This window comes from Hoplias malabaricus, chromosome 12 (genome assembly GCF_029633855.1).
Source record: "Hoplias malabaricus isolate fHopMal1 chromosome 12, fHopMal1.hap1, whole genome shotgun sequence".
NCBI classification, from domain to species: Eukaryota; Metazoa; Chordata; class Actinopteri; order Characiformes; family Erythrinidae; genus Hoplias; species Hoplias malabaricus.
Window position 1 is genome coordinate 7,733,965 of NC_089811.1, and position 72,089 is coordinate 7,806,053.

The 72,089-nt window shown below is 44.6% G+C and overlaps 1 protein-coding gene across 1 annotated transcript; it reads left to right on the plus strand.

The window, feature by feature from the left end:
• The first annotated feature begins 4,233 nt into the window (after positions 1–4,233).
• On the plus strand, positions 4,234–50,657 carry LOC136710843 (anosmin-1). Its single transcript, XM_066686689.1, has 14 exons — positions 4,234–4,447; positions 19,689–19,736; positions 28,580–28,642; positions 28,741–28,963; positions 35,829–36,013; positions 36,187–36,316; positions 38,878–39,083; positions 40,886–41,042; positions 41,863–41,988; positions 46,321–46,409; positions 47,861–48,029; positions 48,336–48,553; positions 49,488–49,629; positions 49,858–50,657. Exons 1-14 carry the CDS (start codon positions 4,241–4,243, stop codon positions 49,911–49,913), a joined length of 2,019 nt encoding a protein of 672 aa, XP_066542786.1. The 5' UTR covers positions 4,234–4,240; the 3' UTR covers positions 49,914–50,657.
• Positions 50,658–72,089: the final 21,432 nt, after the last annotated feature.

Below are 72,089 nucleotides of genomic sequence, written 5' to 3' on the forward strand. Positions count from 1 at the left end.
AATAAATTTGTACCCTGGGGTCATGACATTGATCCCTAAACCAATCATCATCCCTCACTAAACCCACCGTCTCCACCTGTCTCACCAGCAGGTGGAGACAGAACTCACAGTGGAACTAATCTGTAGGTGGCGCTGCTGGATCCTGCTGCTGCAAGTGCTCTGTACTCCATTAGCACAGAAATGTGTGTGTGGATCAAACTGTATTGGTTATAGTTTTGAAACCACTGGATGTTGTGGGAGGAGTCAGTGGGCGGGTCCTAAATCAGGAACTTGTATCTGATTGGCTCTGCTGGGCGTTAGGGGAGGAATCAGTCGACGGTTTCCAAATGGGAATTTTGTGTTTTATTGGTTGTAGATGTATCTCTTCTGCAGATTCTCTCCTGACGACGGGGCGCGTGTGGACTGATCGTGGGGGGAGGGGTGTTTGGGAGCAAGGGTCTTCCTTCTGGTTTACGGGTGGGTTTCTGTGTCAGTTTGTGAGCAGTGCACTGATCTACACTCAACACTTGCTGCTGCTGTAGAGAAACAATAGCGGCGTCAGACTATTCCCTCTTAGCGAATCTTATTAAGGGGGTGTCAAACATATTGTTCACCCCAAAACATGTCTCACTGTGAAAACCCTGGTTGAAGGGTACAGCCATAAACTGTAACTGCATTTTTAATAATGTGTTCCTCTCTTTTTTTTTTTCTTTGTACAAATGGAGCAGAAACAGTGGGAGAGAATTTTAACAAAGCTTGTCGCGAAAGGAAAACGTCGTGTTTGATTAATTAGAAAATTCCCTGGGGGGGTTATTATAAAAACTCTGACTTCACTTTCCCAGTCGGCTCGTGAAGGCTTGTCTGGCCACTGAGGCAGGAGCAGCGTTCCTGACTAATGAGGCTTTATGAAACCTCTTAAAAGCAAACAGGACACAAACTAGGACTCTGCAAACCCCAACAAACCAGGGTTCTGGCCCCAAAAATACAGCCATCGAGCTGCGGGCCAAAGATTTCATCTCCGTAAAGAAACAAGGAGTCAGGATGAACACCGTTCTTCTGTCTGTGGAGATCCACTGCCAAACAAAACTCGTATATTTGTGAAAGCCTTGCCCCCACTGACCACACAAAGTGAACCTGTCTGTGGCTTTAATACTGTGTGTGTGTGAGAGAGAGATTGGCCTCATCCCAGAGAAAAGCTTCACTTCTCAAACTGATCTCATTGATATCTCAGGAGACTCACTGGAGAATCTCCTAAATCTCAGAGCAGAAATAAAACAGTGAGACACTTCTGTCCAGATCGAAGTAATAAGGATGTATAATAAGGATCTGAGCAGTTTGTGAGCACTGATGGGAATGGTGGAACTCTCAGCCCTGAGCCGAGAGTGAGACACCACTGAGACCTCCACTCAGACTCAAGGGGAGACATTGGGATTTTCCTGGACTCTTTCTCTCAAGTGAAACATCTGAGCAGCAGGAGAGACTAGATGCTTACTCTACCATCTCTATCTGAGCTCAGTGTCATCTAGGAGAAACTACAGAGATATTAATATGACCTTACAGAGATATTCAGGAGATTTACAGAGATTTTAAGGAGACACCACAAAGATATTAAGGGGGAACTACAGAGATATTAAAGAGACACTACAGAGAAATTTAGGAGAATAAAGAGATATTAAGGAGACACCACAGAGATATTAAGGGGGAACTACAGAGATATTAAAGAGACACTACAGAGAAATTTAGGAGAATACAGAGATATTAAGGAGACACAAGATATATTATTGAAAAACACTATAGAGAAATATTAAAGAGACAGAAAAGAGTAATTAATTTTGAGATATTAGAGTGAAACTAACTCCTGTTAAGGAGATCCTTTTCTCTGGTCTTTCTTTACCATGTGTGGCCTTCTTGAGCTCACTGGAGCCTGGCATGAAAGCTCCCCAGTCACTCCTGAAAACCATTTAAACGCGGAGGTCCTGGTGTAATGGCTTAATTTCTCGGATTATTACAGCCATGTGTTTGGGGGGCGCCTGGTTTATGGGGTGTGGAGTTTGACGAGGGCTAAAGGCTAACAGTGTGCGGTCCCAAACATGTTCCCGAACCCAGTAAAGGCCAAGAGAAGGTGTTTATTTGGGCAAAAGGCGCGAGACCTCAGAACACCACACTGCTCAGGTTATTAGCACTGTAGCATTAGCAGCCCCTCATCACCAACAGCAACCAAGTTGTTTACGTCTGTAAATAAAGTAGTCATGTACCATGGCAAAAACAACATGGAAAGTTGCACTGAAACTGAAATACCAGATGTGCGAGTAACAAGCTTTAGGTAAACATACAGGCAGCTATCGTGTTGAGCCACATGCTAGCACGCTGTTAGCACATGCTTATATGTGTCATAAAATACAACAGTTTATTAGACTTTGCTTAACAACTCCACAATGGTTGATAACTGTTTTCATACAATTAGCACAATGTTCAGTGTTGACATTAGCTAATAAGTGAAAAAAGGCCACTAGGGGGGACTCTAACAACTGCAGAGCTAATAATATCCCAGTGAATATTCTTTATTATGAAACAATCAGAATACAGCACTGTGCAAATTCAGAAACTTGAGGAAATAAGAGCAGTAGGAGTTTATTTACTCAAAATAAACCCAAACAAGATCCAACCCCATTATTCCAGTGTGTGTGTGTGTGTGTGTGTGTGTGTGTGTGTGTGTGTGTGTGTGAGAGTGAATGTGTCGGTTTAACCCTTTCCACATCTCTCCTGGTGACAGTCCAGTATTATTTGAGGTTATCTTTCAGTACCTAGTTTTAAAGTTTAATAAATACTTCATTATGTTACATCAAGTGTGCAGTAGATTTAACAAATCCATACAATCAGGAGAACATCTGGAAACACACTCTGTTCTCCACTCACTCACAACATAGATACTACTTTAGAAGGAAATCATTCTTTTCCTGTGTTTATGTTTTTGTGTGTATTGTAAATATATTTTATTTTATACAATCACCATGCTTACTGAGATGATAAAAAAACAAAAACACCAGGAGACCTGGATGTATGGGAGATGTAGAAGAAAATAATTTAAAACATGGTCGCCCTCATGTGGGTGACCCGCTCCATGGAGCATAAACTGGTTCATTCAAAGACAGAGAATGAGTTTGATTCTTTGTCTCATAAGTTGTATGCACATACAGTAGACAATCACTGTCTTAAACATAGTTTAATAAAAGTTTAGGTGGTAAAAAATTACTTATTGCACCTTTAAAATAAAAATTTTGACATTTGGTACTAACTATCTTTCCCTGTCTCACACACACACACACACACCACCAGTCAGGCTGAAAAGATGAATAAAGAAGGATTAAAGCCGCAGAGGGAGTAAATAAATGCCTCATATGGAGTGAATTTTGTGTAGAATTATATCCGACACTTCCCAAGGACATCGTACACATCGCTGTCAGAAGTTCGGGCGCATCTGGAATTCATCGGATAGGGACGTTTGAGATTTCTCAGAATAATATTACGTGTTTGAATGTAAAATATGTTTCATTGGGGATACATTCCTGGGGCCGAGAGTCTGTTCCCTCTTTAGTAAACACCCCCTCGGAGAGAATCTTTCATCTCCAGCTGAGTTAAAGGGGTCACATTAAAGTCTGGATGATAGAGTAGAAAAAAATAATTACACTTTGAATTTTGTTACATCAGAATGTTGCATGAAATTAAATTGTCTACGTCCAGAGGAATAATTTGAGTAACACACACTCATTCTCAGATTTTAAATCTGGGTGTGTGTAAACTCATGCAACACTTTGACACAAATAAAATGAAAATTCAAAGTGTAATTTTTTGAGTGTACAGATTTTTAATGTGCACTGAGATATTTAATCTCAGTTTTCATACCTCACACACCTAAGGAGCAAATCCCCTCAGGTCGTGGGGTGGAGCTTTTCAACTGCAGGTGATAGACAGAGAGGTGGGTGGAGACAAAATAAGAAAACTAATTATATATTCATATCTTAGACACTTTAAATTCTTTAGAGGACTTTTATCATGTAATAAATAGAGGTGAGATTTAATGGATGAAACTAAGGGACTTCTAATAAAATAATATTCAACACTCAAACCACGCCCCCATGTCTGTGACGCTATTGTAGCCCTGCCCCTCGCGCTGCTGTGATCCCCTCCCACCTCCCCCCTCTCCCTCTCTACTGCAGGGTGCGCGAGCGGAGCGATTCAGACCAGATCACAGCGCGCGAGGATGAGGAGCGGGAAGAGCGCGAGCTGTGGCGGCGGCGTGTGCGCGTGCCTGTGGATTATCGCGGCGGCGGCGGCGGCGATGCGGGTCGCGAGTGCGGCGCGGCGCGAGGACACGGACGCGGCGGAGAGCGTGAATCGCGCGCGATGCGCCTCGCGCTGCCTCAGCCTGCACATTACACGCATTTCGGCGTTTTTTAAACATTTCCAGGTAGATTTTAAAGTTTTTGACGACATTTCTAAGGGAAATTAGACATTGCTCTACGTCTCTGTTATGTTTGTTTAGCCGTAAATGGAACGGAAAGTGAAAAAATACACAACTGAGCGGTCAATTTGTCTCAACTGTCAGGTGTTCTGTCAGTTGAACTTAACAGAATCTGTGAAATTGGGGTCTCTACTTTACTGCTGTGAATAAAGGGAAGGTTTGAGGCTTGTAAATGTTAAATACTTGAAGTAGTCTATCACCTGTGTAAATCTGGGTTTACCTGACAGTTGCCTGAATTTAGTCTCTATGACAAAAGCCTGGATATCTTTAAAAAGTTAAAAAACTGGAATAGTAGTGTGAGAATATCACATATTGTCTGACCCAAATATACATTTTATTTTCAATATCTTAGCATAGTAGCGTTACTACCCTAAATTATTTGCATTTTAATTTATTTTACTGCTTTTTAAATCATCTTCTGACGATGTGCTTCATTTTTTTTTTGTAATTCCAAACCAGGTTTGTACATATATATTTATATATAATTACTGGTTTATAATTTGAGGCTCATATAAAATAATGAAGAATTAATAACGTCATGAAAAGTAAGTCAGAGAGGATTAAACAGTGGGAAATCTGGAAGAATATGTTTGGACATCTGGTTCCACTGAACAACTGCTGAAGTCAATTCGGAATTGTCCACTAGCTTCTGACCAATATCAATATGATTTTTTTTTGGCAAAAGGACCCCAGAAACTCATTCTACACCCACTGTTGGTCAATGGAAATCACCACCGACCAACGTTCTCAGCTTAAATTAATTTTTCATTATTTTATATGAGCCTCAAATGATAAACCAGTAATTAGTGAACACTTAGTTCATGCAGTTGACTGTGGAATTTAGTGTTCAGAATTCAGAAAATTAATCTACGTGCATAGACATTGGTGATGACCACCATATCAGAAAAGTGTCTAAATATATTATAAATAGTATACAGATGTGGGTGTTCACACCAGGCCGGGGGCTGTAAGGAATTATTCCTTTTTTCCAGAAGGACCCTAAACTAACACACTTCTACAGACAGTGTTTTCTGTCAAGACCTCAATCGAGGGCAACTGATTTTGTCTTAATTTGGCCTCCTCTTGGCATCTTTTTACCCCTATTTGTGCCGTGCACATGGGTGTGGATTGAGTTTCTGGCGTTCTTTTGCCAAAAAAAATATCATATTGATATTGGTCAGAAGCTAATAAACAATTCCGAATTGACTTCATTTGTTCAGTGGAACCAGATGTCCAAACATATTCTTCCAGATTTCCCACTGTTTAATCCTCTCTCACTTACTTTTCGTGAAGTTTTATCCCAAAAACAAGGTCTTGGAAGACTTGGCAGCCCGTACTGCTCTTCTTTTCTCGAGGAGGAAGCACAGATATGAATGGATATGAATCAGGGAGGTTGATAAGAAGCTGGTTTAGTGAGCTCAGGAGCTCCAGGAATAGAAAACAATTGTCACTGATGATCTGAACAGAAACTCTTGGCTGGAAGCTCTTTCATGTGGAAATTGGAGGTCTGTCAGCTGCAAAAACATACAGCCCCCACCAGCTCAGCCGCCAAATGCCAATGTCATCCAGAACGGTGTGAAACCACAGTGGTGGGGTCACCTTCCTGCTAAAGAGGGCCTTCACCCCCACAGAGGGAGGCTTTAACGGGTTGCTAGAGTTGTGCTAAGAGGACATGCCTCCTGTAAAGGATTTTTATTACCACCATTTTAGTGCATCCTCTACCACACCCTGCATTTTCTCTGCCAAAGAACAATCTCAGTGTATTCAATTTAGACGTTATACAGTTGTATGCTAATGTCCTGGTTGTCTTCTGTTGGAAGGACATTCATTTTTTAAATCAAATTATTTATTAATTTAGTTTTTTTGCAGTAAAAGCCTCTGTTAGGAGTGATTTACACCAAATTTGGACCACGTCTGTGAGATTTGATGGCATTCAGCCTTCCCATAATCATCAGCAAGTGTCAAGGCTAGTGTTGGGGATTAGTTCTGGATCACACTCACCACTCCAACTCATCCCAGAGGTATTTAATGGAGCTGTTTCACTCCACAGAACACAGTTCCACTGCTCCACAGCCCAATGCTCTGAGATTTACTACCCCTCTAGCCCATAGTGGCGTTGGATGTAGCAATATTAGGCTCATGTGCAGCTGCTCCAGAGCATCTCATATTGACTGATGTTGTGCATACTTAGTGTGTAGCTTAAAGCAATTATACGCCCTCATTATAAAGTGGTATCAACAAATATTTGGATATAAAATATGAATACAGTATGTATAGTCTCCATATTGTACATACTCCATTTAGCTGCACGTGAGCCTATTAATTTTGAGCCTTTCCGATTAATGAAGGATTGTTTTGTTGTTGTTTGTTGCCTCATAGTTCACTGACGATGCTTGTACTGTAAATGTGCTCCAGTATTAAAGGTGGGATATGGGTTTCTGATGCTGCTCTGTCTCCATGTTTGAGCCATGCTCTGTTCATTTTCACTGTGTGATTGTGTTCAGTGTGAAACAGACATTGGGGATTAACTCTGGACTGAACCTGGTTTTTCTCAGTGTTTACGTTTGACTTCTTTATGTTTAGTGTCGTCACAGAAGCAATGTTTTTCTTTGGCACAAGCTTTTCGAGCTACTCGGTCTGCCGCCATGTTTAGGTCCTCCTCTGTGTGGCAGATTGGATATGGCGAAATCACATGACTACAGTGCCTATACAGTCACGTGACTATAAGCAAGATTACGCCAGTTTGTCCTGCATGTCGGTTTTGATTTATTTTCTATTAATTTGCCCAGCTTTACCCTGACTAACATTACCACAACTAATCCAGCACCATCAATGCCTGACCTCACTAACATGCATACCATCAAATCCTCACAGCAGTGTTCCCACACCTACTGCAAGACCTTAAGATTTATAAAAGCTGTATGAAAAGTTGGTGCGAGTGGAACAGAAAAGTAGTATATTGTGTTTTTTGGAGCTGTGACACATTAAACGTCCACACACTAACGTATTTATGGACACTGGAGCTCACACTTGGGCGATCTCTCACCGTCCCGCAGTAGACAAGAAGGGGAACACCCAGTCGTAAAGAAGCTGAAAGGAGAACTCTGTTCCTCGGGAAGCTTTGGAAAGCATCCGCCTTAATGTCCGATTATTTATGTGCGGCTCTATTAAGCCAAAGGTGTGTCAGAGAGGTCCTGCCGGTCCATTCAGACTCATAAAATATATGAGATTTTAAATTAAGCCTTTCATTCCTCCCATCTGGCCCTCTCTTGCTCGCGGTCGAATGCCCTGGACCCAAGAGACGTGTGTTTTAATCCCGAGGAAAGACAAACATTGGAAAGAGCTCTCACTCGTTTTGCCTTCTCCTGGCCTTTGATGTGAGTAAATGTGGGAATGGATTCAAAGCGTTTTTCATTAGTGAAGACAGAGGAATGAAAGAGGACTTATGTTGCCTGGCTTCACCCTTCACTAGGGACCTCTCTCCGAGGAAAATCATGTTTTCCTGCTTCTGAGAAAATGCACAGGTTGGGAAACTGTACGGCCCTTCACTAATTAGCAAGTTATGCTGCGTCTGATTACCGTCGATTAGGCCTTGTGTTAAATGACTGCCATTTTTTTTTCCCATCTTGATTTTCACTGATAATTGGTGTGTGTTTGAACTCTCAGATGGGATTCCAAAATGTCTCAGATGGACGTTTCCAAACGGTGGTTATTTCCCATGATATAGAACAATTGCACAAAGAAGAATAACAAATGAGTTCATTTTAAGGTGGAATTCCCCTTTAAATAATGTCTCAACTTTATTTCACTTGGTCTTTGATATGTAGTAGTGTTTAATGTCAACCCAAATTTTACTTAGTGCTCTATTAATACGTAAATGTCCTGTATTGGCTCCAGTGTGAAACACACTTTTTAGCCCCAGGAGCGAAAGTGCCCTAGGTTTTTGTTTTTTTAACACCACGCGGTTTGTTTTTACATATTTTGTGTCTGTTTTCTTATTCGGACATTGTGGCTTGGGGCTAATGTCACATTTACTGCGGTAACTGTAACTGTACAGCTCTCATTCACCCTTTAAATGCCAGAATGTAATGTATGTAAATGTATGTAGAGGCCCACAGCGTCCTCACATTAAACTATGTCAGAAATGCAGCGCTGTCTTGGTCTGATGGCGTCAAACAAGATTAACGCCGCAGCCCAGCGCGATAAACATGTATCTGAATCAATTATAGTTGACAATTAATAAGTGTAACTGCTGGAATATAAACAGACTGTTTATTACATGTGCGATGAGAGCAGCTACATTCCTGTAGTTCAACATGCAACTCATTTACAGGGCAATTCCACCAATTTTTCACATTTTCTTCCAATTCCAATTCACTGTGTGATAGTCATTCTCAGTTGATTTGGAGTAGGATGTGTGACTGTATAGTCTTTAATTTATTTCCAATAGTGGTGAATGGATCCAAAAATCTGATCTGGAAAAATCTGGTATCAGGTGTAAAAAACAAGTTTTTTTGTGTAATTCGCATTCGTTATGAGCTCCATCAGGAAAAACGCTGCAGAAGCATTTCAGGATTTGGATTTGTTCTGTTCTTGGAGATAATAGTGTATGCAATATGTTTAGACCAGAGGTCGCTCTCTGGCCTGTTGTGCCTAGTCAAATTGTGGGTGTGTCCACAGAAGTCATGTGATACTCATGTGGCGTATCAGGTCATGTGGCGCAGCAGGTAGTGTCGCAGTCACACAGCTCCAGGGACTTGGAGGTTGTGGGTTCGATTCCCGCTCCAGGTGACTGTCTGTGAGGAGTTGGTGTGTTCTCCCTGTGTCCGCGTGGGTTTCCTCCGGGTGCTCCGGTTTCCTCCCACAGTCCAAAAACACACGTTGGTAGGTGGATTGGCGACTCAAAAGTGTCCGTAGGTGTGAGTGTGTGTGTGTGTGTCTGTGTTGCCCTGTGAAGGACTGGCGCCCCAATAATTCCAGGTAGGCTCTGGACCCACCGCGACCCTGAACTGGATAAGCGGTTACAGATAATGGATGAATGAATAATGAATGAATGTTTAGACCATTTAAAGATGGGGATTTCAGTGTTAGAGGTCAGGGAATGTAGGGATTTTATGCTTCATTTTTAAAATAAGAGTAGAGAATGTTTGAATTTTGAATTACACTTAAACACTACACAAAAACACTTTAAAAGTTGTTTTTACTGATATTACCTCCCACCTCATCCCGTCTGAAGAGCTTAATGATGATGATGAGTTTGTAGCAGTAACAATAACATAGTGTTGTGTATGTGAGGGGTGTTCAGACGTAGACTGGTTCTATTCGGCCCCAGTGTGAACAGTCCTGACTCCAGGAGTTTCTCTAGAACCAACATCTTCAACTGTTATTTATGCATAAATACTGAATAATTTTATTTCTCTATTATTTAACCTTCATCTAATGAAGGCTTCTATTCTCACCTCATGGTAAATGGATGTTTAGGTTGGTTTCATACGATCCTGTCCTTTGTCATGTTTGTATCATTTTCACACTCAAAACCAAATTATTTTGGACGGGGTTTTGTCTGTGCTTGGTCTGTTTGTGACAGTGTGTGGCTCTGAGAAAATTCTGTCTGCATTTGAGTTTAGACCAGACATTCCGACGCAATGAAAGCTGTAATTGGTCTGATATTTGGAGCTGGGCTGAGTTCACCTTGTTGGAAGCGTGTTTAAACCATGTGCGGAGTGTGGTTTAATGGCTCTCTGGTTTTGGCCCGAATCCCGGAGGGGTGTGTTTGGGTGTGTTTGGATTAAAGAGGATTTATCTTAACCGTGGATCAGTGGAGACTCTGTAAACTCCTCACCAGCGGTGGGCAGTGTAGGGATATTGATCATGATTATATTTATTTAGTCTGTGCCAAAATGGGAGCCTGTATTAGACATGTGTCTGATTATATAATCCACTCGACTGGTCACCCATCGTTTATAGACTTATAGTGGGTAAACAGTGTTAGCCACATGTGCAGCTGCTCCAGAGTGTCCCATTTCAAGTCATGTGTTTCTATAGCGATTATACACAGTGTCCACAACTGAAACCAGTATAAAGACTGTACGTAAATATTTAGACGAATAGCATAGCATTGTTGATGTTAAAATGCCAGGAATTTGTAAGTTCTATAAGATATTCATTTATTAACAATAATTAATGCTAATTATGGGCATGATTAACCAATGGTTTAGGCCTAATGCTTGTTAAATGTGGCCTGGTACTTGACCAAAGCTAAATATCACAATATTGAGTGTGGTAAAGTGTCTTGATAATTTACTTCATCCAAATCGTCCACCCGTGCCCTCTACACACAGAGGAATCTAAAGCCCTGGGCTCGTATCTGCTCCAGGAATGCAGCAGCTGTGGAGGCTGGTGTTATGAAACACTGATAAGCAGAATTAGCAGGTTGTTGATAACTCAACATGAGGAGTGTGTGGAGTCTGTAATCCATCCCTTCAGTGCACATACGTGGCTTTTCTAATGCAGGGTCCCTACTCTTCTCTACTCAACTCTACTAGGTCGCTGGAACTGGGTTATCTTTTAGACCCTGTTCTCTTGTGGTTCCGAGTGAGCCGAGTAGGGACTAAACCGCGTGTAAACCTTGCAGAGCTCTGATTGTCCAGAGAGAGTCTACTCTACGGCACACAATGCAGACGACCAGCACTAACTCTCCATGTGTAAAATCTCCACATTTTGTTTTTATCCGACTCACAATGGCAGCTCGTAAAATTAAGCTATGGTCTTTTGAAGAGGTTCAAATGCTCCTTGGATCGGTGGCTGACGAACAAATCCAGCGAGAGTTCAGTAGACTAGGTTCCACAGAGTGCCTTAACATTACGTCCAGTATCGCTAAGCACAGGAATGAAAGTGTGTACCACTCTGTTCCTCTCCTTCTGGATCATTCATCTGCTCTGAAACAAGAGCGTTTAACTGCAGAACACGTATGTGAGTTATCAACGTTTGTGAAAGACATGGTTCTGGTCTGAGAGCTGAGGTCATGTGGCATTAAAGGGACAGTTAATTCTTACAAAGAACCAAGCAGTATGTAGATCACTAATCTGCTGGATATGGCCAACACTCCTTGTCAGGTTCCGCTGAGGAGAACCAGGTTCACACAGAGGGACAGGCCTCACCTACTTGGCTTTGTCTAAATGTAGAGTGTGTAGATTTACAGTCCCAGGAGCTGGGGGTCTATATCCGTCACTCTAAGGCAGTGGTTCTCAAACTGTTTAGACCAAGTACCACCCGTTATCAAACCAAGACCTATGATTTTTGCCACAGAAAAATTTGCGCCCCCTATTTCTTCCTCTGTTCCTGGAGCATAAGGCAAAATCTTGCTTGAATTTTTGCATTTTTTTGCAACATTTTTTTGCGCTTGTAGCAGTAGGTGAAGGAAGGGCGGCGCTGTGTTAAACCTTGTTTTAGGGTTATAATGATGCAAAGAACAGCCACGTTTGCCTTCAGCCGAGTGTTTTCTTCTATTCTGTCATGTGCACAGAGTTCCCTCACTTAGTTTTTCTCTATTTTTGCCTCTGGATTTAGTCCTTCTGTGCTTCAGAATATTTCTCGGGCTTGGTCTTGGCATGTTTTTCTTGTTTTTGCTCACGTCACAAGCACAAATTGGGCTTTCTTTACTGTCACGCCCTGGCCCTGCCCTAGTCCCGCCTTAGCTCCACCTCCTCGTTGTGCCTCCTTTGTAATCCTGCCTCCTCGTTATCTGTTCCAGGTGTCCCTTGTCTGTGTTGTATATTTAAGTTCCTTTGTGTGACTTCCTGTTGATTGGACCTTCCACATTCGCTCAAGTTAGTCTTTGTATCGCTCTTGTCTTAAGTCTGTGTCTTTGCTCGGTTTAGGTTTCTCTATATCTGTCTCTCCATGTTTAGGTCTCTGTTTAGTTCTCTCTGTCTAGGTCTCTGTTTAGCTCTCTCTGTTTAGGTTTCTCTGTTCAGTTCCCTGTCTTTCCAGGTCATTCTTTCCAAGTCTCTCTGTCTAGGTCTTTCTTTATCTAAGTGTCCTGTCAAGTCATACAAGTCTGTCTCTCTGTTTTGTTATCTTTGTTTTAATAAAATCACTGTTATAGCGTGTGCGTCCGCCTCCGTCAGTCCGCCCGGTTTTGACATTTACACGGATTTCTCAAAAACTGGGTCTCGCGTTCCCTCCCTGGAAAAAAAGCAGATAAACGCTGTCACTTTATTAAAGATAATGCTTCTATATAGAATCCTGGACACTCAAGGAACCTTATGCATAATTAAAATGTTAAATTAAAAATTAAAATGCATAGTGAGGGCGGCTCTTGTGGCGTATCAGGTCATGTGGTGCAGCAGGTAGTGTCGCAGTCACATAGCTCCAGGGGCCTGGAGGTTGTGGGTTCGCTCCGGGTGACTGTCTGTGAGGAGTTGGTGTGTTCTCCCTGTGTCCGCGTGGGTTTCCTCCGGGTGCTCCGGTTTCCTCCCACAGTCCAAAAACACACGTAGGTAGGTGGATTGGCGACTCAAACTGCCCGTAGGTGTGAGTGTGTGTGTGTGAATGTGTGTGTGTGTGTCTGTGTTGCCCTGTGAAGGACTAGTGCCCCCTCCAGGGTGTAATCCCACCTTGCGCCCAATGATTCCAGGTAGGCTCTGGACCCACCGTGACCCTGAACTGGATAAGGGTTACAGATAATGAATGAATTGCATAGTGAAGGGGTTCTTCAGATTGATGGAGAATGTGCTATCGATGGTTCTATACAGCACCTTTTTTAGAAGAGTGTTCTATGCGCCACCAAAAGAGTTCTTCGTGTGTTCCGATGTGAAGCTTGTTATTATAGAGGATTTGTTTTTGGTGCCGTTTTAAAACCCTTTTCTAAAAGGTGCTGCATGGAACCATCTTTAACACATTCTCCTTCAATCTGAAGAACCCCTTCACAATGAAAAGTACATTTTAATCATGCGAAAGATTCTTCAGATGTTCAGGGTTCTATATAGAAACAATTGCTTGTAGAACCTTAATTTTTAAGTGTGTACATTATCCATTCTTGCCATTTGTTTACTTGAGTATTGAACATAACTTCAGCAGTGGAAGATGACATCAAACGAGAACACAGAGAAATCATGACTCTGCTCCTGAGACATTACTGCTCAAGAAAGTTCCTATAGAGAACACAAGTCCATTCTTAAACATACAGAACCACTGTCTTTAACTACAAACCCTAGGAGAACCACTTGCACTCTTAAAAATAAAGGTGCTACAAAGGGTTCTTTGAGCGATGCCATATAAGAACCACTTCGGATTCCATAAAGAACCGTGTTTGTGTAAGAAATGTAAGTGTGAAGACCCTTTCAAAGGTTTCAAAATCCACCACTCGATCTTATTGTTCTTTACCCATTTAAACACATGAGCATACACATTTCTTTATGGAACCAAAAGTGGTTCTTCTATGGCATCATTCAGAGAACCCACTGTAGCACCTATATTTTTAAGAGTTCATTTTAAAGCCGTGGTGGGTTGGATGTAAAGGAGCTCTGTCCTGCCTTGCTCCATGTGATTCCAGTTAGACTCCTGACCACCACAACCCTGATCAGGATGAAGTGCTTACAGAGGATGAATGTATGAATGTGTTGATGTCAGGGAGAATCCCACTGCCTCCTTGTCTCACATCTTTCTCACGTTGTCTCACTCTGTTCAAGAGATGAAACTGAGCTGAACGTTTTCCTTTGATTTTGGTCTGAAATGTTAAAAGTGGTTTCAAAATCCTGTCCCTCAACTGCCAAAGCGCAGGGTCGCTGTTCTGCCTTATAATTACCCCAGTGGGGGGCAGGTCAGTGACATGATGAGGTCAGGGCTAAAGCAGCTGGGCTTTGAGGCTCAGAGTTAATCTCCACACCAGGTCCCTGTCGCCTGATGACGGATGAGTCTGGAGAAGTGTCAGAAAGCAGAGTTTGACTCGTAAAACACTTCTCTCTCAGTCGTCTCCTCACCCTGTTCTCCACAGATCTCCTCTGTTTTGGAGTGGCCTCTCGCCCATTGGCACTGAGTTACAGGGTGTAATGGTTAAAACCTCCCCCTACAAAACGGGACGACCCTTCAAGACCCTGATCCGTCATCAGAACACAAATAAAACAAGACCAGGGCTTCATTCCCAGGCAGCTAACGTTGCCCTGTAGCAGCTCTACACCAGTCTGCAGTGATATCCAAGGAGTTGTTGGATTTGCGATATATTTAGGGCCTCGTTCTCCTTCAGAAGAGTTCCACCATCAAGTATTATCCCCTCTCATCACTCTTCTGTAACATTTAGCTCAAATCAGATTATTATTCTGCAGATTTCTGTTCAAATGTCCAGTTCCACCTTAAATCCTGCAGTAGTCACAGGTGCCAGAATGTAATTGCGTCACCATTTAAGGTGGAACTGTAAATTTACAGCTAACTCCTAAGACATCAGCTGCTACTCGTGCTGTTTTCTGTTCGTACTGAAGTAAAGGGCCATAATCCACTGATACTACATTAAACTAAGACAATACACTGCTGATCATAGAGTTTAATGGAGAAAACTCTGACATATGTTGTTTTTTTTGGGCACTGCACATATTCTTGTCGGAGATTCACAGCGCGACATAGCCGTCCATTTGGAGCGAGACTCTGAAAGTCTCAGTTTGAAGGCCCATGTCACCCTCACACTTCACCTCACCCCTCTATCCCAACAAGAACTGGTTTTAAAAACCTTTAAATGGTAATGAGCCGCTCGCTGTTCACCCTGACCCCGAGCACCCAGCAGTGAGGAGCGAGGAGCAGAAGCTCTGGTTTTACGTCAAGTTCTCTTTCGTCTCCGTTCTCGTATTCTCAGTTTTTACTCAGGCCATCGTTTCTCTGCGCTCACTGTGTCTGTTCTGGCTGAGTTTAACCTCGTATTTGTAGCCACACTGTGATCTGTTTCATGAGCTGTTTTGTGCCAGGTTCATATCTCTGAGTCCAAGTTGGTGGCTTTTTCCTTGACATTCCTTTCCTCCCTCGCTCCAGACAGTCTGATAACTTCATAAACTGATAGAAGATTTGTTCCTACCTTGGTATTAGGTCTGGTTTTTGAAACAGTTTGTCCATTATCTTCCACACAGAGGGTCCAGCAACTTTCACAGTGAACAGAGGAGGTCATTTGTTTACTTACAATAATGTGGACACCCCATCTAAAAACCTCATTTAGGAAACAAATCTGTTTTAACCCTCAGTGTAGACACAGACACGGCTTTCGGAGACCTGGGCCACATTGAGGTCCGTCCTAATGAGCTCTTCTGCAGCGGCTTTAAAAGTTGAGAGTCTTAAGTTGATGTCTTTGTCTCAGACTCAGCTCCTGCCTCTTCATCTCAGGAGAGTTTCTTCCCTCCCTCGCTTCGGACGAGGTGATAACTTCTTAAACGGATAGAGGCGGCGTTACTCTCTGGTCTTTGAAGACGCTTGACCATTATCCTCTGCAGCGGCTGGAGCTGGAGCACAAATGAAGTCTTTAAAGATAAGTTCTTGCCCACGGTTTCTCTGGGAATTTCCCCTGGATTACATTGTTCTCCAGCCTTTGAACTTGACATTGAACTTCAGCAGACTTTTCTTTTCAAGGTTTTGAAGCCTCTTAAAAACTTTGGCCATCCCCTTGAAGCTCTCACGGCTAAAAACATGAGGTCCTGGCAAGTCTCGATGTGCCTTCATTTTAACAGCGTTTTATTGTGAAAGGATCACTACCTATTTTTACTTGTTTTCTACAAATATTAGGATACATTCATCACATTTGTATGTATTTGAAAGTAATGTTACCATAATTGTACTTGTTTAAATGAATACCTGTTCATCTTCTGGATACTATTACTTGTTTTATATGTATCAAGTGAATTTTAGCTCACCTCATGAAGTCACACAGCTCCAGGGGCCTGGAGGTTGTGGGTTCGATTCCCGCTCCGAGTGACTGTCTGTGAGGAGTGTGGTGTGTTCTCTCTGTGTCTGCGTGGGTTTCCTCCGGGTGACTGTCTGTGAGGAGTGTGGTGTGTTCTCCCTGTGTCTGCGTGGGTTTCCTCCGGGTGACTGTCTGTGAGGAGTGTGGTGTGTTCTCTCTGTGTCTGAGTGGGTTTCCTCCGGGTGACTGTCTGTGAGGAGTGTGGTGTGTTCTTTCTGTGTCTGCGTGGGTTTCCTCCGGGTGACTGTCTGTGAGGAGTGTGGTGTGTTCTCCCTGTGTCTGCGTGGGTTTCCTCCGGGTGACTGTCTGTGAGGAGTGTGGTGTGTTCTCCCTGTGTCTGCGTGGGTTTCCTCCGGGTGACTGTCTGTGAGGAGTGTGGTGTGTTCTCCCTGTGTCTGCGTGGGTTTCCTCCGGGTGACTGTCTGTGAGGAGTGTGGTGTGTTCTCCCTGTGTCTGCGTGGGTTTCCTCCGGGTGCTCCGGTTTCCTCCCACAGTCCAAAAACACACGTTGGTAGGTGGATTGGTGACTCCAAATTGTCTGTAGGTGTGTGTGTGAGTGAATGTGTGAGTGTGTGTTGTCCTGTGAAGGACTGGCACCCCCTCCAGGGTGTATTCCCGCCTTGCGCCCAATGATTCCAGGTAGGCTCTGGACCCACCTTGACCCTAAACTGGATAAGGGTTACAGATAATGAATGATAATCTTATGGTTTGGACTGATTTCATTCCACTTTCAACTAACTTTAACTCAAATGATCAACCGCCGGTGTAAGACATACTCTGAAGATAAAATCACTTTAAGAAAGTTAAAAACATCTGAAACACAAGAATGATCATGTAATGCTCTCGCAGTGCTCTCAGAATGAGGGATATTTTAGATACTCACCAGATCAGACAAAGCCAATAAATCATTAGGTCTGTTGTAATAAAAGTCTCCTGATCCTCCTCCTTGTTAAAATTCCTGTCCGACCACTTCTGCAGCCTCTCACCTGTTCCTTTTGGATGATTGTCAAATCCGTGTGTAATTATAGCCCCGCTGAGACGAGGGGGTTGATACTGGAGAAACTCAAAGGAAGACACTACACACACGGATCATGTTCAGCTGCTTTAAAAAACGTGAGGGCACAATATAAACACTCTGAGGGTGTGTTTATATTTGGAGTCTAGTTCTTTTGTCCAGAAAAAAAGCAGAAAACTATGGTTGTATGTAGTTCTGATTCTTTCAGCATTCGCAGAGACACAGAGTTCCTTTTTTATGTTGGTTTTATGAACCACGGATCAAACAAAACCATCGGAACGTCTGACTCTGCACTGTGTAATGTTTGTTTTCCTGAGGTCGAGCAGGACCGGATGTCAGGTTTTAGATGCGAAGAACCTCATGGGACTGGCTTGTAACTTACTCATCACTCACTCACTAAACTGCATACTCCCTCACATTTAGAAATGTTTAAATGCTTCACATCAAAGACACCGTGCTGTTTTATATGTAACTTTTACACATCAATACCTAGGAATGAAAATACACAATCAGCTAATGCAGCCTCTTTTTGTTATAAGGATCATGTATTAGAAATGAAAAACTGTTATTTTAATTATTCATTCATTATCTGTAACCCTTATCCAGTTCAGGGTCGCGGTGGGTCCAGAGCCTACCTGGAATCATTGGGCGCAAGGCAGGAATACACCCTGGAGGGGGCGCCAATCCTTCACAGGGCAACACACACTCACACATTCACTCACACACTCACACCTACGGACATTTTCGAGTCACCAATCCACCTACCAACGTGTGTTTTTGGACTATGGGAGGAAACCGGAGCACCCGGAGGAAACCCACGCAGACACAGGGAGAACACACCACACTCCTCACAGACAGTCACCCGGAAGAAACCCACGCAGACACAGGGAGAACACACCACAATCCTCACAGACAGTCACCCGGAGGAAACCCACGCAGACACAGGGAGAACACACCACACTCCTCACAGACACTCACCCGGAGGAAACCCACGCAGACACAGGGAGAACACACCACACTCCTCACAGACAGTCACCCGGAGGAAACCCACGCAGACACAGGGAGAACACACCACACTCCTCACAGACAGACACCCGGAGGAAACCCACACAGACACAGAGAGAACACACCACACTCCTCACAGACAGTCACCCGGAGCGGGAATCGAACCCACAACCTCCAGGTCCCTGGATCTGTGTGACTGCGACACTACCTGCTGCACCAAATTATTATTATTATGCCCTATTTTAATTATATTTATGACAAATAATCAACAGCTGAAATTTTAATGAGTCAAAATAACTAAATCATAACGAGTGCAGCACCCAAAGAATTCTTCACTTGCCGTTTTCCAACTGCTTCATTTTTTACACTGCTTTCATTTAAAAAGAGCTCACGAAAGAAGGAGAATGTTTGAGTTCTGAAGGTGTTTATCAGCTGTTGGACACCTCTTGGTATTCATCGCCCTCAACACAGCAGAGTTAAACTGTCTGAAATGTGGAGGTGGGTTCTGTCCCTGAACGTCCTGCTAATACCCTTCCCTTTACATTAATGTGTAATGTGCAGCGTCTAATGATTAACGTCATCTTTCCTTTGACCACGGGGCAGCAGTTCTGACCCACTTACTTCAAAAGCTCAGCGTTTTTACTGCCCTCGCTGTAGGGACATTTGACTTATTTCTCCATGAGTTTTTCCTGTTTTCAGGAGTTTAATAAACAGTGAAAGTGTCTTATTCCTAGGTCTGTCACAATAATCACGTTATCGATTAATCATACGATTTACGGGCGCTAAACGATTTTCTCCGCTCTCTCTCTGTTCTGAAGACATTAAAGGCAAAAGGCAATCCCATGATGCAATGCAAGCACAACTCCCGTCTATTCCTCTCTTCACCCAGAACACAAAGAATTCAAATCACAATGATATTGTGAAGACTAGACTCCACAGCGCTTGCCGCTGAGGGGAGTAAACACCAGTGGCATGCAGTGGGCGGAAACAAGCTGTGACATCATCGCACTCTAACTATTGTGTCTCAATATCGTGCCCCGCCCACTTAAACAACGGCCTACGGAGTCACTGCCTACTTAGGGAGCTCAGTAGGATTTGGGACAGACCTAATATATTGATGAGAGAAATAATGATTACTGTGAACGGGCGATTATTGCTTTATCAATGTATAATACTAAATATTTTTAATTTCTCTAAAGTCCTGACCCCTTTTTCCTGTTCCTCCGCAGGGCAATGGCTCACTGGTTTGGTGTCAGAACCACAAGCAGTGCTCCAAGGTAAGGTTCTCTCACACTGCGCCCATTTAAACTTAGACCCCGCAGGGGCTCAGGATCCTGGGCGGGGTCCTCTCCTCGGGTCACTGTCTCTGAGGGGTGTGGTGTGTTCTCCCTGTGTCTGCGTGGGTTTCCTCCGGGTGCTCCATTCTCCCCCCACAGTCCAAACACACCAATGTTGGTAGGAAGATTGACTGAGTGAAACTGTCCTCAGGTGTGATTGAGATTGTGTGAGTGACTAGAGCCCTTCTCCAGCATGGATGTTTTTTTTGTTTTTATTTTGTGCAGTTGTTGTATTTCTGTTGACCACCCCTTACAACCCAAATCTCCTACCTGCCCAAACGCACCCCCTCCCAAACTGATGTTCCCACCACAAAGCCCCCCCTCCCCATGCTCCTCATTCAGTGCAGCCTTTAACTGAATGAACTGAACAAACAGAAGGGGAACAGGAACACTGATGGATGAGTGTTTATTTTTATATTTGTATTGCTTGTGTCAAACTGGGGCTGGAAAATCGACTGAGAGCAAGACAGAGAGACACTGAGTCACTGAGGGACAGAGAGAGTGGATAGAGAGAATGAGGGGGAAGCACATAGAGAAGGAAGAAGGGGAGACAATAGAGAATGAAGTGGAGAGGGAAAAGATTGGGAGAGCGATAGAGAAAGAGAATAGAATGAAAGAGACAGACTGGGAGTGAGAGAGAGAGAGAGAGTGTTTACTTTGAGTCACTGCACCGTCGAATGAGTTTACTTTTCCATCCTGTCGTTTTTTTTTCTCTGTTCATTTACAGGTGACGACAAACCTCCTTTCACTGCTTCTCACTCCTTCATTTCAGAGAAACAGGAGCTAGTCTCGACAGAACCTGCTCACACTCACACCTCTCCAACACACCCAAAGCCTGTATAAGGGTTACAGACAATGAACCAAAGGATATAAGATTCATTCATTCTTTCATTGTCTGTAGCTGCTTATCCAGTTCAGTTCAAGGCGGGAACACATCCTGGAGGGGGCGCCAGTTCTTCACAGGGTGACACACACTCACACATATGGACACTTTTGAGTTGACAAACTACCAGCGTGTGTTTTTAGACAGTGGGAGGAAAGCGGGACACCCAGAGGAAACCCACGTGGACACAGGGAGAACACACCACACTCCTCACAGACAGTCACCCGGAGGAAACCCACACAGACACAGGGAGAACACACCAAACTCCTCACAGACAGTCACTCGGAGGAAACCCACGCAGACACAGGGAGAACACACCACACTCCTCACAGACAGACACCCGGAGGAAACCCACGCAGACACAGGGAGAACACACCACACTCCTCACAGACAGTCACCCGGAGGAAACCCACACAGACACAGGGAGAACACACCACACTCCCGTTAACACACACACAGTAAACACAGTGGTCAACACTGAGCTCAGCAACAACAACTAAGGAAATGTCTGTATATCGTGCGATTAATCTATAGTGTGTTTATTGTGATAGACCTATTTACATACACTAAGTTTAGAAACACTGCATGATATTCTCCCAGCGCTCTGGCCCCGAGTCCATCGTCTGTGAGTTTGCGGCGAAAGTGAATAGCTGCTGTTTAGCCCTTTCTCTTTAATCGAAAGCAAGGCAAACAACTTCACAAAAGCTCACGGCTTGAGCAGACTGTCCCCTCGCCTAGTCTCGGGGTCTTCAGTCTCCACAAAGACTCTGTAAACAGCGGTCAATTATCTAAACAAAGAAGGCTTGACCTCACCAGTCCATCAGCACTTTCCCAAAATCAAAGCCTGCGCCGCAGTTCCCAGTTCAGGGGCTTTTCAGAGAGACTTGAAGTGAAGTGTGAAACCAATCTCTTAATAAGTGTATACATCTGGAGTGTAGTCAGTAGTTTGGAGGAAATTTCACGGTTCCTTCTGTGGAAAACCAGTCTGTTCATAAATCTGGGCTTATCTCAGAGTCTGGTCAAGGATTTTTCTGTGTTCAGCATCAAAACACAGAGAATCCGAAGTGAGCTGAGGTCAGAAATAAGAGCTGCTTTGGTCCAAATCACAGTGTTTTCCCTCTGTTCACCCCGACCCTGAGCACACAGCAGTGAGGAGCAGAACCTCTGGTTTTTAGTTGTTTTTGCTCAGTTCTCTTTCTTCTCTGTTTTCAGTCTGTTTTACTGCATTTAATCTTGTCTTAATCTATGTCTCTCACATAAATGTGGGTTCAGCGCTGTGATTGGACAGACTCAGATGAGGGGGCTGGGCAGTTTCTCTTGATGTCAGAAGTCGGGCAGAATCAGAACGGCTCATTCTATTCTATGTTTTCAGACCTGGGCAGCATGCAGTAAACTGATTGGGGGGGGGCTCTCTTTCCCAGCGTGTGGGTTGGTGGACTCCAGATTCACATTTTAATGTGGACAGCCGCCAAACAAGTGGCTTTTTCATAAGCATTGTTTACTTTTTTAGAGATAAAGTGTTTTATTCCAGCAGCAGATGATTAGAAAATGATGGTTGTTGGAAAATTATATACAGACCTTTTAGATTTCCCCTGATAAAATCACCTAAAACAAGGTCAAATGTTTACAAACTGGTGAATAACGCTCACCACATCCGAGATGTTTTCACTGAGTCCTTCCTCGGCTCAGAGTGACTCCGCTGCCATTAGCGTCCAGTTGTTATGGTAATTAACCCCCGCTCAGAGAGGATGTGTTAGCCTTCATTAGCATGCCGTAGCCCCAGTGTCGCCCCTATTCAGGCCCAGGAGGCCGGCGTGCCTCCGCACCACAATTCCACGGCTCTTTGTCCAGTTCCTTTTTGTTGTCTTGGTTTCTTTATCTCCTCAGCCACCCCCCGCTAAAGAGCTGGAGAAAAGACCCCAGGAACGTTTCACAAATTCGGGTTTGTTTGGTTTGATTCAGGCAAAGTTTTCTTAAAAGGAAAGCATGGTTTCACTCCTCGTTATTTCAGCTTTAGCCTGTTTTCCCAGACACAGTTGGGGACTGAAGCCTGACACAGCTTCATTTCGTACCGTGAAATGTTTCACAGCATTCCCTCTCAGGGCCCTATAAGTCCTGGTTACGCAGAGTTTTTGCATTTCGTTTCGCCTAATGAAATGGGTGTGGCTGTGGGCGGGGCTGGGAATCAGCGCTGTAAACAGTCCGCCATTTTTGGATCAACAGATTCACATCTGTAGAGCTGGTGTTGTAGCCTCTTGCGGCAAATCTCATTCAAATTAATGGAATTTTGCACAAGAAATGTTGCCAACACAAACCCAACGGGACCACAGCTTAACGCTGTAGAGTTTGAACAGCTGGGGGAGCAGTTCATTTACCATTTACGTCTGAACTCGTTTTCATTGACTCACTGCCTAAACATCTGCATGAATTAGAGCATGCTTCCTATAAATTATATGTAAATAAGACACTGGTGGGAGGAGCTTGATTCGACAAAGCTAATTCATCAACAGCGCTCAGATCTCTGTATGTTTCCACAAGTGTTTAGGTTCCTCTGGAAATAGAGCTCTGTCCCATAACTTTGCAACAAGTTGGAGCCCCAGAACTAATTATCCAACATCACTGATGCTTATATGGCTGAATGCCATCAAATTCTCACAGCAGTAGACCCAAATCTTGTGTAAATATTTTTCCTCATACGTTCCTCTTTCTCTCCTCCATCCTCGTCTCCCCAAGGTCTCTGCGCTCGGACAGAAAGGTCTCTTTCAGTTCCGGGTGCGGGGGATGCAAGGGTCCGTTGGCATTGAGTGCCGTCTTTTCACGGAGACGAAGGCATTGAGAGACGAAGCCTGTTACAGAACAAACACCGGAGCTTTCTCTTTTCTTTCTCTGCTCTGTCTCTTTTCTTTTCAGTCTTTCAGACACATTTTCCTGTCCTGACCCTTTCAGAGCTGGATGTGAAGGTGAAAGCGCCTGTGCGAATAAAGGAACACGGGAACGGAGTCACGCTGATGGCTCTAAAGAGGCTCAGAACCAGTCAGAGGTAGAGATAGAAATAGGCAGTGCTTTTCCAGACTGTGAAATGATTCAGAGGGCAGTTTATTCCACTTTCCGAGATTAATTCCCCGGCTCTTACTTCATTAACGACAGGAAGAATCCTTCGTCTTTCTGCGTATATGTCTATGTCCTAATTCAGTCTTCCACCTCTCATCCACTCTGTGTGCGTTTGTTTGAGAGGGAAATCGTTTGGGAAGTCGATCCATGAGTGCGTCATGTATCCTGACGGAAGTGTCTCCAAGGCAGCTCTCTACATCCTTTTAGGTGACAACAAATAAGTTCCATACAGTGTTTAAACAGAGAAAGGAAAACCAGAAGCCATTTTGGACATTTTCCAGAGTTGTCCTTTCACCTTTTACAGATGGAGGTTTTCCAAGTGATTCAGGCATGGCATAAATTCACTGTGATACTCCGGAACATTCCTGGCTCTGCTCACACACATTTTCCGGACTGTGCACTGGAGGTTAGATAAAGTCAGAGTAATGTCCGAGACAGATGTTATAAACGTTTGCATTCACATGCACCTCCTGGGAAAGTCCGTAAATGTTCCGGGTTACCGTGAATGTGTGAAAGGGTTCAGGAGGTGTGTGATGGGTGGAGCTCCTGAATTCCAGAGTTTGTTCCCATTGATCCATGTGTTATTCCGATTCTCCACGGCTTCTGTGTGGTCATGGTTTTGCTCGGGTTCTCCTAGAGAGACAAAGGGTCGCACTCGGGAGGTGCGGGTTTTACAGGAGTGGGAGGAATCTCAGGAAACACTTAAAATCTCCTTTTGGTGGACGTTTATCTGACGTTAAAGTGGGACGGCCCTGGACAGAGCTGGAGAGAGGTGACTGTATGCATTTACTGACCTAGCATCATCTGGAGATCTACAGACCCTTGGCTCCGATGTATGTTTTTAAGTGCTACAACTCTACAAATCTACAGAAGTCTATAAATCCATGCCCCTAGATATGAAACTCAACAGGGCCCAGTGCATAGCCCTGTGGGACCTCGCATAGCTCTCAAAAGCCTACACTCTTCTGGGAAGGCTTTACACTAGATATTAGAACATGGCTGTCAAGATTTGGTGGCATTCAGACACCTAAAGCCTAACGCAGTCATGTTTTGGTGGTGCAGGATTAGTTTTGATAGCCTAATTTGTCCCAGTGTTATTGGATTGAGCTCCATCACTCCAGAGAACACGGGGTTCTAAACCCCTCTGTGGACTTTTGGAATTGGGCATGATGACCTTAGGCTCATGTGTAGCTGCTCCAGTGCATCATGCTGTGTCAGTAAAGGGTGCAGCTTAAATGATGTACTGAATCTGGCTCACTTTTAAAGTTCTGGCCCCAGTTGCTCTCTTTTTTTTCTGGAGGTTTCCTGCCACCCACCACGGTGAGTAATGAGACAGAAGCCCCCCCCACACACACACTCCATCCACACACACACACACACACACACACACTTTTACTATCACTGCTAATAACCATGTCCCCATCACGTCCTCTCCCGCTGGGTCTGACCATCCCACACACACACACAAGGTTTTACCACACACACACACACACACATTTACTATCACTAATATCAACCATATCCCCATCACGTCCTCTACCGCTGTGTCTGACCATCCACCCCCGCCCCACATACACACACAGAGAGAAGAATTTACCACACACATACACACAACATATACATTACACACACACACACACACTGCAAAAAAACATAATCTCAACTAGTAAAAATGACACACGCAAACTTTTCTTATTATTTAATTATTTAGAGATGTATTTACGTCATTTTCTGTGTTTCTTTAGCACTGTACGAATATAATCTTCACTCATCCACACAGTTCTTTCTAGAATCTTTTGTCGTTTTAAGTGATTTTACCCATAGGATGTGTGTTATTCCACTGGCAGGATGTATTCTCGTTGATTTAATCTTCATTTCTTGAAAAAAGCCCGATCCTGAAGTGTCGGGGATTAATTCCTTTCTAATTCTTTCCACAGTCTGAAACTCGTTTTCTCTCGTCATCTCAGTGTTTACCATTCAGCTCTCGTCCTGCAGCTCATCCAATCAGATCAGGCGCCCACGCCCTCGCTCCAAATTAGTGGCGATTAAGATACAATCAGGTCTGACTCCTCAATCACATCTAATTTCAGAAAACGGCTGCTCTGTGGTCAGGAAAGCTCTTAAAATCCGCTTAAAGAACAGATCCAGTGCTGCCTGTTGCCCCGCATACTTTGTTACCTCTCTTACCCACTGTCCTTCAACCCCCCCCCCACAGAGGAGGTATGATGTGGGTGGTGGATCATTCTCAGCGCTGTAGTGACACTGACGTGGCGGTGGTGGGTTAGTGCTGAGTGGATCAGACACAGCAGCGACTGCTGGAGTTTTTAAACCCTGTGTCCACTCACTGTCCACTCTGTGAGACACTCCTCCCTCGTTGGTCCACCTTGTAGATGTAAAGTCAGAGACAGTAGCTCATCTGTCACTGCACAGTGTGTGTTGTTCGTCCTCTAGTCCTTCATCAGTGACACAGGACGCCGCCAATGCCTCCATTTCACTTTCCTGGAATGATGAGTGACGGATTCGGTTTTGGGGCCTTAAATCAGTCCCTGATTTTCCTCCCAGAGCTTGTTAACGTTGGCGCCCCCTGGAATGCTGAAGGTTATCGCCAGACTCAGCTCAGTATGTCAGAATGTCATAAGAAGTGTAAAGACCTCGTCTGTCTCCGATAAGGCTCCAATCCCTCCCTCCCGGACTAATCCCAGGATAAAGCCCTGTCCAATCCTCTAAGACCAGCGCCTTTCCTCATGATTAAAACTCTCCTGGAATCTCCCGGGACCCAAACACAAAAAGCGCGTGAGGAAGAATCATGTCAGCATCTCAGATCCTTCGTCCATCTCATTTCACAAAACGTTCTCATTACTGTCTCAGGAGCTTCAAAGCGGATTCTCCTGAAACACCTCAGAACAGAGACGTGAGACGCTTGTGTCCAGCACGGTGGACCTCTGTTTTTAGATAAACAGGAGTGTTATTATCTCAGCACTGAGCCCAGAGTGAGACACCACTGAAACCTCCAATCAAACTCAAGAGGAGACACAGGGGACAATCCTGGACTCTCATGAGAAATATCTGAGCAGCAAGAGACAAGAGACTACAGTCTCTATCATTTCTGATCTCATCATCATCCGATCTCATTGTCATCCAGGAGACACTACGAAAATATTAAGGAAATGTCACAGTGATATTAAGGAGACACTACAGAGATATTAGAAAGGAACTACAGCGGTTTAAACGAGACACCACGGAGATATAAATGAGACACTACAGAGAAGGAGATAAATGTCTCGACACTGTCGTACTGTTTGTTCTGTAAAGGATAGTGTGATGAAATATTAACGTGAAGCTCATTCTCAGACAAAAGCCCATCGCTCTCTCGTTCTTTTTCTCTTTGTTTTCTCTCCGCTCATAAATTAACCAGACTCCTCCGACTCTGGGACACATGTCTAATTCATGAACCACCTCTCTCTCTCTTTCTCTCCCCCCGCCCCCCGCCCTCTGTGTCTCTTTTTCTCTCTTGTAATTAATAATTGAACTGATTGTGTGTGTATGTGTGTGTTTGTGTGTTGCCTCCTGCTCCGGTATCATCTCACTGCTCACTTCCTCAGAGACAAAACACACACACACACTGTCACTTACACCACATTATATTATTAAGTAGAGCGCTGGAGGACCCATCTGAAAGTCAAACGGAACCGGCCTCCAGAACTAGATAATTCCTCCCAGCGCTGAAGAACCCAGTTCCTAACCTGAGGTGACTGCTATTAACATCAAAGTGTGGATCAGAAAGCAGGGGTTCCGAAAATCGGGTGTGGTAACAGATATTTGTGTGAGTGTGTGTGTGTGTGTGTGTGTGTGTTAAATCAGACTGTCCCTAAGAAGAACAAGAGCCCTCAGGACGTGTGTGAGAAGCCCACCTCTGTTGGAGGAATGATAGTGGGTGTAGGAGCTGCTGTGGGGTCTTAATCGTCTCAAAGCTAAAACCTAGAGAACCCTTTGTTCTGTTTCTCCTTCTTTTCCTCTGACGCTGCAGGAATGTGTTGCTGATTTAGCCGCCAGCTATCAGCCTGTGATCCTGAGGCTTAAAGCGCGCTGGTGATTTGTAAAAGAGGGATTTAGGGGTTTTGTGTGTGTGTGTGTGTGTGTGTGTGTGTGTGTGTGTGTGTGTGTGTGTGTGTGAGAGAGACGTTCCTCTCCTTTTTTAAGAACACACCACCTGTGTTTTCTACCGTTCACAACAAAGAGAGAAAAGAATTTGACATGAATTATTACCATCTGCAGCTGCTTCAGAACAACACCAACTCTGGCCACTTTATCAGAAACACCCCCTTCTACTGACACTCACTGGCCACTTTATCAGAAACACCCCCCCTTCTACTGACACTCACTGGCCACTTTATCAGAAACACCCCCCTTCTACTGACACTCACTGGCCACTTTATCAGAAACACCCCCCTTCTACTGACACTCACTGGCCACTTTATCAGAAACACCCCCCTTCTACTGACACTCACTGGCCACTTTATCAGAAACACCCCCCTTCTACTGACACTCTCTGGCCACTTTATCAGAAACACCCCCCTTCTACTGACACTCACTGGCCACTTTATCAGAAACACCCCCCTTCTACTGACACTCACTGGCCACTTTATCAGAAACACCCCCCTTCTACTGACACTCACTGGCCACTTTATCAGAAACACTCTCAGCAGTGAGTATGTTTATAACTTTTCTAATGACAGAGCGATTCTGGTTCTCTGGATGTGCTCATGTCTTTTTGGTTCTCTTTCTCCAGTGTCTAGAACCCTGCAAGGCATCATGGGACCTGAAGGAGAACCAGTGTCAGGATCTGTGTGAGGTACGTCTCTATTTTCACCATCTCTCTCGCTATAGTCCGTTTAATAACACTTTAATGCGTTTTCTCTCTCTCTCTCTCTCTCGCTCTCTCTCTCTCAGTCCCTCTTTCCAAAGAAGCATTATGAGTGTTTGACGAGTTGTGAGTTTTTGCGAAGTGTTGAGGCGGTGAAGCAGGGGGTGTGTCCTTCTCCAGAGCGAGCGATCGGATTCGCGGCCGCCTGTGTGGAGAGCTGTGATGCCGACGCTGAATGCCCCGCCCACAGAAAGTGCTGCTCAAACGGCTGTGGACACACCTGCCAGGTGCCGAGGAACCTGTTTAAAGGTACAGTCACCACACAACACGGACTTTAAACAGAACAGGACTCACGGGGTGTTCACTGCATGGTCCCTACTCTGCTACACTCTACTCCACTCAACTGTTCTCTGCTGGACTCTGGTGTTTACTGGACTCTACAGACCTTTACAGGACTCTACTGGACTCTGCTGGTCTCGACAGGCCTCTACTGGTCTCTTTTGGACTCTACTGGACTGTACTAGTCTACTGGACTCTACTGGTCTCTACTGGACTCTGCTGGTCTCTACTGGTCTCTACTGGACTCTGCTGGTCTCTACTGGACTCTGCTGGTCTCTACTGGTCTCTACTGGACTCTGCTCAGTGTTTTGTCCCTGGTTGGTTGACCACTCCCACAGCTCCCCCGCGAAATGTATCTGGTGTCGTCTCAAAACTTCTCTAAGGGGAACAGCAGGCTTTGGAAACCAGAACAACGGCGGCAGTAATGTTAAGCATTGTTTACTCATGGTTTGTTGTTGTTGGGGACTGAACACAGCTCCCTCATCAGTTCAGACACATCAGAAGAGTTTGTTCCTTCCTTGTTGCACCACCCAGCTCTTGTTGGATTCTTTCGTCGACCACTGACCCAAGGAGCGCTTGAACCTCTTCAAAAGACCACGGCGTAATTTTACAAGCTGCCGTTGTGAGTCGGGTAAAAACAAACGTGATCTCTGCTGTAGCTGGAGATTTTACAGATGGAGAGTTAGTGCTGGTCGTCTGCGTTGCGTGGCGTAGAGTGACGATTCTCTCTGGACTCAGTGCTCTGCAAGGTTTACACGCCACCATTTAGTCCCTACTCAGTTCACTCTGAACCACGAGAGAACAGTGATTAGAAAAGAACCCGCTTCCAAGACCAGGACCAGTAGAGTCCAGTAGAGTAGGGACCCTGCAGTGGAGAACCGCCATTTGGGTTCAGACCAGACCGACTCACCCTCCCTCTCCTCAGTCACTGACACTGATGACCTCAGCTCCACCTCTGGCCAGATGTTACACAGTGTCCAGTCCAGCTGGTCACCTCACTGTGATACAACTCGTGGTTTATGTCTTAGTGAACGTTCTCTCTGTGTTGTGTTGAGTGAATGACGGTTCCTTGTGGTGGGAGGCATAGACCCATCTTGGGCCCCTGTTGCTGGACCCCACTGAAAATATCCAGCTTGGCTAATAGCACCTCAGGGAAGGGGACGGTGATTGAATTTAGACTGATACACTGTGGATATCTAGAAATTTTGTCTCGTTGTTATCTGGAATGTCTGGTTCATTATTGACATCAGAACCCAGTTTCACTGCTCCACCGCCCAAGGCTGAGGCCTTGATTGGGATCCAGACTCATAATAAGATTGTCATGATGAGAGAACAATGGGACGGAGACGCTGTAGAACCATGTGGAGTTCTTTCTCATTGTTATCTAGAACACCTGGGTCATTATTAATGTCAGAACCCAGTTCCACTGCTCCACAGCCCAACACAACGGCCTTGATTGAGATCCAGACTCATGAGCTCATTGAGGTGACAAAGTAATTGTAAAAGAGATTCTGTAGAACAATCTAGCACCTTTCATTCATAGTTATCTAGTACATCTGATTTGTTATTAACGTCAAAACCCATTTCTGCTGCTTCCCAACCCAAGGCTGTGGCCTTGATTAAGATCCAGACTCATTATGAGCTTGTGGACAGAGTAATTGTTTCTATGTGTGCCTCACTCTTGAAGGAGAAGGAGGAGGGGCCAGAGGAGGGGGAGGGTCCTGGGGAGGAAAAGGGGGTGTGGCCTATGCCAGGAGAAGTCTTGTGGGCAGGGCTGGATAGACCTGGTTTCTGGAAATCATTAACCTCATTCCCAGTCAGGGCCAAATGGAGCATTACTCGCTGGCATTCCAGATCTCTCTCAGATGTTCTGCAGGTGGAGAACCGTGGCCTTGGTTCTGTTGTGTGTGTCCTTGACCCAGAGCTGAGTTCTCTGTCCTCTGCATTGCACAAAACCCACCAGACTCTCACACAGAGGAACAGAGGTCCTTGTTTGTCCCCTCACTGTCCCCTCACTGTCCCCTCTCTCAGCTCCACTGTCCTCTCACTGTCCCCTCTCTCAGCTCCACTGTCCCCTCACTGTCCCCTCTCTCAGCTCCACTGTCCCCTCTCTCAGCTCCACTGTCCTCTCACTCTCCCCTCTCTCAGCTCCACTGTCCTCTCTCTCAGCTCCACTGTCCTCTCTCTCAGCTCCACTGTCCCCTCTCTCAGCTCCACTGTCCTCTCTCTCAGCTCCACTGTCCTCTCACTGTCCCCTCTCTCAGCTCCACTGTCCCCTCTCTCAGCTCCACTGTCCCCTCGCTTAGCTCCACTGTCCCCTTACTGTCCCCTCTCTCAGCTCAACTGTCCTCTCACTGTCCCCTCACTGTCCCCTCTCACAGCTCCACTGTCCCCTCACTGTACCCTCTCTCAGCTCCACTGTCCCACTCACTGTCCCCTCTCTCAGCTCCACTGTCCCCTCACTGTCCCCTCTCTCAGCTCCACTGTCCCCTCACTGTCCCCTCTCTCAGCTCCACTGTCCCCTCACTGTCCCCTCTCTCAGCTCCACTGTCCCCTCTCTCAGCTCCACTGTCCTCTCACTGTCCCCTCTCTCAGCTCCACTGTCCCCTCTCTCAGCTCCACTGTCCCCTCTCTCAGCTTTACTGTCCCCTCACTGTTCCCTCTCTCAGCTCCACTGTCTAGTGTGTGTTGTGTTGGTATGGGTGGATCAGACACAGCAGTGCTGTTGGAGTTATTAAAACCCTCAGTGTCACTGCTGGACTGAGCATAGTCCACCGACCAAAAACATGAAGCCAACAGGGACCCGCGTCCACTGATGAAAGACCAGAGGACGACCAACACACACTGTGCAGTGACAGATGAGCTACTGTCTCTGACTTTACATCTACAAGGTGGACCAGGTAGGAGTGTCTCACAGAGTGGACAGTGAGGGGACAGTGAGTGGACACACTGCATTGTCTTTAATGTTATGTCTGGTGGGTGTGTACTCTGTGAAGTATAAAGGTTCTGGTTCTGGGTTCTGATGTCTCGGGAGTGAGTCTGAAAACAGAAACTCGTCGTAAAACCATCCACACCACGTGACGTCAGGCCTTCAGCGTGAACACTACACTGCTGCAGCTCCTGGAGACAGTTAAACACTGTGTGTGTGTGTGTGTGTGTGTGTGTGTGTGTGTGTGGTTAAGTAGATGTTCCAGCAGTGGTTGGAGTATAAATATGTGTAAGCATATATGTGTGTGTGTGATTGTATTTGAGAGTGTGTGTGTGTGTGTGAGTGAGAGAGAGAGAGAATGTGTAATGGTGTGTAAATGCGTCTTTGTGTGTTGGTGTATGACTCTCTCTCTCTCTCTCTCTCTCTCTCTCTCTCTCTCTCTCTCTCTCTCTCTCTCTCTCTCCCTCTGTGTGTGTGTGTGTTTGTGTTGTGGTTTAATGAAATGTTCCAGCAGTGGTTGGGGTAAGAATGAGTGTAAGTGTGTGTGCGTGTTTGTGGGAATACGATGAGAGAGAAAGTGTGTGTGTGTGTGTGTATTGGAGGAATGTTGTGGGATGGTTGTAGCTGTCCAGGTTTTTCTGGAGGGGGGAGGTGTTACAGTGCTGTATCTTGGAAACCATAATTGTACACCTCCCAGCTGTTCTTCGATTCTCCGCCCATCTGTGAGCTCCACCTTGACCCGGATCAGACAGGAGCTCAGGTCCGATCTGATTCCACCAGGACAGATGTGCGCAGTGTGAACAGGAAAAAACTCCTGAAATCCGAGTCCCTGTGTACACCTGGTGGTCTCAGGAGACTATTGAGCACTGAGGGCTGATGAGATTTTCCCCACATGTTTACACTCGGTCAGTCACAGTGAAACCCCACTGATGTGTGGCGTACATGAACTTACGAGATTTTAAACTTCAAACACTTGACAGATAATTATAACATTGCGGTGTCCCTCTCATGGGCATTGTCTTCATTTGGAGGAACTGTGGAGGCGAGCGGCTGCAGTGAAAATGAGAAACAAATGCTGTCGATTGGCTGAATAGAATGTGATTGACAATGAAAATCTAGTGTCTGGTTGGCTGCAGCTGGAAATGATTGATATTACAACTGCCACTGACCCCTCCCACTGGTGTTCCAGCCTGCAGCACATCATCATCATCACAATATGTTCATGGTAGAAGTGAAAAATCAACTTCAGTTTCAGAGGATGTGTAAAAATATTCTATTCCAAGTCATTTTTGAGCTTTTCTATTGGTCCATTTATTACACAGGGTGAAGGACAGCTGCTGTGTTCATCTTTGGGTATAGATGATATAACTACACACTGTTGTCCAGTACACAGTTTAAAGGCTAAGCACCACTTAATGGACCTCCGTGAATATTTCACATTATTGTAGTTACTGACAGATGTAAGTATGAATTAAAATGAAAATAGCAGCGTAATTTGCTTTAAAACTGACAATTTTATTAAATTGACGGAAAAACCCGAGCTCGCTGCGGAAATTCTTGAACGCGACCGTGACGTCACTGGTGGACAACAGCTGAACAACGCCGCGGTAAAACACCGTTATGACTGACTGTTATGACAGACTGTTATGATAGTATCTAGCTAAATAACCAACATTATTCATGACAATAGCCTAGCAATAAGCTAAACTGAAATTTAGAGGTACCGTTATTCTTGTAAATGTGATCGAAGTCGAACTCTAATTCATCCGACACTATAAACCTCCGTAATGCAGCTACGTAGCCGAGTATAATCTGAGCCACCGAGTTTAGCGAGTCAAGCTAACGTTAACTAACACCAACTAAAACAGGCGAAGTGAGTGTCCTTACCCTGTTTACCTCCATGTTACAGAGGCTCTTGAACACCTTTCGTTGGTGTCCTTACATGTCCATATTGTTGGAAAAGCACCAGTGAAATGAGCTACAGATAACGGAGTGAGCGGATGGTCCTTTCCAAAGTGCCCGTTTAAAGTTGACAAGTTTAGTCCATTTTCTGGATATTTTGGGATCTTTGGGCCATTTGTTCACAGATGTCCCACTGTACATTGAATGATTGCAGCCAAAAACAACACACCTTTTCCTCATTTTGCATTAAATTAAGTGCAGCTTCTAGAGTTGTTGTCCACCATCTACGTCACAGGCAAGACGCCTATTAGAGTTTCCCAACACCGTTGGGGGGAGGGGGACCAACGGTCTTTTAAACCTTATTCCTTGAATTAGTAAGAAATAACATGTTTTCTGACGATCAATAAACACAAGTTAGGAACTCAATCATATTGTTATTGAAAACCTTTATGTTGTGATATTTATTTATGTGAAATTGAATTTTTGTCCATCCCTAAAGAAAATATCTACGTAATGGCACGGTGCCATAGGTTTAAAATAGACACTCTAAAGGTGACACATGTACGAAAAGGTTGAAAACCCCTGCTGTAGATGTGGATATATCAATGAGCAGCAAATTAACAAAAGCAGCAGTGAAGGGGAAACAGATTCAGTTCAGTTCAGTTTGATTCTGCAATCGATGAATTGCTTCAGTCAACTTTCAATCTTAAATATTTAAGCACAGTGCGAAAAACCTGTCGCTCCGTTTGGTGCCGATAGCCAAGGAATTCCTCTGCGTTCCTCGCTCTGATTAATGGAGATGAATGGGAGTTATTTGCTGCTCTTTCCCCATCTTCATGTCGTTAAAGTCTCCAGTTCCATCAACAGCTCTTTCCCTTCACAGCTGCTAAGAATTGGATGCAGGGTTAATCTTCTATAGCAGTACGTTCCTCTGGAGTCGCGTGTGTCTGTGTGTGAGTGTGTGTGTGTGTGTGTGTGTGTATGTCTTCATAAGCCCTGTACTTAATAAATCTTTAATTTATTGCACATGGTAGCATTTACTGCGGCTCCGAGGGCTGAGTGGGAGGAAAACCATGGTGTGGGAAAAGTGGTTGGGTTTAGACTCGCAGCTTTACGCTTGGGTAAAGCTTTCCTTTGCGAAACGTGTTGCTCGAAGCCCGTAGCTTGGTGACGGTAATTAAAAGGAGACTGGCCGATGCGAGCTGGAGGAGCAGCAAGACATTTCATTAAAGGCACAGTAAAGGGATTGTCTGGTTAAAATAGATTAATATACAAATAAAGTACACATTCTCCACGTCTCCACCACTGTTCTCAGGTCAGGCTAATGGGTTTAAATTCAGGTTTATGGATAAAAGTGTGGGTAACACTTTACAGTACGGGTACATTCATACATTCATTGTCTGTAGCCGTTATCCAGTTCAGGACCCTACCCACAATTACAGGGAGGGGGCGCCAGTCCTTTGCAGGGCGACACACACACTCACACCCTCACACCTACGGACACTTTTGAGTCGCCAGTCCACCTACCAAAGTGTGTTTTTGGACCATGGGAGGAAACCGGAGCACCCGGAGGTAACCCACGCGGACACAGGGAGAACACTAAGGGTACATTAATTCACGATATTTATGTCACTAATAAATCTTAATAAATGAAAAGGCAATGTCACAATTAATCATAATAATAATAAACAAGGATTAGCATTAACTAGCATTTTTTTAGGATTTTATTACAATTTTAATTAATGCTAGGTCTTGTATGGAGCTAAAGCAATGATATAACTACATACATCTACATTTTGAATATTTGAATTATATTTGTCTCAGTATTTTTTATTTGAATTATGTTTGTATGATATTTGTCAAGTTTACCTCCTGCATGGTACATGGTAAACATACAGAAAACAGCTCTCTTTTTGGAGGTTCATGGGGTTAACAATCTATCTCTGTGTTTGTTTCTTTCTCTCTCTCTCTCTCTCTCTCTCTCTCTCTCTCTTCCTGTTCTAGGAGCTCCACTGAAGCCGCGGAAGGAGCTGGTCTTCACAGAGCAGTCGTCCGGACAGCTGGAGATTCGCTGGTCGTCTAAGTTTAACATCTCAGTGGAGCCAGTGGTTTATGTAGTTCAGCAACGCTGGAATCACGGCATCCACCCGAGCGAGGATGGCGCTACCCCCTGGCAGGACGTGGCACAGGTCAGTCGGTATTGCGCTTAGTCAGAAATAAATAAATCCTGTGTGTAATGTACCATGAGATATACCATGGAACATTACAGATGTACCGTGTTGTACAGCTGTGAAACACAGAGAATAAATCAGTTATAGCCCAAAGCATGTTCTGTTTAACTTGTACCTGACACTGCCCACAGGTGGCAGAAGAGAGGGTCCGGTTGGTTGAGACCAGGCCGAGCAGGTGGTACCAATTCAGAGTGGCGGCAGTGAACGTCCATGGAACCCGCGGCTTCACCGCGCCCAGCAAACACTTCCGGTCATCTCGAGGTGGGCACTCCAGGATTAAATCAAATATGATCTAGAAATCTAGAGTTTCAAACTTGAAATGAAACATCAGAGGATTGTTCTTAAAAGCGTAGAGACTACTCTGTTGTCTTCAATGACAAAAAAATGGTTGAAGACCATTCCTGAAGACTGTAAGAATTTTACATCTGATGTTAAGTCGCTCTCTTTGGGCCAAGTGTGCTTCATTCCTGCCTTCATCACCAGAAGAAAACAATAAAGCCTTGTTTATTTATAAGAACATTTCAGACACAGGCTTCAGTAAATACCTCCATCCGCAGACTTTCTGGAGCTCAATCTCATGGAAAATTATTGATGTGAAACTACTCAACCTGTAAATATATAAACAAGACAGATCTCATCTGTAAAATATCAATAATCACCAGAATAACTTAAGTTTGGGCTGGAATCTGTTTCAGATCTGAACGCCGTTCTGCCGACGGGAATCTTGGAAAATGAGACGTTTGCGATTTAAATCATTTAAATTCATATTCACTGACACCTACGTGTCCTGGGACACACATGTCAGAGATTCTATTTTAAACTTCATTTAAAGCCCCCATTGAATCCAGGGTTTAGCTTTGTTAACTGGTTAATGTAAGGATTGATGGTCACACTTAATAGAATCAGTGGTAAAATTATTTAAAAAGTCACTTTCATAAATTTGTAGTTTGCTATGTTTTGGTGGTAAAAAATGACTGATTGCATCTTTAAAGTTGAGTGAAAAATACACTGCGCCCTCTAAAGAGTCACTGCTTTATTCCATGCTAATTGTTTAAAAACATACATTAAAATGCTAAAGCTTTAGCGGCTAATTCTTTCCGACAGTCATAATCAGAGCCACACTTATGCAGCCTGTTAGCACACTCGTGTTCATTTACACTGGTTTTCCCCATGTTACTCAGACATAAAGTGTATTAAATCTGAATTAGCAAGGGGACATTACAGCTTTAAAACACAGCGTTCTGTCTTTAAGAGCCAAGAGTGAGGTAAAGATTTCTGTCATAGATTAGCGGGTAGCATGGCTACATTTACCGTGTGCTATATTCGAAGAGACATGTAGCACTGTGAAAGGCTTAAGCTGTTTAAACTAAAGTGAATTTGTGGATTACACCAGGTTTTCGAGTGAAATACACGCTGGAATCCATCATACTTACTTTTGCTATTTTTAGCTTAGCGCTAGTCAGCGAAGAGACCTAGCCGAGACACCCAGCTCCTCTGTATATACCCACTGTAAACAAAGGCTCTTAACCAGGACTGTGTTCCTCTTTTAATGCAGTAAAAGTCTCTACTCTTCTGCGGAGGCTTTAAACTAGGTGTTGGAACATTGCTGTGAGGAGCTGATGGCATTAGGATAGATAAATAAATTCAATTTTATAGTCATTGTGTTGTACCTGGGCAATGAAATACAGTGGAGTTTGAGTTCCTAACTTGTGTTTATTGATAGTCAGAAAACGTTATTTCTTACTAATTCAAGGAATAATAAAGCTGAAAAACGTTAATAAAGCTGAGAACAGTGTTTGTCACTGCAAAAAAAATATATATATAATATAATAAAAGCTTTTGTATTAAGTGAAAATATCCTAAATCTATTCAATATCTCTAATGTTTCTAATATTGATCTGAGATGGTTATACGATTATTGTAAGATTATTCAGCAGTTTGTAGATCACTGGAAGTGAATTTATCCAGTGAAAGACTCTTATTCAGACCTGGAGATCATTTGAATTTAAGGCCAGTGCTGTAACCTGTGAAATAAAACAGATTTTCTGAAGATAAAATCACTCAAGACATGTAAAACTGTCTTTAAATCAGGGGAATAATCATAACACTCTCACAACTCTCTCAGAATTAGGAACATTAAAGGTATTGCCATGTTTTAAGGTGATTTCCGCTGAGATTATATTTGGCATGTATCAGTAACAGAGGAGAGTGTTGGTCTATCGTGTGACGTGAGTTTCCCGAGAGCGTGGCTTGTTTATTCGTCCTGGTTAAAGGTCCGGTCGCTAACGGAGTGGAGTTAAATGGTTTTCAGGTGTGAATGCATCAAGCTACAAAAGGAAACTGGTTCAGAAATTGGCTCATTTTCTCATTAAAATCTCAGAGCTGACGTCATTGAGGCGATGATCTAACTGGAGTTCCTGGCTGTGTGAAGTCAGCAGTGAAGCACTATATAAATATCCACATAGTGGATCAGCTGAGACATGTTCTGGGTTTCTTTATCTTCACACTGGAGCTTGTGCTTCGAAACGTATTAGATTTACTCTGTCTCTAACACCTCACCCTCAGAACGCATGAGAATATTACACCAATATTCCCGTTTCTGAAGAGGTTTTCTAGTCTTAAGTGATTTTATCCAGAGAGAGAGGATCTTTTTTATTTTTGAGTTTTTATTGCTATTTCTGTGCTCAGTTTTCTGTTACTTTTTTTAACTACATTTGATTGTTTTGCTTTTTTATTTTCTCACATTAATTTTTTTCCGTATATTTTTTTATATCCGGATGCGTGTGCATTAATCCTCCTTTGTTTATTTGTCCTTGTTCCAGACCCGTCCCCTCCGCCGCGTCCTTCTGCTCTGAAGGTGAGTGATGTCTCGCCGGGATCGGACGGTTTGCTCAACGCACGTCTGGAGTGGACGCTTCCCGAAGAGTCCGATCTCCCAGTCCATCACTTTAAGGTTTTCTGGAGTTGGACGGTTCCTGGGAAAGCAATGGTTCCCATGAAGAAGAAGCGGAGGAAGACCGTGGGCGGGGTAAATCTAACACTGACACCAGAGTTGACTCTGCAGCACACTCTCAGGATTAAAGGTGCAGTACAGGTGCATTACTGTCATTTAAAGGTACAAACAGTGTAATCTAACTTTAAAGGTACAGTAGTAGTGTTTATTACATTCTCTTCTCCAGAAGGAGAGGGGGATATCTGTAATCTTTCCTTATAGAACTGTGTCAAATAAAAAAACACAATAAAAGTCCTGGAGATGAAATGGGGTGTCTTTAAAACTTTAAAACCTACTTTTAATATAGAATAGTGTACAATTATATTCCCTAATTAAAGGTACAGTACACGAACACTTGAGTGGTCCACCACAGTGGCAGCATACTGTTATCAATAGTGTCATTAATTAATTATATCATCCAGTGATCTACCTCAACCCTTACAGACCCTTGTTTTAAAACTAAAACACGGTAAACTCTTATTTTGTAAATGAACCTCAAGTCGTTGAAGCCCCTCAGAGAAGCGAGATCGTGAGAAGCACATGTTTCTTGTTAGAAACGTTAGAGCGCCTCCCGCTGTTCCACTCACTTCTGCAGTCGGGCTTTGATTGGATTTTATTGGATGTGTTTGTTTTAGCATTCCTGAAACAGTGGGTCACTGGGCACCACACAAGTTCACAAACAAAAACACAAACAACTGTAATTCAATTTATTTTTAATTTCACCACAGCATAAAAACTTAAAATTTAAACGCAATTTGTGGACACCTTCAGCTGAAACAAGGAATTTGTTCCTCAGCGGAAGTCTCTTCTCTACAGGAAGGCTTCACACTAGATGTAGTGGAACATTGCTGTGAAGATTTGATGGCATTCAGCACCAGAAACATCAGTGAGATCAGATGCTAATGATGGATCTCATTAATGAGATCTCATTAATGTCTCTGTAGTTTCTCCTACACAACAGTGAGATCAGATGGAAAGACAACAGAGATATTCCTGCTGCTCAAATGTGTCTCATGAGATAAAGACCTCAGAGATCTCACGTGTGTCTCCTCTGGAGTTTTAGTGTAGCTCTTAGTAAAGTCACAATCTGTCACTCAAACTGTAAAGTTTCTTTTATCTCTCATTTATTTCTTTCTCTCGTGTCTCCATATGTCTCATTCTTTTTCTCATAACAAATTTTGGGAAAATCATTATGTCTCCTGAGCTATTACGGAGCAGCTTATGAGCAATAACATTTTCCTTATGGGAAATGGTCTCAAAGGTATTCATTGACACTCACAGCCTAATGTTGTACCTGTGTTTGTGTGTGTGGGTGTGTTAGGGGTGGGCGATATGGCCCTCAAATAATATCATGATATTTCAGCGTATTTTGGCGATAACGATATTCTTGGCGATATGAAAGCAACAAAATAAAGGTTAAATTAATATTAATTATATTAAATTAAAGAATGTATGCCCTGTTACAGGTAACTGCATGATGTCATTACGTGAACAATTCAGAATATCACTATTATCATGAAACTGATGTTTTTTTTTAAATTTATGACAATATTATCACAAACTATATGATTTGGCACAGCCATAGTGTGTGTGTGTGTGTGTGTGTGTGTGTGTGTGTGTGTGTGTGTGTGTGTGTGTGTGTGTGCGCACCTGGGGGCCTATATACCCTTCTGGTGGACTCTTGGTATTGGATATGATGACCTTAGGCTCATGATGATGCTCCAGAGCGTCCAGTATCATTGTCTATGGAGATAATATACACTGTGTGTTATAAAGAGTGTTGTTCCTGCTGTCTGTTATAACTGTGTGTGTGTGTGTGTGTGTGTTGCTGATTTCAGGCTAAATCCTCTGTGGATCTGGAGGGTTTATTACAGAACACGTCGTACAGTGTTGAGCTACAGGGGGTGACGTACTGGGGGCAGGTTCGACTCAAGAGCCCCAAGGCTTCTCTGCACTTCAGCACCCCCACCGACCACAATGACTCCACCCACACAAGTAAGACTATCATCCTGGGTCCATTTGGGTTCATTTGCTCAGCTCAGATTTCTCTTCAGTGTTGGTGAATGGAACCAGATGTCACCACGTCTTCAACACGCCCAGCATTTTATTCACTCTCCAGTGTCACCCTGTTACTGTCCTCACTTTCTGTGAGGGGCTTTTAGAGGAGGACGTCTGGTTCCATTCACCTCCACTGTCCCCTGTCCCTCACTGTTTACTGTCCTCACTTTCTGTGAGGGGCTTTTAGAGGAGGACGTCTGGTTCCATTCACCTCCACTGTCCCCTGTCCCCCACCGTTTACTGTCCTCACTTTCTGTGAGGGGTTTTTAGAGGAGGACGTCTGGTCCCAAGAACTGACCATTCTCTCTGTCTGATATACCCCCATTGTGTGAACACAAAGGAAAACTATGGTGAAAAATATTTGTTGACGAGCTATTTTTCACAACGAAGGCTAGATGAGAACTTAAAAAATATCATTTGAAGATGTCAACGATAACAAAATGTTTTGCACTTTTCATAAATTAATAAAAACTAAACGAAAAAAATGATAAATGATTCGTTAGATTTTGTTTACAAAAAGGAAATTACAAGAAAAATAGAAAAAAAATAAAATGCTTGGGCTGTTTGCTGTTTTCAAGGCTTCAACAATCAAAGAAATTAAATTAAACAATCAAAGGAGAAAGTCGAATCCTCTTCTTAGTGAAGAGGAGTCGACTCCCAACGAGTCAATTCTTCCAGCATCTGGAATGTATATATCTACTAGAAACGTAAAAAAACAACATTTATAGTTATGTGTTTGTCCGTCCTGTCCCATCAGAAACACCGAAACAGAAGAAGGAGGAGTTTTCTGCTGGGAAAAGAGCCTCAAGTTCTCTGGAGGTGGGAACGCCGTTCTACCAGGACGGACAACTGCAGGTCCGCGTTTACTGGAAGAAGAGAGGAGGTGCTGTAACTTACACTGCTTTATATTCTTTCATTATATGATATTAACACACAGCTTCATTGGAAATCATGAATAACATGAGATGCTCTAGAGTAGCTGTGCAATGCCAAGAGGGGTGTAAACCCCAAAACATTGGGGCGTCTTCTCTAGAGTGATGACGCTCCATCAGAGTTAGTATCTGGGTTTTTGTGTTTAGCGTCACCTGGTGAAGTGGGCCTGGCTGTGGGCGGAGCTGGAAATCAGCGCTGAAAACAGCCCTCCATTTTGTTTCAGCAGTGTCACAGCTGAAGAGCTGGTGTTTTAGCAGCAGTGTGCAAATGAAGAGTTCTCAGAGAATAGTTTTGATAGCTCTGCTTCACTGTGACTCTCTCTTGTGTTGTATTTTTTAATCCACAATAAAGAGTTATTTTGAGTTTTGAAACTGCAGCAGTCATCGCTGCGTCCATTTTGACTCAGAGAATGCAGAGAGAGTACGGACCGCATCAGAGAGAACACAGATCAGTAGCTATATGAGTCGGGGACGTGAATTGTCCTCGCAAAGTTCACCAAAGTTGAACTTAAAGAGAAGCTCCGCATGTGAAATGTATTCATTGAAATTAATGGAGTTTTCTATCATTCATTATCTGTAACCCTTATCCAGTTCAGGGTCACAGTGGGTCCAGCGCCTACCTGGAATCATTGGGCGCAAGGCAGGAATACACCCTGGAGGGGGCGCCAGTCCTTCACAGGACAACACAGACAAACACACACATTCACTCACACACTCACACCTACGGACACTTTTGAGTCGCCAATCCACCTACCAACGTGTGTTTTTGGACTGTGGGAGGAAACCGGAGCACCCGGAGGAAACCCTCGCAGACACAGGGAGAACACACCACACTCCTCACAGACAGTCACCCGGAGGAAACCCACGCAGACACAGGGAGAACACACCACACTCATCACAGACAGTCACCCGGAGGAAACCCACGCAGACACAGAGAGAACACACCACACTCCTCACAGACAGTCACCCGGAGGAAACCCACGTAGACACAGAGAGAACACACCACACTCCTCACAGACAGTCACCTGGAGGAAACCCACACAGACACAGAGAGAACACACCACACTCCTCACAGACAGTCACCTGGAGGAAACCCACACAGACACAGGAAGAACACACCAAATAAAAACTTAAGTCCAGCATCAGCATCAGACCTCACTAATGCTTCCTTGGCTGCCATCAAATCCTCACAGCTATGTTCCAACATCTAATATAAAGCTTTCCCAGAAAGGTAGAGATTGTTACTGCAGTGAAGAGGAACACAGTCCTGTATTTTGCCGTGGTTTTCCAAGAAAAAAGTGTAGACAAAGACGTACACAGTTGAGATCAGCTCTTCTCCCTGCTCTGGAGCTTCGGAAGAGGTGTAGAAATGGAGATGCAGTGTCGGCGATGCAGAGTCCAACGACTGGTGCTGACCCTAACAGGTCTAGACAAGGAGGAATTTCCCTCATTAGCATTGAGAGGTGAGCAGGTCTCTCCCGTCTCGCTGCGTTTGGTCTAGGTGACGACGTTCATTTAAAAAAAACCAGAATCAGAGCTGACAGCACCCAGTTTTAAAGCTTTCATCATCTCGTAACAAACAGCAGGAGAAATCTCCACCGGAATCTCACTGGACTTTCCCGGCGGGATTCGGGAGAAGTGATGTCCAGTCTCGTTAAAGAAAATAAACCTCTCTAGCGCAGAGTGCTGGAATAACTCTATTCCACTCTCCAAATTAAAAGCAGCTCTGTTTTCTTTTAGAATTAATCACAGCCTTAATGACGTTATAGCGTTTAAATCGTTCCACCTTAACTGCCGTCTTAAATGCTGCCTAATTACAGTCTGTCAGTGCCATTTCTTTACCGTGTAATCTGTCCAAAATTTACAGACAGTTCTTCCACTTTGATAAAGGTCAGGAGCTTTTTTAAATGCAAAGGACACCACAGAACTCACGTATTCACTCACTCATTCACATACTCACTTAATCACTGATACACAGAATCCTTAGGCACGTAAGATAATGATATATATTTAATCTAATGCCTTCTCAGTGAGTGTGGTGCTTGTATAAAGTTGTTATATATAATCACGGTAAATACAAACAAAAAATAATATAAATCAAATAAGAAATATAAGATAATATTTATAGGTGTGAGTGAGTTTGATAAATATTGTTTTGTTCAGATTCTACTTGATTACATGAATTTGTTAAACCAACAGCACGCATTATTTAAAATCATTGTTTATTAACCGCTAAAACTAGGTACTGGATGATAAAATAATGTGGACTGCCACGAGGAGAGCTTTGGTAAATTAAACCAACACATTCCCACACAGAATATTACACTCACTGGAATGTTATTTGCTTTTATTCTAATGTTGGGCGTTGTTTATTGTTTGTTTGTTTGTTTGTTTAGGCAAATAAACACTTATAGCTCAGATATATAGCTTTTTAAATCTCATAATCTCTGGTGCCTAAAACGTTCGCACAGTTCTGTACACACTCACTGATTTACTTACTCACACGTACAAACGAACTCACTCATACGAACTCACTCACACGTACAAACATTCACACAAATTCTCACTCATTAACTTACTCACTCACTCATTCACCTACCAAGTAAAATACATAATAAAGTATATATAAATACATGCTCTTTTAAATCTCTCACTCATTCAATCACATACTCGCTCGTGGTTTGGAACCCGACCACTAGGAGCACTGTTTCTCACTCACTCACGCGTGTAGGGACTTTACGAAGGGTGGCGGGGGGGGGCTGCTTTTGTTCTTTTGTACGTTTTATTACAGTCTTTGAAATAATGTTTGTTTTTTTTTTATTCCGCGCCTGTTACCGAAAAATGAGACGCTTTGAAGCAGTTGCACATGAGCTTAAGATCCATTTTAAGCCCCATCCAGTTTATGTTTTGGGGCACGAATGCCATCACCCCCTCACAGCAGTATTTCGGCATGTAGTAAAAAGATAAAAGAATGATATATTGTTGTTGTTGTTGTTGGGCTTTCCTCTGTGTGTACTGTACATTCTGAGCTTTCTTCTTTTCCTCTCTCTCTTCACTCTCTCCTTCCCTCCTCCATCAGATCAGCTTTACATTTGTTTATATTTCTCTCTCTTTTCTGCTTCCAAAGTGCCGCGAGGCTCCAGAGCTCCACATTTCCTCGTCTCCGGCTTCAAAGCCTCCTTTTATCTCCGCGGAATTTAATTATTAATCCGCGAGGCTGCGTTCCGCGTCCAGGCAGCGGCAGCTCCTCGATGAATAATAAACTCCTACAACACGGACTGCAGTTAGCATAAACAACGCTGATTAGTGCCAGGGAGATCGGCTCGGTAGCAGAGATGTGGGTTTTGGCCGCGGTGTAGCCGCTACGCTAATTCTCAAGGTCAGCGAAGGTCACTCAGGACCTGCTCTGCTCATTTGGAGCTAATTTGGAATCTGAGCTACGCTACATTACGTTAGTTCATGAAGCAATACAGGTCTTTCCTCTGTGTCATTTCTCCAACATTTACAGCATTAACAGTCTCTGTTTGTCTGGGAAGGCTTTACCATAGAAGTAGGGGAACATTGCGGTGAGGATCTGATGGTATTCAGTATACAATATACACTGAACAATCACTGGATTAGGAATCCCTACCTTGTATCTACACTCCACTGACCACACAGTGTCTGTCTGTTGCTCTCCATGTTGTTACCCCACTCCCCCCTGTTCTTTAACACTCAGGAGCACAGAGCAGGTGGGATGTGGTGGTGGATCATTCTCAGCGCTGCAATGGCACTGACGTGGTGGTGGTGTGTTAGTGTGTATTGTGCTGGTGTAGAGTGGATCAGACACAGCAGTGACTGCTGGAGTTTTTAAACCCTGTGTCCACTCACTGTCCACTCTGTGAGACACTCCTACCTCGTTGGTCCACCTTGTAGATGTAATGTCAGAGGACACTCCCCACAGGATACTGTGACATTGAGGGATTTAAAACTCCAGCATCACTGCTGTGTCTGATCCACTCGTACTAGCACAACACACCATTACCATGTCAGTGTCACTGCAGCACTGAGAATGATTCACCACCCACATCATACCTGCCCTGTGAGGTCCTGAGCAATGGAGAACAGGGGGAAAGTGGGGTAACAAGTATGCAAAGCAATAGATGGACTACAGCTAAATATTCTTAAAATATATATGTAAATATGACAAATATTTTATGCCAATGCACCTTTTTCAGGCATAATTTACCCCTCTCTCTCTCTTTCTCTCTCTCTCTCTCTGTAAATATAAATGTGTTTTACAGATTCTGCAGCAAGTCGTCATCATGTCCTCTGGGCGCCTGAGCACTGCAGCCACAACGAGACGAAACCGCCGGAAAAATCCGTCACACAGGTTCGACATACAGCCATTTATTCTCTTTGGAAAGGTGTTCCTGAGCTCAGCTGGATGCCTATATAAGGAGCTGTGGGTGTGGCTGTACTTTCCAGTGACAGAAATAAATGAGATATTTCAAAATATCACTCACAATTTTTCATGTAAATATTATACACTACATATAAATATACCATCTACAGTATATTGTGTATTTGCAGTACATTATTCTTTTTGTATAGTGTCCCACTTCCACCAATCATCACCCCCCACGTCCCTTAAAAACAGCCTCCAGACCGAGCTCTGCTGTGAGAGCTTTTGTTTGATGGAGGACAGCACTGGCCCTAAAGGCTGGACACATTCTTTAGGGAACGCTGCTCCGGTTGCTAGGGAGTATGCATCCGTTTTGTATGGAGCTATGGGGGGAAAAAAAGCGGCATTCCAGAGACAATTCCTCACCCGGCTGAACTCTGAGTCTCCTCATAGAAACAAAGAGAGAGATACCTCACTTTGGAATAATTACTTACATAAACAAATAAATAAGGATTCAGGACTGGGATAATCACAACAGACAAGTTTCCCACGGAACAATATTGTTTATTAACAGTAGGCTTTTTTGTTAAGCAATGGAGATTTTTCTCTGAACAGCACAAGCATTTTGAATATTTTTTTTTCAGCTATAATTCAAGGGATGACTTGAATAATCTAAATAATCTGAATAATATGAATATTCACAGATTCATTTGTTAAATTTGTGAATTCTTACCTGATTTAATGTTCATAAATGCATCAGCCCTCAAGGTGTTAAACACTACCAGGACACTCGTGTATTTCTGACTACATTCAAAGCTGGACCCTTGTGACCATCAGTAATGACATAGCAACACCTTAGCAATGACCTAGAAACATACTGAGAACAACCTAGCAAAACCCTAGCATTGATATGGGATACACTACCTAGACATTTCGTAGCACCCACCTGGAAAACTATAGCAACTGGGTAGCAACAACCAGCAAAAACTATCTATCTAACCATCAGCACCCTCAGAGTCACCTCCAAAATACCAAATGCCATAGCAACCACCTGAGACACAATAGCAACCTCCATGAAACACCATAGCCACCACCTGGAATACCATAGCAAACACCATGCAACACCATAGAACCACCTCAGATACTAGAGTAGCCACCATGCAATACCACAGCAACCACTTGCAATACCACAGAAACCAGCATGAAACACCATAGTAACCACCTGAAATACCATAGCAACATTCACCATCCTAGCAACCACCATGCAACACCCTAGCAACCACCTGAAATACCACAGAACCCACCATGCATCATTCTAGCAACCAAATTAAATACCATAGCAACCATGCAACACTTTAACAACCACCTGGTATAACATATCAACTCCTTAATATTGTTAAACCTGTCGTTGGATTAAATAGCGTCTGTGTGTATTTCAGGAGAACTTTGTCAACCTGCCGGGGCTGCTGTTCTCCTGTAAATACAGAGTGACGGTTTACACTCTAAAAAACAAACGACGCTCTGAAGACGACAGCACCACATTCATCACTCCATCCTGCACCACCCTGCGAACAAAAACTCTCAAACCAATCCCCTGTCCTGGAGAAGGTCAGCATCCTACTGATAAAAAATACAAATAATACACAATTAATTAATTAGTGGTTAGAATTTGACATTTCTTTAATTTGAACTTGAATTTTAAATGTTAATATCGTTGTTCTTCCAATCTGGTTATTTATTGTTTTGTTATTATAATTTACTAAAACTTTTATCCAAATGCATATTTGTTTGGAATTTTTGTATTTCCTTTTAAATAAAAAGTAATTATTTCAAATTTTCTGGTTATTATTGGTGTAATATTGTCATTTTATAAATGTATCTGTAACTGTGGATCTGTGTCTCGGATTATTGCAGCCCTCACAAAAGTTCTGGTGAAACCAGAGAACTTGACAGCGTTCTTCAGCTCAAACGAGGGGAACGTCACCGGAACCTTCCACTGGAGAACACCACAACCACCACCTCAGCAGCAGCCAATCACAGGCTTCCAGGTCACATGGGCGGAGCTTAGCACAGCAAACCGACAGAATGGTGTTCCCAATAGCCTCATCTCCCAATCACAGATACTCCCTCCGGTTAGTGCTTAAATAAATTAATTATTAAAACCAATATTCAACCAATTGGTCCATTTCTGAGTGATCATTCACCAAATCTGTCAATACAGTCTATTTAACCAATCACAGAAGAGCAGCATGGCTAAGAGCACTGCAAACTCACGGAACAAGGGTTCGAATAACGGGGAATTGGGTGGGTCTGACCCCCCCTAATTAAGAGTTCACACATCTTTACTACTACTACCACCATTACACTTATATAGCGCCTTTCTAGATACTCAAGGACGCTTTACAATCCACACTGCTCAGAACACTCAATCCACACACACTGGCGAGAAGCGGCAGCCAAAAGCGCACAGCGTACTGTCGACCAGGAACGACCATCCATCTGGAGGACTGCATCGGGCAGTAGGATGTTTTTGGACTGTGGGAGGAAACCCACGCAGACAGAGGGAGAACATGGAAACTCCACCCAGATAGGACTTGAACCCAAGATCCCAGCGCTGAGAGGCAAACGTGCTCACCACTAAGCCACCGTGCCGCCCCAATCACTGGGTGCATGGTAGGACCACACCCTGGAGGGGGCACCAGTCCTTCACAGGGTGACACACACTCACACATTCACTCATACACACACCTATGGACACTTTTGAATCACCAATCCACCTACCAACGTGTGTTTTTGGACTGTGGAAGGAAACCCACGCAGACACAGGGAGAACACACCAAACTCCTCACAGACAGTCACCTGTAGCAGGACTTGAACCCACAATCTCCAGGTGCCTGAAGCTGTGTTTGTGTGACACTACCTGCTGCGCCACGGTGCCGCCCAGTATAATTCAGATATTCAAATATGTCATTGATTTAGCTCCATAGAAAAGGTTGTGCCCTTTAATGCTTTAGTGTAATGTCGATTTAAAATAATTTCTTATTGTTGTATTATTGTGTTTTTCAGAATCATAATTTCCTGGTGGTTTCGAGCCTGAGGGCGTCTTCCTCCTACAGGCTAGAGGTGCAGGTCATTACAGCCGCGGGAGAAGGTCCAGCCATCAGCAGAACTTTCCAGACACCTGCCATCCTCCAGAATCCGCCACACAGTAAGCCCCAACATTATTGCGTTTACAGCAAGCACTTAAACTAACACACACTAGGCAGCGCTGTACCTTCCTGTCCCTAAACAGGGAGGAAGAAGGAGTCTAGCCATTCATTCACAACAGTATACACACATGACTTCTGTAAGGATTTGTTTCTCTTTTTTCTGATCATTTAGAGACATGCTGTTTATTTCTGCATTAATTATTATTTACTGCGTGTGTTTTCCCCAGAACCAAAATTGCATCAGCATCCGCAGCACCAGAGAGCGTTGTCGGGAAAGCACTGAGCGTCCGGTCCACTTTAAACCTTCAGTTCTCGGCTCCCACCACCTTCCGGACTTTTTTTCTCTGGACAGAACCGGGTCTGGAGCAGTTCTCCTGGAGAATTCAGGGGTCCTGGGCTTTTGTTTGGAAGTCAGGTTTGGAACAGACTCACCTCTGGATGACGTGGTTCCTCCTCTCTAGTCACGTTAACGCGAGGAGGCTTTCGTATATCCCTCCGCTTTGAACAGATGAATGTATTCCCTGGTGGATTTTTATCGGACGTTTGGAACCGGGATGTGTTTTTACTCGTGGAGGAGTGGCCTCTGCTTTTTTTTTTAGCGGGAGGAGGCCTCGGTTTTGTAAATGGAGTTTGAATAGCGTTAAATAAAAGAAGAATGCATGTCCAAGCATGAAAATAACCCATTACCTCTGTCTGTGAATGCGTTAGCGATGTTCTCTCTAACAGATTAACAGATCTATATCGTGTATCGTTTATTCATGACTTTATAGCGTTTGTGTGAAAAATCGGGACAACAGAATTGTACATGTTGTAGGCTGTAGAGATATTCGTTGTGAAACAGTCACTGAATGGCTATATTTATTTGTGTATCTGAGTGTGTGTGTGTGTGTGTGTGTGTGTGTGTGAACTGACAGCTTCTTGTAAAGATAATTTGTAAAAACTGAAATTGTAAATATAGTCTTGTGTTATGGTATTTTCCAGCAGTTTGACCCTGTACATAAAGTTCTGTAATAAAACAACCCCCTCCTCTCGGTTCCTTTAACCCTCGTTCTCCTTTTTCTGAGGCCGACACCACACTCCTCTACTTCTCTCGTTTATTTTGGCAGCAATCTACTCATCCCTCTCCGTGTGTTATGAAGCGTGACGTAGGCCCAGGGGATGAGACTCCAGTTCTTATCTACACTGCAAAAAAACAAAAACCTTACTCAGTTAAATCATCTTAAATCCCGTACATAATATTTTATCACGAGTGCACACTTCGTTAGAGCGGATAACGCAGTAATGTGATTGAAGGCAGGTTTAAAACTCGGCGTAGAGCCACAAAAACATCTCAGCATTGTGAGCCATAGGGAGATGTGGGGAGACGTAGCACACAGGGGCCTCCAAAACTTCCAGAACCTCTACTATGTGTCGTGAAGACCTGAGATCGTTGTGCATTGAGAACGCTGACTGGGAAACACCTGAGTGTCTCAAACCTCAAAGTATCACTCACAGGGTGGATGTGACCTAAGAGAAGTGAGTTTGAAGGTCTGTGGTTCAGTTCCCAGGACCGGCAGGAAAACAGGGGCCCTTGAGCAAGACACCTAAACCCCAACTGCTCCCTGGGCGCTGTGGATGGTCTCCCACTGCTTCAGGTGTGTGTGTGTGTGTGTGTGTGTGTTGCACAACCACACATTTCATTTCAAATTTAAAACAATAAAATGTTCTCAGAGAATCTGAGACAGAGGGAAGAATGGAGAGAACAGAAAGAGAGAGAGAGAGGGAGGGGGAGAGAGAGTTAGAAATGGAGAAATAGAGAAAAGGAGAAAAATGCATTAGCTGACACTGCTGTGGACGTCTGCGTGTGATGTCTGCACACGCTTGTGGACACGCAGATGTATAAACCAGTCTTTACTGGACCGTGACTGGACGTGAATCAGACAGAAACCAACACACAGCGTCTACTGTCGGAGCTGTTCTCTACGGTTCTGTACATTCTTTACGTTGAAATATCAGCCTCTGCTTCAAGGCCTTTGTTCTCAAAGCTGTGTTTGTGGAGCTGAAAGGGGAAGAGAGAGAGAGAGAGGGATGAATAAAGAGGAGAGGGAAGCTTTGAAGAGGATTAATCCTGGACAACGGCGGGGAACTAATCCATCGGGCGTAATAGAACTGTACACAAACGCCTTTGAGAGACAGAAAAAACAAGGTCTCAGAAAGAGACGAGAGAGATGTCTGTGAGACATTCATAGGGAAAAAAAGCTGTTAAAACTAGTTGAATTTTCCACAGGGCGACATTAACGTTATTAACACCTCTTATAAAAACAGATCAAATGTGAAGAGTTTTTGAAAGTGATTATTTAACATTTTACATTTTTTTATATAAAGTGTAATTCACAGGAGACGAAAACTCTGTGTCTGTGTGGGTTTCCTCCGGTTGACTGTCTGTGAGGAGTGTGGTGTGTTCTCCCCGTGTCTGCGTGGGTTTCCTCCGGGTGACTGTGAGGAGTGTGGTGTGTTCTCCCTGTGTCTGCGTGGGTTTCCTCTGGGTGACTCTGTGAGGAGTGTGGTGTGTTCTCCCTGTGTCTGCGTGGGTTTCCTCCGGGTGACTGTCTGTGAGGAGTGTGGTGTGTTCTCCCTGTGTCTGCGTGGGTTTCCTCCGGGTGACAGTCTTTGAGGAGTGTGGTGTGTTCTCCCTGTGTCTGCGTGGGTTTCCTCCGGTTGAATGTCTGTGAGAAGTGTGGTGTGTTCTCCCTGTGTCTGCGTGGGTTTCCTCCGGGTGACTGTCTGTGAGGAGTGTGGTGTGTTCTCCCTGTGTCTGCGTGGGTTTCCTCCGGGTGACTGTCTGTGAGGAGTGTGGTGTGTTCTCCCTGTGTCTGCGTGGGTTTCCTCCGGGTGACTGTTTGTGAGGAGTGTGGTGTGTTCTCCCTGTGTCTGCGTGGGTTTCCTCCGGGTGACTGTCTGTGAGGAGTGTGGTGTGTTCTCCCTGTGTCTGCGTGGGTTTCCTTCGGGTGACTGTCTGTGAGGAGTGTGGTGTGTTCTCCCTGTGTCCGCGTGGGTTTCCTCCGGGTGCTCCGGTATCCTCCCACGGTCCAAAAACACACACTGATAGGTGGATTAGCGACTCAAAAGTGTCTGTAAGTGTGAGTAAGTGTGTGTTGCCCTGTGAAGGACTGGCGCCCACTCCATGGTGTGTTCCAGCCTTGCGCCCTATGATACCAGGTAGGCTCTGGACCCAACACAACCCTGAACTGGATTAGCGCTTACAGATAATGACTTAATATATTTGTAACTATTTTATCTACCAGAAAATTACATGAAAAGTAAGACTTTAAACGTTTTTTTTTTAAATAAGAATTGACAATGACGGTCTACTGTCAGTGGGCAGATTATTCCACAGTTTGGGGCAAAAACTAATCTTCTTTCCTGTGCTTTTTGAAATTTGTTGTTATTTTACAGCACTCTGGCTGACACTTGTTGTCTCTGAAATTTGTTGTAGAAATAAAGGTTACTTGACTTGAGTAAGACACTCCTGAGCAAACCTTTTGCTCCAGTCCTAATGTTTTCCTTCATGGGAATTCAGTCAAATTCAGATGCAGAAATATCGGAGAGTCCTGAAGAACCAGGCACGGACGGTCCGGCCGAGAAGGCCTCCCTGATTTAATTACCAGTAAACGAGGTCCTGGAGGTCAGCAAGGTTTAGTTTTGGAGGAAAGTGAAGATAAAGAGGGGATGGATGTAATGAGCGTGAAGAGTTCAAATCGGTTTCACTGCGAGACCTGCAGCGTTTCCCGAAGTAGGGGACGTCCTCGGTAATTCAGTCTCAGGAGCCCCTCAGTAAACACAAACACCGCTTTTAGGTGACCCTTTACATACCTTTTGATCTTTGACCCAGAGGCTGCTTCAAAAGGAGCTTGTTTGGTTTGACCCTGTGACCCCAACTTCCAAATAAACAACGAAAAGAAAAACCAAGATCCTACCCTCCTCCAAAAGTTACATAGCGCAGTTTCTGCAGCACTGAGCCTGACCGAGGGTCTGTTCTCCCTGTAACAGCTCAGTGAAGCATCACAGTGATAAAGTTTGAATACTGTATAGTGTCCCTTTAAATATAACAAGTGTTCTGACTCCTCACTCTGAAACAAACACAGTGCCCACAACTGGACAGAGCTCCTCCGTAGACACCGTGTCTGTTTGTATCTCAGTGTTTGTGCGTCTTGACATTTGTAATGTATTTTCACTGTAATATGTTTTGAATAAAATGAAAGAGATGATGAAGGTGAATTTATTAATCTCTGAATCCTTGTTTTAAAGCTACATTAACCTCTTTCTCCTTTTTTTTAGGTTTTTTTTTTAATATTCAGAAGTGTCTGTAAATGCAGACAGCGCCCAAGGTTCTGACAGGTCTCAGACACAGCGACCTGCTTTCAGCTCACAGTCACAGAGAGAGAGAGAGAGAGAGAGAGAGGGAGAGAGAGAGAAGAGAAAAAGAGAGACAAAAGGAAAGAGATAGAGACAGATGGAGGACAAAATGACAGAAGGATCACATACCCAGTACTGGAGCTTTCTGCAATGGTCAGATGTCAGCACTGTCACTGACTAGACACAGTTATTTACTTCATCTGACAATGGTTTTAATCTTGTGGCTGATCTGTGTTCTCTCTCTCTCTCTCTCTCACACACACACACACATATATGTACACATAAAAGAGAGCAACAGAATAAAGTGCAGGCACTGATTTGTAGCATGCAGGTGTGTGTGTGTGTGTGTGTGTGTGTGCTGCATGGCCTTGAGCCTGTTCCCGCTCTTATCATTTCAGTTCTGGTTGATTGTAATCATGAGGAGCAGGTCTCCCGTCGCCAGCGGCAACAGAGCGAGATCTGGACACGTTTAGAGACTAACCTTTCATATTCACAACGTCACACACACACACACCTGGACTTCATTAATACACACACACACACACACACACACAGCAGAAGGAGGGTGTTTCTGATAAAGTAGCCAGTGAGAGGAGCGTTGAGCTGATGAACAGAATCAGAGGTTAGTGTTCTCCTCTGAGTGTGCTGAGTCTGATTAGTTGAATCGGAGGAGTAAGCGCAGTCCACATGGTGATTGTATTTCTGATGGTGATTATATTCAAACTTGTTTACGTTCAGAAGCTCTGCGTCTTTTAAGGTGAAATGGTGTGTTTGAGTAAGAAGTGACTGTGTCTTGTTGGTGTCTGAAGTGTAACTTTTCTGTAAATTTTTATTACCACAGAAACTCATTTGTAACTAGAGCTTAGTTTTGTAGCGCTTTCGTTCTGTGTTTACTTTCATGCAGTTAGCGCTCTCATGAAATTAGAGTCAGTTCAAAGATGTCCATCTCCAGATGGTGTTTCTCTGCCGTGAGCAGAGAGAGAGAAAGCCTAGCATACCGGACTGAGCCACTTTGTTTTTAGTTTTACAGACACTTGGGCTTCGTAAACACAGTAGACTGGTTTTCAGCGCAAACCGACTGGAGAGCATTGCTTTTAATTTTTTATTAATTCATCCAAATGATGAATTCAGTGCAGAGACATCCAACTTGAACAGGTGCTCCACTAAACCTCCTCTAAATCCTGGTCCCCATGTCTTCTGACTGTCCGTTGAAGACACTGCACTCAGAGATTGTTGGAGACGGAGCTGAAGAACCTCAGCAGGATGGAAGTGGATGGAGGGATGAGGGAATAATGGGAAACAGATGAGAGGAGACAGAAGCCTGTGTTTTTGTTGTAGCACGGGCCTCAGTTTTGACTTCCCATGACACCCCCACCCCCCCCTTACACCCCCCCCCCCACCACCAGAGACGGATGGATATTTAAGGTCAGCCTCACCATCAAAGAGCAGGAAATGATGATAATGAAAGTTATTGTTTATTATACTTTTCATTGTTTCCTGATGAAAATCAAACTGCTCTGTCGTCCCTGAATGAACCATGAAGTTACACTCCATAGCGGGAGAGTTTTTGACATGTCCAGGCCACTAGGTGTCACTATGGTGACTGGTAATTAACAAAGGGAAGAATTAGTGGAGGAAATGACTTGGCGGCAGTCCACCAGAGGCATAGATAATCAGTAGTTACTGTTTTCTTTTGTGTGGTCTGTAGTGTGATGGAGCTCAATGCTTTGGCTTAAGCTCGCATGGCTGAATGCCATCAAATCCTCACAGCTATGTTTCAGCAGCAAGTGTAAGGTCTTCACAGAGGAGTAGAGACGGTCTCCAGGAGCAGAGCAACACACTCCTGATTAACGTCCCTCAGTTGGACAGATTCTTGGCTGCGGAGTGTGTGAGAGAACAGGAGTGTTTTTATCGAACAGGAAAGCGCATTTCTATTGGTGAATTTGTGCTATAATCTGAACACAGCGTCATCCAAATCAAAAGAACAGCGATGCAGATACGAGGTTTTGTATCTCCAGCAGGTCGTGGGTCATTTGGAGAGGAATTGCCGTCAACCGTCTGGTTCTGAACAGAGGCCTCTCTTTAATGACGGCTCTGAACTGTGTCATACGTCCAGACCGAGCACAGCAGAGATGTGCCTCCAGCCTTCAGAAAGCAGATGAAAAACAGGAGGAGGGAAGGGAGAGAGAGACCTGGATTGGGATTGCAATGAGAGCCAGGCACAGTGGAGAGAGAGAATGGAGACAATGGGGGAGACAGAGAGAGGGAAAGAGAGACCTGGATCAGGATTGCAATGAGAGCCAGGCACAGTGGAGAGAGAGAATGGAGACAATGGGGGGAGAGAGAGAGAGAGAGAGAGAGATACCTGGATCGAGATTGCAATGAGAGCCAGGAACAGTGGTGGAGAGAGAGAATAGAGACAGAGAGAGGGAAAGAGAGAGAGGATCGGGATCGCAGTGAGGGCCAGGCACAGTGGAGAGACAGAATAGAGACAATGGGGGGAGGAGGTGGGGGTAACGAAGAGAGAGAGAGAGAGAGAAACCTGGATCATAATTCTAATGAAAGCCAGGCACAGTGGAGAGAAAGAAAAAGAGGGTTGGGGGAGAGAGAGAGAGAGAGTGCTATTCTTGGCAGCTGAACTCTGATTCTTTGTGAAGAGATTGATCACAGATCACCAGACGTCCTGCTCCGGGACCTGGAGCTCACTCCAGAGCTCTGTTAATAAAATGTTTGGGTTGTGTATTAACTTCACGTCTTATTGCTTCCTGGCTCCGAGCCGTGGCCGGTTAATTACGCTAACCCTGCGAGCTCGGACTGTTTGAATATACACGGCTCCGTGTGCGTTTGGTTTTCTCAGCAGCGTCCAGTGGAGATCAGAATTACATCAGAATTAGCTGCACACGCTAAAGTTATAGGAGGCCAGCAGCAGGAGACTGAGCTCCATGTTGCGTTATCAGACAATGCCACGTTCACTACATGTCAGATCTTCAAAGTTCAGCCTGGCTAGAGCTGCCCCAGTCAACTGTAAGTGATGCATCTACCTTCGATCTGGGATAAGCTCTGACACATGACGTTTGGTGAAGGAGGAATTATGGAGTAATTGGCTGGGGATGTGTTCCATGATATGGAGTAATACAACGTCCTACAAAATAAGTTTAGCATCCTTAAAACTTCCAACAAGGACATTTATTTAGAAATAAGGAATGATATATGTTCATATTAGGGGTTTCAAAGATATGCGTTAATTACAAATACAAATAAATGCATCTTTTATGGACTTTATTGGTTCGTCCGAGTCAACCATCCATCACTGCAGTCTAACTGAGATGTAACAGGGGAGAGCAAGAGACCAGACGCTTAGCTGAGTGAAGCTAAACAAAACACAGTGCTGGTTCAGATGAGTATCATGTTGTTTAAAACTACAACCAGTGATAATGATCTTGGAAATCTTTCTTCAGATGTTAGTACACTAACTGGCAGCTGACAGTATCCAAACCACTCCATTCTGCTCAATTCAGAGTGTCTCTAATGGCACTGTTCCACCTACGCTTTTGGACTCTACTGGCTATTTGGTTCCTGGTCGGTTCTGCAAGGTTTACGCATCACGGTTTGGTCCCTACCCGGCTCGCTCTGAACCAAGAGAGAACAGGGGCTAAAAAAGTTCGAGTAGATTGGAAAAGTGGAAATCTAGGGAATTATATCCCTAGATTATGTAGACACAATTTATTGGACATTAAGACTATGGAATTTGGTAAAGAATGGATGGGATGAAAAGAGTGAAGCAGGACAGATTCAATTTGTAGTAAATGCCCCAGGCTTTGCAAGGAGATCCTCAGCACACACATATGGAAATGATGTTTGAGTGTCCAAATACTTTTGGCTACGTATCACCGTGTTGAAATAGTGGAACATCTGGAGACGACGCGTAAACTGTGTTGTCATTTGGCTTGATGAAATTTTTCCTGGAATTTTCCCGCATTGGAATAAATTCAGCGTTCCAGTCGCTAAAATTTACGAGACTGGCTTTTATCAGTGTGTGGCCATAAGTTTGTGGACACTACCTTATTCAGCAGGGAGTTAATCAGGGGTGAGCTACTCTCTGCAGCAAGAACATTGTCTACTCTTCTGGGAAGGCTTTACACCAGACATTGGAGCATTGCCTTGAGGAAATTAATTGAGCTACAGATTTGGGGTCATAAAGCATCCCAGGGGTGTTGGATGGAGTTCCAGCTTTTTAGACGTTCCACTTCAAATGATGGGAGGCATGGTTTTTCAAAGTGACCCTAATTTTGTTAGTTCATTTTTGTTGCAACCCAGGCCCTACCACTTAGTGGTTCTTGTTGGAGAATTAACCCCACAGATGTCAGAGTTTTCTCCTTTAAACACTATGATCAGCAGTGTATTGTCTTAGTTTAATGTAGTTTCAGTGGATTATGGCCCTTTACTTCAGAACAAGCAGAAAACAGCACGAGTAGCAGCTGATGTCTCAGGAGTTAGCTGTAAATGTACAGTTCCACCTTAAATGGCGAAGTAATCACATTCTGCCATGTGTGGCTGCTGCATCATTTAAGGTGGAACTGGAAGTTTGAACAAAAATCTGCAGAATACGAATCTGAATTGAGTTTCATATCACAGAAGAGTGAGGAGAGGGGGATAATAACTGATTGTGGAACTCTTCTAAAGGCAAACGAGGCCCTAAATGTAACTATACTCTAGCAGCTCCTCTGATATCACTGCAGACTGTGACAGAGCTGCTACAGAGCAACATTAGTTGCCTAGAAATGCAGCGCTGCTCTGATTTATTTGTGTTTTGATGACGTATCAGGATTTGAAGAGCCATCCTGTTTCGTATAGTAGGGTAGATTTTAACCACTGCACCCTGTAACTGTAAAGGGGCAAGAGGACACCCGGACACAAGGGGAATTCACCCTAAATAGGACCCAGGATTTGATGATATCAACTGAATTATATTTAAGAGGTGTCTGCAAATATTCATTCATTCATCCATCCATTCATTATCTGTAACCCTTATCAAGTTCAGGGTCGCGGTGGGTCCAGAGCCCACCTGGAATCATTGGGCGCAAGGTGGGAACACACCCTGGAGGGGGCGCCAGTCCTTCACAGGGCATGTCTGCAAATGTTTTAACCTATAATACATGGTACCAATACGTCCTGAGCTTATGCTCAGTGGCAATGCCTCAACCTCGGTTTATTAGATCCCGGTTGTTCTGGTCCTCTTCCCCAAGGCCAGAAGAGGTCTGGAGGACTTCACTCCGGACTTCCAAAGAGGTGATGGTATAGCCAGGACTTTCTGAAGCATCTGTGATGTGTTAGACCTCAGGAACGTCCAATAGCTCTCAATGACATTATTATCCTCTGAAAAACCTCGTCCCGTGCTCCTATGCCTCCTCCAGCGTCTGCCAATCAAATATTCCGTGGCCCACGGCCGAGCCAATATTCCTAAACCGTAATATTTGAAACTCGATATCCCACGTTTGAGCCAGACCTCATATGGTTCTGATCAGTGTCGCTCAGGCCAGACAATTTCACACTTATCTTCTGACCACTTTCTCCAGCTCTCTCACAGACACTGCTCTGGATCAGCGGCAGCACAAACCGAGTCACAGCACCGTCCAGCGGCGTCAGGGGTCGCATTATCACGAGCAGAAATGGAGCGGAGGAACTGACATCGCTGAGACATGTTTAATGGTCAGTAAAGACAGTGGAGGAGCTGGTGACCTGGGTCTGTTCTGGTATTGTTCCCCAGAAAATATGATGAGATTCCACGTGGCTGAGGCTCATGGGTTGTGACGCCAACCTAGGCTCCGCTCCACTCCGCTTCTGAATGAATGATTCCTCACTCACTTACACATCAACAGTACTGCTATAGAAGCCGTAGCACTTCATAATCATCCATTTACCTTATGTAAGCACTTCATACTGATCCAGGTCCCAGGTGTGAGTGTGTGAACCTGTCCACAGGTGTGAGGGAGTAAGTGACTGGGTGAGTGTGTGAATCTGTCCACAGATGTGAGTGTGTAAGTGACAGGGTGAATGTGTGAACCTGTCCACAGGTGTGAGGGTATAAGTGACAGGGTGAGTGTGTGAATCTGTCCACAGGTGTGAGGGTATAAGTGACAGGGTGAGTGTGTGAATCTGTCCACAGGTGTGAGTGTGTAAGTGACAGGGTGAGTGTGTGAACCTGTCCACAGGTGTGAGTGTGTAAGTGACAGGGTGAGTGTGTGAACCTGTCCAGAGGTGTGAGTGTGTAAGTGACAGGGTGAATGTGTGAACCTGTCCACAGGTGTGAGTGTGTGAGTGACAGGGTGAATGTGTGAAACTGTCCACAGGTGTGAGTGTGTGAGTGACTCGGTGAGTGTATGTAACTGTCCACAGTTATGAGGGTGTAAGTGACAGGGTGAGTGTGTGAAACCGTCCACAGGTTTGACTGTGTGAGTGACTGGGTGAGTGTGTGAACCAGTCCACAGGTGTGAGTGTGTGAGTGACTGGGTGAGTGTGTGAACCAGTCCACAGGTGTGAGTGTGTGAGTGACAGGGTGAGTGTGTGAACCAGTCCACAGGTGTGAGTGACTCGGTGAATGTGTGAAACTGTCCACAGGTTTGACTGTGTGAGTGACAGGATGAGTGTGTGAACCTGTCCACAGGTGTGATTGTGTGAGTGACAGGGTGAGTGTGTGAAACTGTCCACAGGTGTGAGTGTATGAGTGACAGGGTGAGTGTGTGAACCTGTCCACAGGTGTGAGTGACAGGGTGAGTGTGTGAAACTGTCCACAGGTGTGAGTGTGTGAGTGACTCGGTGAATGTGTGAAACTGTCCACAGGTGTGAGTGTATAAGTGACACGGTGAGTGTATGTAACTGTCCACAGTTATGAGGGTGTAAGTGACAGGGTGAGTGTGTGAAACCGTCCACAGGTTTGACTGTGTGAGTGACTGGGTGAGTGTGTGAACCAGTCCACAGGTGTGAGTGTGTGAGTGACAGGGTGAGTGTGTGAACCAGTCCACAGGTGTGAGTGTGTGAGTGACTCGGTGAATGTGTGAAACTGTCCACAGGTTTGACTGTGTGAGTGACAGGATGAGTGTGTGAACCTGTCCACAGGTGTGAGTGTGTGAGTGACAGGGTGAGTGTGTGAAACTGTCCACAGGTGTGAGTGTATGAGTGACAGGGTGAGTGTGTGAAACTGTCCACAGGTGTGAGTGACTCGGTGAATGTGTGAAACTGTCCACAGGTGTGAGTGTATAAGTGACACGGTGAGTGTATGTAACTGTCCACAGTTATGAGAGTGTAAGTGACAGGGTGAGTATGTGAAACCGTCCACAGGTTTGACTGTGTGAGTGACTGGGTGAGTGTGTGAACCAGTCCACAGGTGTGAGTGTGTGAGTGACAGGGTGAGTGTGTGAACCAGTCCACAGGTGTGAGTGTGTGAGTGACAGGATGAGTGTGTGAACCTGTCCACAGGTGTGAGTGTGTGAGTGACTCGGTGAATGTGTGAAACTGTCCACAGGTGTGAGTGTATAAGTGACACGGTGAGTGTATGTAACTGTCCACAGTTATGAGGGTGTAAGTGACAGGGTTAGTATGTGAAACCGTCCACAGGTTTGACTGTGTGAGTGACTGGGTGAGTGTGTGAACCAGTCCACAGGTGTGAGTGTGTGAGTGACAGGGTGAGTGTGTGAACCAGTCCACAGGTGGGAGTGTGTGAGTGACAGGATGAGTGTGTGAACCTGTCCACAGGTGTGAGTGTGTGAGTGACAGGGTGAGTGTGTGAAACTGTCCACAGGTGTGCGTGTATGAGTGACAGGGTGAGTGTGTGAACCTGTCCACAGGTGTGAGTGACAGGGTGAGTGTGTGAAACTGTCCACAGTTGTGAGTGTGTGAGTGACAGGGTGAGTGTGTGAGTGACAGGGTGAGTGTGTGAAACTAACCACAGGTGTGAGTGACAGGGTGAGTGTGTGCTGCTCTGTTCAGTGAGTGTTAGGGTAGGCTCCTGATCAGGATGAAGTACTTACAGAAGATGAAAGAGTGAATGAATGAGCACAACTGGGCATCTATAACAGATGTTGATATACTTTACTGAATTATGGTGTTTATGTTTGATCTCCAGTACTGGCCCAGTTCAGACTGAGCTCCATAATCCTCCAGTCTCCATCCGCTCAGTCTCCGGAGCACTCTAAACTCCAGCAGCATTGGTGGTCGGCAGCAATGAAATGGAGTGAGCCTTTTTAATGGAGGATGAAGTCCACTGTTCCGTAAAACATACCTTCACCCAAAGATCTCTGAGGTCACCTTCTGTGAATCACCATCTGGCCACTTTATCAGAAACCCCCTCTTTAATGTCCATTCACTGTCCACTCTGTGAGACACTCCTACCGCGTTGGCCCACTTTGTAGATGTGAATAGAGATATCTTTGTAGAGGCAGTAGCTCATCTGTCACTGCACAGTGTGTGTTGGTCGTCCTCTAGTCCTTCATCAGTGAACTCCAGTAATACTGCTGTATCTGATCCACTTGCACCAGCACAACACACACTAATACCACCACATCAGTGACATGCAGCGCTAAGAAAGATCCAGAACGAGGGGAAATGGGGTTAAGAATGTATGCAGAGCCACAGATGGACCACAGAGTGACCGGTGTGGTCCGTGGAGCTGAGAGAGTGGTCACTGAGTGGAGAAACAAGGAGGCTATTGTGATGTATATGGCTATACACAGTGTTGTATTTTGGGTGCAGTCGGATCAGACCAGAACAGACCTGTATGAAATTGTGCTGGAATATTATTCCCTCATTTGCCTCTGCGTTTTATAAAAGCACATAAAAAGAAGTATTTGTCCCCAGGCTCCGAGGGGGCCGCTTCATCACAGAGGAGCTCAGCAGGTCTCCAGAAATGCAGCGTCCTCTAAATTGGCAGCATATCACTCCTGTTCAAAACAAGAGGAGTCCCCACCCATTGATGCTGGGAGAAATATTACCCCCTCCTTTGACAAATATCGTGCATGGGCCCCTGGCTTCACCTCATTTGACTCTGTAACATTTGTCATTGCATTTTCGGGGTGGGGAACATGTTACAACTGCTTCCTTTCTCTAAGAGGGAACAGTGTGACTATGCTATTGTTTCTCTACAGCAGCAGTGAGTGTTGAGTGTAGATCAGAAACTGACCACACCACATTGGGTTTATTGGGGGCTGTGACACAAAACAAACCCCCGAAGACCAGAAGGAAGACCCTCGGTTCCAACACCCCCCGCCAGGGTCAGTCAGAGAGCCAATCAGACACAAGCTCCTGATTTAGAAACTGCCACCTGACTCCTCCCATAATGTCCAGCAGAACCAATCAGACACAAGTTCCAGATTTACGAACTGCCCACTGACTCCTCCCATACAAGCTCCCGATTTAGGAACCACCCCCTGACTCCTCCCATAATGTCCAATAGTGTGTGAATTATAACCGATACAGATTGATCCACACAAACCCTTCTGTGTTAATGAGGTACAGAGCACATGCCGCAGCAGGAACCAACACAGCCCCCTACAGTTTAGTTCCACTGTGAGTTCTGTCTCCCCTTGCTGGAGAAATGGGCAGAGACAATGGGTTTAGTGAGTCTTAGTGAGTCTCACTGATGGAGGAGGGAGTGAAGGGGTCAGTGTGGTCACTCAGCTCTGTCCACAGAGAGCTGGATTTGGGTTTTTAAGATATGGACCTTTAAAATTAGAATCAGAGCCAAGTGGAAACTGGGCACCGATGCAGCTTCGACGATCCCCAGTCGAATAAAAGAGCGGGACATGTTTAGAGGAGGCATTGAGCTAGTTAAAGACTGGCACCAAAACTCTGTTCAGCAGCAAAACACAAACTTTAAGAGACCACTGTGTCCAGCTAGCGATACCAGCACTTATCATATGAAAAATTGAAGGATTTTCACACAGGAAACGGCCAGAGCTATTGAAATAAACTGGGATTAAATGGATTCTTGGAAGGCGACTCGGAAGTGCTCATAAAAAAACAGTTTGTTTTATTCATCCACTCTGGCTTCGGCAGCTATTAACAACTTATTCTTTTTTCCACGAGTAAAACCCAGCTCAAGAGTCAGAACGTTTACAGAGCTTTTCCACTGCCAGGTCCCTCCTTGACTCTACTGGACCCCACTCGTCTTTTCTGCTTCTCCATAAAGTTAATGTGGTCCTGGTCCTGGAAGCGGATTTTCTAAATCCCTGTTCTCTCGTAGTTCTGAGTGAGCAGAGTAAGGACTAAACTGTGGCGTGTAAACCTTGCAGAGCTCATTGTCTAGAGAGAGTCGTCACTCTACGCCATGCGATGCAGACGACCAGCACTAACTCTCCATCTGTAAAGCGCTCCTTGGATCAGTGGCTGACGAAAGAATCCAGCGAGAACTGGACTCAACAACAATGAAGGAACAAACTCTACTGATCTGTCTGAACTGATGACAGAGCTGTGTTCAGTCCCAAACAACAACAACAACACGCCAATACACGATGAGAGTAAACAACGCTTGATGTTACCGCTGCCTTTAGAGACGGGGTTTTGAGACGGTGAGAGTGGAAAACCAACCAGGGACTAAACAGAGAGAAGCATCCAGTAGAGACAAGTAGAGTTGGGTGGAATGTGTAACATGCAGTAGAAAAATGCTTTTCCCTGGTTTCTCAGTTCCTGGGTGGGATCCTCATCTTTGGTCACTGTCTTTGAGGAGTGTGGTGTGCTCTCCCTGTGTCTGCGTGGGTTTCCTCCGGGTGACTGTCTGTGAGGAGTGTGGTGTGTTCTCCCTGTGTCTGCATGGGTTTCCTCCGGGTGACTGTCTGTTAGGCGTGTGGTGTGTTCTCCCTGTGTCTGCATGGGTTTCCTCCGGGTGACTGTCTGTGAGGAGTGTGGTGTGTTCTCCCTGTGTCTGCGTGGGTTTCCTTCAGGTGACTGTCTGTGAGGAGTGTGGTGTGTTCTCCCTGTGTCTGCGTGGGTTTCCTCCGGGTGACTGTCTGTGAAAAGTGTGGTGTGTTCTCCCTGTGTCTGTGTGGGTTTCCTCCAGGTGACTGTTTCTGAGGAGTGTGGTGTGTTCTCCCTGTGTCTGTGTGGGTTTCCTCCGGGTGACTGTTTCTGAGGAGTGTGGTGTGTTCTCTCTGTGTCTGTGTGGGTTTCCTCCAGGTGACTGTCTGTGAGGAGTGTGGTGTGTTCTCTCTGTGTCTGTGTGGGTTTCCTCCAGGTGCTTTAGAGTCAGAATGATCTAGCCGTAGAATAAGACACTTTCTGTGATAAAATCACTTAAAGCAAATAACAAAAACAACTAGAAACGGTTAAATAATCCCATAATAACCTTATAACAGTTTCAGAATGAGGACTATCAGATGTCAACTGAGTTTAAGAAGATTTCCCTGAATTAAAGATGATGAAGCTGAATGTTTCATGAAAGCAACCTCTTCCTTTTTAAAAATCAAGTGTTTTCCTTCTTTTTTGATCAGATCCAAGACCCTCAGCTTCACACTTTACCTTCTGACACTGCAGTAAATCATCCAGGGTTTTATACGCGTCCTCCCTGACATTTACGGCTCCTGAGGACGGAGAAATGGCTAACGCACACGTTCTGTCCCTCATCTGCTGTCTCTACAAACCTCCTGCTGTCCTAACAAGCCCCGGTCACCCCAGCAGACAGGACTTGTGGGAGAAATATCTGAGGAGACGTTTTGGTCTTGGTCTTAGTCCCAGATCAAACTGTTCTGAAGTATTCTGAAAAACCAGCAGTGTACGTTGTGTTTGAACATCACACACCATGTCCCTTCAGGGCAACCCTCTAAAATCAGCACTGTGTTCCTTCTGTCATTGCAGATACTGTCTGCACGTGTCTAGGGAGACTTTACACTACTTGCTGTGAGGATTTGATGACATTTAGCCTTCAAAAAAAAAAAATCCCAGCTTGTTGTTGGGGATTAGTTCTGGATCAAACTCACTACTCCAACTCATCCCAGAGGAACTCCATCACTCCAGAGAACACAGTTCCACTGTTCCACACACCAGAGGAACTCCATCACTCCAGAGAACACAGTTCCACTGTTCCACACACCAGAGGAACTCCATCACTCCAGAGAACACAGTTCCACTGTTCCACACACCAGAGGAACACCATCACTCCAGAGAACACAGTTCCACTGTTCCACACACCAGAGGAACTCCATCACTCCAGAGAACACAGTTCCACTGTTCCACACACCAGAGGAACACCATCACTCCAGAGAACACAGTTCCACTGTTCCACACACCAGAGGAACTCCATCACTCCAGAGAACACAGTTCCACTGTTCCACACACCAGAGGAACTCCATCACTCCAGAGAACACAGTTCCACTGTTCCACACACCAGAGGAACTCTATCACTCCAGAGAACACAGTTCCACTGTTCCACACACCAGAGGAACTCCATCACTCCAGAGAACACAGTTCCACTGTTCCACACACCAGAGGAATTCCATTACTCCAGAGAACACAGTTCCACTGTTCCACACACCAGAGGAACTCCATCACTCCAGAGAACACAGTTCCACTGTTCCACACACCAGAGGAACACCATCACTCCAGAGAACACAGTTCCACTGTTCCACACACCAGAGGAACACCATCACTCCAGAGAACACAGTTCCACTGTTCCACACACCAGAGGAACTCCATCACTCCAGAGAACACAGTTCCACTGTTCCACACACCAGAGGAACCCCATCACTCCAGAGAACACAGTTCCACTGTTCCACACACCAGAGGAACTCCATCACTCCAGAGAACACAGTTCCACTGTTCCACACACCAGAGGAACTCCATCACTCCAGAGAACACAGTTCCACTGTTCCACACACCAGAACTCTGTTCCTCTAGAGAACACGGTTCCGTTGTTCCACAGCCTAAAAATGGGGGCTTTATACAATAGTGGACTGTTGGCATTGGGCATGGTGAGCTCATGTGCAGCTGCTCCTGAACATGTCTTAAAATGTAATAATTACATTGTGGGGACCAGATGGTGGTCCCCAAAAGGAAGACAAGTCCCCACAGTGTAATATATTCCTGGTAAACACACACACAGACACACACACACACATTATTTGTCCGTGTAGTGTATTTACTCCCAGGGTGAAGCAAACTGAGCCCAACAGCTCTAATCTGTCACTGACGGCTGTGTCTGTAATTGCTGACGCGTTGAAAGCGATCCATCATCCTCCTTCCGAGTGGATTTTAATTTAACATCTATGCCTGGTTCTGCCAATCACACCACGGCATTTTGAGAAAATAATCTGGAACCAATCACCAGCTGGCGGCAGGTGGCATTCAGCAAAGAACGGATGGAAAAACGTCATAGAACATCCGTCAAAAACGACAAATACTGATGAAAATTGCACAGAGCTGAGGGCAAATGCGTCCAGGAACATGTGCGAGCAATTAGCCTGGAGTAAAGAGGAGAAATCATGCGTTTGACCATCACTTTGGGGTCCTTTTTTCTCAGGTGGACAACATGGACTCAGTTTAGCTTCTAGCTGTTCTTCTGTGAGAGTGTATTATTTTTATCAGAAGTTATGCTAATGCTAATAACACGTAATAACAAGAATCAGAGGGTTCCTGACCTCACTGCTAACGTTCCCAAGAGATTAGTGTATTTTATATTGAATAATTAGCATATTTATGTAGCACTTTAGCTAGAGAGGAGTACATATGTAGCTAGTTAGCGATGTTTTGATTACATGCTAGTGTCTGTTTCTCTGGGCTCTGCCTCTGCCACTGAGTCTGAGGCCTGCTTTAAAGTGCAGTGGCAGATGGTAGAGACTCGGTGTCTGTGAACGGACGTAGGAGTCTCAGAAACATTTTTGTATCTATCTTCATCCCTTTACTTTCTTATTTTTTGGTCCCTCTCTCCTCATCTTTTTCTCTATCCCTCCTCTGTCCTCTCTCTCCCTTTCTTTCCTATCACTCTCTCCTCTCTTTCTCCCTCTCATTCCAATCCCGAGAGAAATTCCAAAACAAATGAAACACTTCATACAGAGAAAAAAAAAAGATGTGGCTTGCCACAAGTGTCAGAGAGAGAGAGAGAGAGAGAGAGAGAGAGAGAGCAAATATATTAAAGAGTAACAGAGGGGAAAGAGGAGAGAGGGAACTGGGAACAAGAGTGAGAAAGAGAGAGAAAGATGAAAGAAAGTGACAGAGAATAGAGGAGGAACAAGGGCAGAGAGAGAGAGAGAGAGAGAGAGAAGGGAATTAGGAAAGATAGAGGGGGAGAGAGAGTGATGTATGTCCTGAGCATGTGATTTAAATCTGTGTCCTGTAGAAGAATGAAAACCACATAACATTTTATTTATTTTATTTTATTTTCACAGTAAACCTGTGGAGCGCAGGTGTTTCTGATAAAATGGCCAGTAGGTGCAGCATAACCGTAGCTCAGTTAATGTCACACACACACACACACACACACACATACACACATACACACAGACACACACACAAAGCAGAACTTTTGGACTCTTTCTCCTCTGGAACAGACCTGAGCTCCATGTCTTTTTTCAGAACACAGCTTCGCTCCAAAAATACAGCATAAAACACTCGGCCCAAACCTCAAACACTGTAAAAGCCCCAAGGCCGTAAAGAGAGCGGCCCAGAACTTTAGAGAGTCCAGGGGGGTCTTGGGGGGCTGGCACTATATGCTAATTGTTTCTTTAGCGTCAACACGGCTGTAGACACTGAGCCAAACCTGGATTTATTTTTTTCTTCTTTGGAAAAGAGTATTTGGACACAAACACACTCATTGGTTTAATCATTAAACACCAATATTATATGTACATAGTTCTATAATTACAGGCCGTAGTCCATCTGTTGCTCTGCATATTTTGTTACCCCCCTTTCCCCTGTTCTTCAGCGCTCAGGACCCCGACAGAGCAGGTATGATTCGGTGGTGGATCATTCTCAGTGCTGCAGTGACACTGACGTGGCGGTGGTGTGTTAGTTTGTGTTGTGCTGGTGTAGAGTGGATCAGACACAGCAGTGCTGCTGGAGTTTTTAAACCCCTCAGTGTCACTCCTGCACTGAGAATAGTCCACCAACCAAAAACATCCAGCTGACAGCTGATATACAGGGTGGGCCATTTATATGGATACACCATAATAAAATGGGAATGGTTGGTGATATTAACTTCCTGTTTGTGGCACATTTGTTACGTTAAAACCAAGCACATCATTGTTTTTCTTGTGAAATTCCCAATAAGTTTGATGTGTCACATGACCCTCTTCCCATTGAAAAAACAAAAGTTGGATCCAAAATGGCCGAATTCAAAATGGCCACCATGGTCACGAGCCTTCTTGAAAAGTTTCCCCCCTCCCATACAATGTGCCACAAACAGGAAGTTAATATCACCAACCATTCCCATTTTATTAAGGTGTATCCACATAAATGGCCCACCCTGTAAATATCAATTTGATGACATTAAAAAAACAGTAAACTCCATCAAGACATTGATTTAAAAAAAGTAAAATAAAAAATAAAGCCACAATAAAATGGATAAACCCCACATTTTTGTGAGGGGGAGCGTACTCCAACTGGACCACTGGCCGACAGAGGTGTTAAGCTAAAGCGAAACACAGGAGAACATCTGGAAGGCACATCTGCAGCAGATCCATTCGCCTGTCCAGAGGAAAGCGGAGTGTTTCTTTCTTTTTGGCCTTGTTTTCTCTGGAGACGTCCACACAAGGTCACTCTGTCTCTTCAGCTTAGCGCTGACTGCTGTAAAGAACGAACAGACCAGGAGAATGAGGGCTGCCCTGAACCTGTTAAAGATGTGGGAGTTCTGTTTGAATGTCAACCTAAAATAACCCGGGGGACATTGGTAAGGTCTAGCCTTGTGACCCCAGCGTAAGCGATTGTGTATCTGTGGCCCAGACTCCCAGAAGCCGGATGGAGGGGGCTCCCTAAAAGCCTTACTCCTCCCTTTCTTTGAACCTCTCATTTTTTATCCTGCTCCGGATTCAGGTGAGAGTTCTCCTGTTCACATACCGCAGGCACCAGCCAACCTGAAGGCCATGCCCCTCTTCCCTAAGCCCTTTTCACACCTGCATGGTAACCCAGAAATGTTCCGGAGTTTTCCCAGAGGAGCTATGTGTGTGAACAATTGTCCCGGACATTACCCAGACTTTATCCTCCTTGCCCTGGTAAAGACTCTGGGTGAAGTCAGAGTCAGCACATGTGAGAACGGAGTGGGAAATATTCGGGAGTTTCCCCTGCACATGCTGCATAGGCTCCGCCCCCACGCCTAAAGCATGTGTTTCACTTCTCGCTGCGAGAGCGTGTCTCATGCAGAAAATCTTCCGCTGTGAGGTGCATGTGTGAACGACCGTACCGGGACGTCTTCAGACCAGACACTACAGAGTTTCTCTAGAAAAACTGTAAGAGGCACTAGAGGAACAAGCAGTAACTTCCAGGCACGAAGCGAGGTCACATGACTCTCCTCAAGCTGCTCGGCCCAAAGACCTTTGTACAGAGCCGGACAGAGACAAGGAAGGGGAGGACAGGCATGAGGAGGTTATGAGGAGGCATGAGGAGGAGGAGCTCAGAGTAAAGCTTATTATACTCCTTCATTCTGAGAGAAGCCCGTTGAAATTGTCCTGGAGACATTCACTGGGGAGGCTGCTGTGGGGGATGCAGGACCCCCCTGGGGAGCTTGTATCTCCCAGGTGTTCTGGGAATGCCTGCTGACCCCCCAGGAAGAGCTAGAGGTTGGTGCGGGGGGACAGAGATGCCTGCTTGATTCCCATTGGTTATCACCACACCGCTTTACTCCTAATCTGCATAAAAAAATCTCTGCTCAACTCTGATGAGGTCAGTGATGCTGATGTCACAGGGAATCACCAGCTCTCGCAATGTGTGACATCTGACGGCTTTGCTTTGCGCGTGTGAATGCAGAGTAATACACACTGCCTAGTTTTGATGGACTAAAGTCAGAATTAGCGTGCTGGCACAACAACACCCTACTGTGCTTTGACACCAACGCGTGAAGCCGACAGAGTCGAGAGAAAATGGCAAAACCATGACATTGTTAACAAGCCCACAGTCACACATCAACAAAGCAGAGCACACCGGGGGGACCTGGGGAAAACTGTTCCATCTGCTGCTAAGAGGCCCAAACTGGGGTCAGCACTTAACACACACACACACACACACACACACACACACACACACACACACACAGTGGGTTTCATGAGACCACCAAGATAAAGGACTTGATTAAGATCAAGATGCAACCCCAGGCTATAGTAATCCTGTACTATAACCCCAGGCTATATTAATCCTATATTAATCCTGTACTATAACCCCAGGCTATATTAATCCTATATTAATCCTGTACTATAACCCCAGGCTATATTAATCCTATATTAATCCTGTACTATAACCCCAGGCTATATTAATCCTATATTAATCCTGTACTATAACCCCAGGCTATATTAATCCTGTACTGTAATCCCAGGCTATATTAATCCTATACTATAACCCCAGGCTATATTAATCCTGTACTGTAATCCCAGGCTATATTAATCCTGGACTATAACCCCAGGCTATATTAATCCTGTACTGTAATCCCAGGCTATATTAATCCTGTACTGTAATCCCAGTCTATATTAATCCTGTACTATAACCCCAGGCTATATTAATCCTGTACTGTAATCCCAGGCTATATTAATCCTGTACTGTAATCCCAGTCTATATTAATCCTGTACTATAACCCCAGGCTATATTAATCCTGTACTGTAATCCCAGGCTATATTAATCCTGGACTATAACCCCAAGCTATATTAATCGTGTACTATAAACCCACACTATATTAATCCTGTACTATAACACCAGGCTATATTAATCCTGTACTGCAACCCCGGGCTATATTAATCATGTACTATAAACCCAGACTATATTAATGCTGTACTATAACCCCAGGCTATGTAATCCTGTACTATAAACCCAGACTACATTAATTATGCACTATAACCCCAGGCTATATTAATCCTGTACTGTATTCCCAGGTTATAAACCC

Coding starts and splice junctions, on each gene's coding strand:
- LOC136710843 (XM_066686689.1), top strand. CDS start 4,241: ATGAGGAGCGGGAAGAGCGCGAGCTGTGGCGGCGGCGTGTGCGCGTGC. Junction 41,989..46,320: donor TTACTGGAAGAAGAGAGGAG/GTGCTGTAACTT, acceptor TGTGTTTTACAG/ATTCTGCAGCAAGTCGTCAT. Junction 46,410..47,860: donor CGGAAAAATCCGTCACACAG/GTTCGACATACA, acceptor TGTGTATTTCAG/GAGAACTTTGTCAACCTGCC.